This window comes from Rattus rattus, chromosome 5 (genome assembly GCF_011064425.1).
Source record: "Rattus rattus isolate New Zealand chromosome 5, Rrattus_CSIRO_v1, whole genome shotgun sequence".
Classification (NCBI taxonomy): domain Eukaryota; kingdom Metazoa; phylum Chordata; class Mammalia; order Rodentia; family Muridae; genus Rattus; species Rattus rattus.
The window spans coordinates 9,557,415-9,613,500 of record NC_046158.1 but is presented as its reverse complement, the minus strand read 5'-3'; the positions used below and the strand labels follow the sequence as shown (position 1 = coordinate 9,613,500).

General features: G+C 52.8%; 2 protein-coding genes across 2 annotated transcripts in view; one reads left to right on the top strand and one right to left on the bottom strand.

Annotated features, from left to right (window-relative positions):
* Positions 1-17,801: 17,801 nt before the first annotated feature.
* Positions 17,802-26,980, bottom strand: Mymk (myomaker, myoblast fusion factor). Its single transcript, XM_032901861.1, has 5 exons — positions 26,659-26,980; positions 22,186-22,300; positions 21,175-21,323; positions 18,854-18,970; positions 17,802-18,501 (listed from the first exon to the last, which is right to left on the bottom strand). The coding sequence occupies exons 1-5, from the start codon at positions 26,791-26,793 to the stop codon at positions 18,352-18,354; spliced, it is 666 nt and encodes a 221-aa protein (XP_032757752.1). The 5' UTR covers positions 26,794-26,980; the 3' UTR covers positions 17,802-18,351.
* Positions 26,981-36,173: 9,193 nt separating this feature from the next.
* Adamtsl2 (ADAMTS like 2) overlaps positions 36,174-56,086 on the top strand; it is a 27,954-nt gene continuing 8,041 nt past the window's right edge. The window contains exons 1-11 of the mRNA XM_032902994.1: positions 36,174-36,263; positions 36,864-37,006; positions 37,683-37,758; positions 38,278-38,380; positions 39,054-39,199; positions 39,331-39,454; positions 42,048-42,128; positions 44,344-44,519; positions 48,190-48,547; positions 50,078-50,447; positions 53,711-53,808. Of these exons, the coding sequence (XP_032758885.1) occupies positions 36,174-36,263; positions 36,864-37,006; positions 37,683-37,758; positions 38,278-38,380; positions 39,054-39,199; positions 39,331-39,454; positions 42,048-42,128; positions 44,344-44,519; positions 48,190-48,547; positions 50,078-50,447; positions 53,711-53,808 (1,765 nt within the window). The remainder of the gene's footprint in view (positions 36,264-36,863; positions 37,007-37,682; positions 37,759-38,277; positions 38,381-39,053; positions 39,200-39,330; positions 39,455-42,047; positions 42,129-44,343; positions 44,520-48,189; positions 48,548-50,077; positions 50,448-53,710; positions 53,809-56,086) is intronic.

The window sequence follows — 56,086 nt, the reverse complement described above, 5'->3', positions numbered from 1 at the left end:
TCAGCACACACAGGCTGGTCCGGGTTCTACATGGCCTAGGTTACAGCACACACAGGCTGGTCCGGGTTCTACATGGTCTAGGTTACAGCACACACAGGCTGGTCCGGGTTCTACATGGTCTAGGTTACAGCACACACAGGCTGGTCCGGGTTCTACATGGTCTAGGTTACAGCACACACAGGCTGGTCCGGGTTCTACATGGTCTAGGTTACAGCACACACAGGCTGGTCCGGGTTCTACATGGTCTAGGTTACAGCACACACAGGCTGGTCCGGGTTCTACATGGTCTAGGTTACAGCACACACACTGCTGAGTGTTTTCTGCTTTTGGTTTCATGGGTGCACCCCACACTGGCACCCCTTTCCACCGGATCTTTCTGTCTCCTCTCTGTAGTCATAGACCTCACTGTAATCAGTGTTGAAAGAGGGCTGGCGATCTGGGGATCCTGCCTCCACAGTGAGACATAGCCTAGCTCCTCATCTACCAGGCCAACAGCCTGCACACACACACGGACTGGCATTTTCCCTTCAGCCATTGTCCTAGGGTGCTGTGTGAGTGGTGCCCATGTGGACATACTATCCGAGTATTAAAGATGGCTGGCCACACTAAGGAAGCCTGCCGTGGAGATCCTCACATGGAGACGCTATCTTGGCTTTCTCTGTTTTTGTTGTTGTTGTTGTTGTTGTTGTTGTTTTGGGTTTTTGTTGTTGTTGTTTTTTAATTTGTTTGTTTTTGTTTTCCGAGTCCTCTGTGCACTAGGGGCCTGCACTCCTATACCCACGCAATGCAGGGCGTTATATAGGAGTTGTGGCCAGCAGGGGGCATCTCTGTGCTGGGCCTGGAGCTCCCAGACTGAGCCGCATTGGGCACTGCTGAGCTTTCTGCTCCTCTCTTGTTCCCTCTTCTCTCTAGGTAGTACCGCAGGTCCCCTTTGTGTTGCTCTCCCAGCCTAGCCTCTCATCCCTCCACATCTACACTAAATCCTCCAGGCCCTCGGGACTGGGCCGCAGAATGGCTAAGTGGGGTGGTCTGAGCTTAAGAATCCATCCCAGCTGCACTTGGATGGTGGGGCTCATGCGAAGGACACCACTCTCCCTAGACCTAAGTGTAGCAAGCCTCACACGCTTTCCTGGGTAACTGATAATCCAGAACATGCAGGTTCTCAGACAAAGGCTAGCCCCTAGACCAACTGGGAAGCGCAGAAGGCACTGTCTTGAACGTCTAGGGTCCTTAACTCCAGCATCCAGTGCTCCGTCTAGTCTGCATGAAGTGCCACATGCTTCTGTTTGCTCACTGGTGCTCAGGACTGGCATCTGCAGGAGTTCTCCTCCTCCACCTCACCCCTAAATCTGGCTGGCCTGCTGCAGACTTGATGGCCTGGAACCAGCTCCTGGCCTCTGGGAAGTCCAGCTGCAGCTGACTTGGCCTTCCCCCCAGCAGGAGCTGAAACCCTTGACTCCTCCAGCCTCTGGCTGGCGAGCAGCAGCCAGGCCTCTGGGAAGGATTCCTGGGTGCGGTGGTGGCGGCTGGCTGCAGTACAGGGCATGCACCCCTGCAAGGCAGGCCCTATCCTGGGAACTCCTGTCTGTCTGTCCGTCCGTGTGTCTGTCTGTCTCCGTCTCATTGGGTGGTCTGGGAGGGGACAGATGTGAAGCAAGCATGTGTGGCTGGTCGGGTAGGTACTCATGGGAAGTCACGCTACAGGGGCACCGTGTGTTTAGGGACCACGCTGGAACAGGACACTGGTGTGCACCAGGAGGGCTGTGGTGGTCAAGGCATGGATGTTAGAACCTGCCATCAGGGTACTAGTCACTTTTTGTTGACCTTGGACACAGCACCCAACTTCCCTGCCCTTTAGAAACCTCTGCTGTGGAATCGGGTGGCCCGACCCACCGGGAAGGGCCAGCTCAGAAGTTAGATGGGCTATTTCCTGCAGTGGACTGGGAACAGCAGTGGCCGAAGAGACAGGCATGAGAGTCAGCAGGCTGCTGCAACGGTCTTTTGTTTATCTGTGTCCCTGCATTCCTCTACCACCACACGTGGGTGACCGAAAAGTTCCCGAACTCACCCAGAACCACCACTGACCTCTGTTGCTCCTGAATTGAAATCAAAATTCAAAGTCATGGTCCAACCTGGACGGTGGGTTGTCGAGATGGCTCGGCAGATACAGAGCTTGCTGCACAAACCTGAAGATCTGGGTTTGGATCCCACCACCCACAAAAATGCCAGGTCCAGGAGTAACCTCGTTTCTGCAGGACACAGGGAGGCAGACCCTGGGGGGCTTGCTGGTGAGCCAGTGTGGCCAGAGCAGCAGTCTAGGTCCAGCGAGGGGCCATGGCTAAGAATTGCATAAGGTGGTGAGCCATAAAGGCATGCTTACCCACAGGCAAAATGTACAGACCCAGAATAAATAAAAAGACAAACAGCAAAGGCCTGGATGTTCTTGGCCCATCACATTCTGAGGACTCCTAGATCTGGGCTGAGGAGCTGGAAGGGGAAACCGAGTCTGTGATACTGAGTGCCGGCGTTTAGGATTCTGCCAGGAGGAGATGAGTGACTACGGAGGGACAAGCTTGAGCCTTTAAGATTTCAGTGGGCAGAAGTGTGTGTGCACACGTATGCGTACGCACACACACAACACGCACACACACAGTTGGGAGTACATGATGCCTGAGTGGGTGTTTGACCTTAAGGCCTGAATGACAGAGTGGGTGAAGCTGCCCGTCCTGTTTAATTTTTGAGACATTGAAACAAACCTAGGCACACCTGGGGAGAAGGGACCTCCATCCGATGGGCCTGTGGGCGAGTCCGTGGGCGTTTTCTTGATTGTTAGCAGATACAGGAGGGCCCGGCTGCGTGGCCAGTGGGCCTGAGCTGTCTATGAAAGGTTGCTGAGTCTCTGGGAGCAAGACAGTAATTGGTAGCATTGTGTGGTCTCTGCTTCAGGTCCTGCCTTGGTTTTCAAACACTTTTCTCCCCAGGTTGCTTTCGGTCATGGTGTTCCACACAGCAACAGGAACCAATGAGGATTCTGCCTCGAGGGCTCATCCAGGCTGGGGGGGGGGGAGCCAGCAGAGAGCTGCAGGGAAGTCTGAGCAGGGATCAGGAGCAGGGAGTGTCCTGGTGGTGTGGGTGGGAGGGCAGCTCCCTCAAGCCCTGGTCCATAGCAGAAGAAGGCTGGGCATTGTACAGCATGTGCAGGATTCAGGGACAGTTTGACCACTTTCTTAAATTCCCACAGTGAGACTTCCAGATACTTCCCAGCCCTTCCCAGCTCTCCCCCAGCCCCTTTGGGGTGATGCCAGCACCCTGACCCTGCTTCCCAGTCAGATCCAGTTTGGGAAGACCTCAGAGAAAAGCACGCACGTTCCTCTGCTTGGGATGGAATTGTCCTCCCACCACAGGCTGGGGGACTGCTTTGTAAAGCTGGGATAGGGCCAGGCAAGCCTGAGGACACGCCGTCCCCTGGCCTGGCTTGCTGGAGTGGGGCCCACGAAGGGAATGGAGTCTGACCCCGTGTTCCAGCAGGGCTGGAGCAGTGTACTTGGATGCAGCTGTGCCCAGCTGTTCCCCAAATGACAGTGGGAAAAGTCTGTGTCTTCCTAAGCATCTCTGCTGACTAAGGGGTTCCCCATCATAGGTGCCGGCCCCTCAGGGGGCCATGACCCTTCAGTAACAGGACAGAGGCGGAGACCTTTTGGCTTAGAGTTTAGGGAATGGCGCTGGGGGCTCAGAAGTTGTGTTCACAGCTCTGTTTGGTGGTACCCTTCTCTCAGGCTTATGAAGTCAGTCAAAGGCTCACCACCCCCTGTCTCCACCATCTATGGTTACAGCAGAGAAAAGACACTGTGACCTTCATCGTCCTTTATCACAGAGAAGGGCCTTCTGGCCAGAGCTTTCCCCAGGTCTTGCTTGCAGCGTCTGTCTTCAAAGGCAAGAGGGAAAGTCTTTGGCTGGGCAGGGACCTCCACAAGCAAACCATCCACAGCCTTCCATGTGGCTGTCTCCTGGGCATCTGCACCCTGTCTCTGGGGACTTAGCAGAGGGGACGCACCTTCAAACTCAGGCTGGATAGCCAGTGGGTCCTCATGAACACTGCTGCTTCTTTCCCAAGGAGCCATCCATTCAACTCTGTGTCCACTCCCATGGATGGACCAGCACAGAGAGAACTGTTGCTACCACCTCCAGCTAGACCTCTAGGACCTGGAGCAGGGCTGGCTGGGGAAGGATGGCTGAACCAACTGGCTCAATTCTTACTCATTTGATGAAGGGAGACGTTTATACTAAGAGCTCAGAGTCAGGCTGCCTGGCTTCTGACGTCTGAACACCATCATTTGGTTTGTGATAGGTCAGAGAAAGTTCCATGCCTGTGTTCCTCATGTATAAAATAAGAGAGAAAGTCTTCCAGTCCTGAGAGTAGTGGGGAATACAAATCAGGTTGGTGTTTACATGGTGGCTTTACAGAAGAAGAAAACTTGAAGCTGAGCGGGTAGGGAGGTGAGAGTGGATGGGAGGAGTTAGGTGTATTGTGTGTGTGTGTGTGTGTGTGTGTGTGTGTGTGTGAGAGAGAGAGAGAGAGTGTATGTGTGAGTGTGTGTGAGAGTGTGTGTGTGAGTGTGTGTGTATGTGTGCATGGTGTGTGTTGGTGTGTGGTGTACGTGTGTGTATGTGTGTGTGTGTGTGTGAGAGTGTATATGTGAGTGTGTGTATGTGTGGGTGTGAGAGAGAGTGTATGTGTGTGTGTGTGAGTGTGTGTATATGTGAGTGTGTGTATGTGTGAATGTGTGTGTGTGTGTGTGAGAGAGAGAGAGAGTGTGTGTGTGTGTATGTGTGTGTGTGTGTGTGTGTGTGTGAGAGAGAGAGAGAGAGAGAGAGAGAGAGAGTATAGAATTCTCAAAGAACCAATAACCATGATTACAAATAGAAACAGAGTTCCTCTTAATACAGAAAGCTAAGTGTTTACAGTGTGTACACCTCGGCACCTACCTCTCTGTCCACAGTACCCAACTACAAGCTCTTCCACTAAAACAGGGAAACATTCAGATTAAATAAAAGATACCTAGCATCCTTGGTACTGCCTTGGGCTTGGCAGAAAGGATAAAATGGAAAAAAAGGGTTGTGGAGAAGGAAGCTCCAGTAGTCAAGCCCCCAAAGAGAGCAGTAGGTGAGTTTGGGGGTCGGTGGACTGGTAGCCGTGAGACTAGCTTCTGGCTAAGCTAGTTGTCACTGGTATGTTGGGATGGGATCAGAGCTGGCCTGGTGTTTACTCTTGGCGATAATTTTTCCATGTGGAAGCTAGAGAATTCAAACTCACTCATTCCCATAGATAAATTGGAGCATCATGGTTTTATTGGTTTGTCTTTGCTATATTTTGGGCTAAGTAGAAAGGGCAAAATGCAGAGCTTGGCCAGTCGGAGGAGTCTAGGGGAGCCAACCCCACTGTTGGTGCTGGACCCTACTGTCTTAGGTAAATGAGGGAATCCGTCTGCCCTAGAGTACTGCATGGATCCTGTGCTAGAAGAGGAAGGAACTTCTCTAAGGGCTAACAGATATAAACAGGTTCTCAGGTGTGTGTGTGTGTGTGTGTGTGTGTGTGTGTGTGTGTGTGTGTGTGTAGTATGTATGTGTGTATGTGTGCGTGGTGTGTGTTGGTGTGTTGTGTATGTGTGTGTAGTGTGTGAGTGTGTGTAGGTGTGGTATGGTATGTGTGTATGTGTGTATGTTGTGTGTGTGATATATGTATGTAGTATATGTGTAATATGTAGGTATGGTATGTATGTGTGTATACGTATGGTATATGTGTGTCATATGTGTATGTAATGTGTGTAGTATGTGTGTGCAGGGTATGTGTGTGTGGTACATGTGTGTACATGAATGATTGTATATGTGTGTGTGTCTGTATGTGTGATACGTGTGTGTCTATATGTGTGTGTCTGTATGTGTGGTATATGTGTGTTTATGTATGTGTTGGTATGTGTGGTATATGTGTGTGTATGTGTGTGTCTGTATGTGTGGTCTATGTGTGTGTATATATGTGTTGGTATGTGTGGTATATGTGTGTGTGTGTGTGTGTGTGTGTGTGTGTGTGTGTGTCTGTATGTGTAGCCTAAGTCCACATCTCCTCAATTATTCTAAAACACCTATAAGAGAGGATGCTAGTTCGAAGGACCTCTAGCTTTGAAGAATCCCAATCATTTGACAGAGGTAAACACATGTATTCCCAAAGGGATCTGCTTTCGCCTCGAGCCTAAACTAACAAAAAGCAAAAATGAAACAAAACGAAAGACACTACAATTTCTACAAAGCATCACAGCAAATAATTTCATTGTCAAAACTCAACCAATTCAGGGGGAAACAAGGCATCAGGAACGACACATGAGGGGTAAAATTCAGTAAGCCAAAACTCAGATGTTAGAAATACCAGCGCTAAGAAGTGAGACGAGTACACTTTCCCAAGAAGTAGAACCACCGAGATGGCTCAGTGGGTAGAGACCCGCACTACCAAGCCCGCCAACTGGAGGTCAGTCCTTGGGGCCCCGACTGGTAAAAGGTGAGGACTGACTCCCAGAAGTTGCCCTCTGCCTCCACATGTACACTGTGGGGTACTCACATACACTAAACAGATAAATTAATTAAAATGGAATAAAAAATCATGTCACTTGAAGTGAAAAACTCTAAAGACAGTCATAGCAGCAGTTTGGACACAAAAAGGGAGTCGATGTGTTGTTAAGATAAAGATAAAAAATTAGGGACGTGGGGGTGTGTCTCAGCATGCTTGTCTAGTGTACGTGACATCCTGGGTTTGATCCCCCACACTGCAGGAAAACGTGGCGTTTGTCCACACCTGCCACCCCAGACGCAGCTATTAGCAGGGGTCTGGGGTTTGCTGTTCATTTGTAGCTAGACCTAAGCTGACTAGACCTAGTCAGCTTCGAGAATGAATCATCAGACGTTATTTCTGACAGAACCTGGGGCTTCTCACAAGCAGGGCAAAAACTCCATCACTGAGCCGCCCACCAGCTTGGAGAGGTCACTTCGCAGTAGTAATAACAATGGGGACCACAGCATGGGGAAGCGCTGAGTTAGTCAGCCCAGAAGTCAGTATCCAGGGGAAAGGGTAGGAACTAGAAAGGCAAGGGAAAGAACAAAGTCTTCTACAATCATCCATGGGGATGGTATGTTTTACAGGAGCATAGGAAGCCGAGGGAGATGGCCCCAGACCAAAAGGTCAGGGTGTGTGGTGGGATGAAAGGCAAGAGCAGAGCTCCAGGTGGCAAACCGCCCCAGACTCTAGCGACAGATCGCGGGTCTTAAACAAAGGCCGCAGAGATCCAGGTTAATTGTGGCAGGGCTGGGGAGTCGATGCAGCCTGTGGAGTCAGTGCCACGCAAGTGCGAGGACTCGAGTTCAAACCCCGGCACCTCTATAGAAGCTGGGTGCTGTGGAGAGACAGGGAGTGATTGAAGAAGACACACAGACATATGCCTGTGTGCCACCTACTCGTACAAACAAGCACACACAGCCAGCCATGCCCGTGAAGTCTGCATCTCCTCACTGTCCCCTGTGACTAAGGGTGCAGGAGCTGAGACGTAGCTCAGTGGCAGGGGAGTGGCTCTGGGTTCCATCGGAGGTGTCATAAGAACAGAATAAGATCTCTTTGCTATGTGTGTACACATCGGGCCGTCTGTTAGCCTATGGCAAAATGTCTCTTCAAACCTTTTGCCCCATTTAAAATTGAGTTTTATTGTATCACCTAAGTGAATTCACTTAGGTGTTCTGCATAAAATTCCCGTGTCAAATGCGTGTTTTTCTCCGGTGCTAGTCTTTTTCTTTTTAAGGAAAGGGCAGTACAATGGCTGGCTCAGTGGGTAAGGGTGTCCACCGCCAATCCTGACGACAGGATCTCAGTCCCTGGGACCGACTCCTGAGGGCTGTCCTCTGCCTTCCACATACCTCCCTGGCACATGCCCATCCTCACACGCTGTGCTGGCTGGTTTATGTGAGCCCCACACAAGCTGCAGTCATTTGGAAAGGAGCAATGTTAGCTGATAAACCAGACTGTCCTGAGGACAAGCCGGTGGGACACTTTATTGATTAATGACGGATGCGGGAGGGATGGTGTCACTGCTGGGTAGGTGGTCCTGAGACCGCTGAGATCTCTCAGACACTGAGCCACCAACCAAGCAGCATACAGGAGCTGGTCCGAGGCCACGGCAGAGGACTGCCTGGTCTGCACTGCCTGAAGAAGAGAGGCCTAGCCCTCGAGAGACCTGAGGCCCTGGGGAGTGGGGAGGCCTGGTCGGGAGTGGAGGGGGAACACCCTCTTGGAGACAAAGGTGAGGAGAATTGAGATGAGGGACTATGGTAGGGAGGACCAGGAGTGGGGTAATGATTGGACTGTAAGAAAAATAACAGTAGTTAAAAAAATAAATAAATAAAAAACTTAAACAAAAAGAAAAGAGAGAAACCAGGTGGAGCAAGTCACGGGGAGCAGGCTGGTCCGCAGCGTCTACCCCTGGCTCATGTTTCCATTCCTGTCTCGAGATTCCTGCTAGGGTTCCTGCCCCGACCTCCCTTCATGGTGACTACCAACTGAAATAAATTCTTTTCTCCCCAGGCTGCTTGAGGCCATGGTGTTTTATCGCAGCAGTAGAAACTCTGACACGCCCCACACATACACACACAAAATACATTTAAAAAAATGTTTTAGAAGGGCAAACATTTTAAATCATGGACAGAACCTTCCTTTAATTCTTTTTGGAGGGGGGGGGATTCAGGTCATACTTGGTAACCGTCCTAGGGCTCTTGGTCACAAAGCTCTTCTCTGTGTTTTCATATAGAAGTCTCCAGTATTTGAAGTTAATTTTAGAGTTTGGTGTGAAGTAAAAGTTGAGGATTCTTTGTTTCTTTAAACGTGATCTTTTAGCGTGTGTGTGTGTGCACAGATGACTGTGTGTGTGTGTGTTTGTGCACACACGCACACGCATACACATACATGCACGTATGTCTGAGGGTGTGGAGGCCAGTGTTCCACATTGTCCTTCTCTATGACCTTCTACCTTATTTTTGTTGTTGGTGGTGGTAGTGCTGGTGGTGTATGTGGTATGTAAGTGTGAGTGCGTTCATGTGTGCATCTCTGTCAGAGACAACTCTGTGGACTCAGTTCTCTCCCTTCTACCTTCATACGGTTTCTGGGGATTAAATTCAGGCTTCCACAGCAAGCCCCTCTACCCACTGAGCCACTCACAGTCCTTGTTTGTTGAGACAGGGTTTCACTATGCAGCCCTGGCTGTCCTGGAGCTCATTGTGTAGACCAGGTTGGCCTCGAACTCTTAGAGATCTTATTGACTCTCCCTTCCAAGTCCCACCACACCCGGCATGGAAAGCCTTTGTTGTCAAGGGTCTCTTTTCCAGAGCAGGAGTCATAAGCCCTCTCCCAGTCACTGGCAGGAAGCAAGCATTTTCATGAAGAAAATATAGATTCATGCAACATGAGAAATATATATGGTGAGAATCTCACACAGAGTGTGGAGAACAGGGGTGAGAGAGATGGCTTAGCAGTCAAGATGGTGTGGGAGCCATGGTTCAGTAGTTAAGAGCATGAACTGCCCTTGAAGGGACCTGAATTTAGTTCCCAGCACCCATATTCGTCAGCTTATAACTGTTGTAACTATGGGAATTGACACCCTTCTCTGGATCTATAAGTATTTATGTTCATTGGTACATGTACACACACACACACACATGCACACTCACATGCACACACACATGCACACTCACATGCACACACACATGCACACTCACATGCACACACATGCACACTCATACGCACACACACACGCCCACACACATGCAAATATACACACACATGCACACTCATACGCACACACACATGCCCACACACATGCACATACACATGCACACACACACACACACACAGAAGCACACTCACACACAAATAAAAGGACTCTTCGGTGTGAAGACCATGCAGTTCTTTTGGGGTCACATTGACAGTTAAGAGAGAAAGCCACATGTGGGTCACAAGCAGGTAACTGTTTTGAAGAACTGGCTTCCAGTCTCAGACCTCGGTTCTGCTTAGAAGTGAGTAACAACTAACATTGGTAAAATGTCTTGGGAATTCCCTTTTCTGACTGTAAGGAAGACATCGCAGTGACATTTAAACGAGGGCCACCCAGTCCTTTAGGGAGCTAGCTGACAAGAGAGACACCATCCACACAGCTCACACACCCAAGTCGCAGGCCTGGTGAGCCCATGCTGCCCACTGTGGCATGTGGCTGTGGCCACTTCTGCTTCCTTGCTCACGCTCTCGGTTGTGACTTTGCAGGGTGCTGCCTGCCATGCGCCAGGCCAGAGGGGACACTGGAGTTCCTGTCCAAGGGAGGAACTACTGCCCAGGCAATGGCACAGACCTGACAGCCAACTTCTCCCACTGCTCCCCATCCATTAAGCAATCACAATAGCTTAGATTGTCATAGCAATGTCTTCTTCCACTTGTAGGGCCAGGGGCAAGGGACAGGACCAGATATGCCCTCCCGCTAGGGCCAGTTGTGACTCTGTCAGGTTGTGGTCTCAGGTACATCAAAGTGAGATATCTGAGATGCTCAATGAGGCTACCGATGCCCTCTCAGGGATGCAGTCCACTGTGGAGTGCCCATGATGCTAGGGAAGGTGTGGATCCTGAGGTGCAGTATGTCTGTAGGAGTGAGGAGCCCGACATCCAGGGCCTCTGAGTTATCCTGAAGTGTGGTGTCTCCTGTCCCTGCTGTCCTGTGATTTCTGGGGGCTTGGAGACAGAGTGATGCTCTGTAGCCTGCTCCTTCTCTCCTCATCTCAAAGGCTCCAGCAGATAGATCTGTGGTCATTGCTTCTCAGGAGTATGCAGCTGGAGGCAGTGCCTATCAGCTGTCATTCTGTGGCTGACTGCTGCTGAGGGTGTGTGTGTGTGTGTGTGTGTGTGTGTGTGTGTGTGTTGTCTGTGTGTGTGCATGTGTGCGTGCATGCATGCATATATGTGGTCTGTGTGTGTATGTTTGTGTATGTGTGTGTGTCTGTCTCTATGTGTGTGTGTGCTCACACGTGTGTGTGTATCTGTCTGTCTGTCTGTCTATCTGTCTGCTGGAACATCTTCCAGATGTAGTCGCAGCCACCTGATAGCCTGGCTCCAGCAGTGACCCAGTGCCATCAATCTCCAGTTGGCTAAGCTGTTAGGAAAACAAAACCCAATGAAAGTGAGGGAGGCTCAGCTTCCGGAAGGGAAGGGAAAAGTAAGGGAGGCCCAGCCAGGCCAACCAAGTGCCACGCTCGTTTCTCTTCCCCTTGCAACTTCCTGCCTTTGCCAGGCTGCCTACTTGACTGTGAACATGCAGCCGGCACTCAGCTGTCCGGCAGCAGCTCCTACCAAGGGGCCCTCCTGTGGATAGAGCAGAGCCCCTATCCTTTCTATGTCCCACAATGCACGCTGCTCGCAGAGGTGGGGTTCACAACAAAACACAGCTGCAATTTGGTGCCTACGAGATGGTGTTCCATGGGTCCCTGGCATAGAGTTAGGATGGATTCTCTGGATGTGCCGAGGGAGCCCTCTACCTCCACTGCCTCCTTGTGTGGCCCAAAGTTCTACCGCTGGAGGAGCTGGGGACCGTGGAGTGGGCACTTCAGAGCTGGTTCCATTCTGCTGCCAGAGAACGCACAGGCCTAGGTGGGCCAAAGGCGAGGCCTTTGCAGTGAGTGGCTCATTGGCTCATCCCATGGGCGAAGCCCACCCTCACAAGGCTGAGGGAATCCATCTTCCGTCACCCAGTCATTGGCATGTCACTCCAGGGCATGGGGCCATACTGCAAAGATGATGTCCTCATAGCAGCTACCCTTGCAGGCATCCCCAGGTGTCAAGTGTCCCCGGCCTGGTGGGGCATGATACCCCGTTGAGTGTTATAAGCAGCTCTGTGTTGATCTCTCTTCCCTCTTCCTCCTGTTCCATAAAGGGCTCAGGGAAGCAAGGCGCTAAGGAGACCGTGGCCAGGATGCTTTGTAAAGCGAGCTGCCCCACAAACTTTTGGAACAACTGGCCCCAGTACTCCCAGTAGAGGACAGCCCGGGAAGGCTGGGGCCCAGGCTGAGAGACACTGTGTGTATACATCTCCTCCTGTACCACCAGCAACAGAGGCCCGGGGTGCTCTGCACCATGTACAGATCATCCAGGAAGCCTCTACTTCCTCCTCTCTGCCTGAGCAGGCTCTGGGGGGTGGCATCTAACTATGCCTCTTTCTGGCCACTTTTGCCCATATCTTCACTCAGGCCAGACTCTTCCCTCCCTTTGGACCCTGGGACCGAGTCTTTTCACTATCCCCAGAACAGCCATGAGCAAAGCTCACCCCCTGCATTTCTCAATTTAGTACCAGCCCTCATTTTCCAGGCAGCCTTCCTCAGTCATTCAGTCTAAAATTCTGAATTTAGAGCATGTTGACTCCTTGGGAAATGGGACGTTTAGTACCTCCGCTGGGGTGATATCTCCCAGTAGGAAGAATACTCAATTTAATTCTTAGAACAAACAAACAGACACCCATGTTTTGTCTTTGACAATTGTATTAGTTATTCTGCTATTGTGATTAAAAAGAAAAAGAAAAAGAACCCACCATGGCCAAAGGCAAACTAAGAGAGTTTCTTTTGGCTTATGGTCCCAGAGAGATGAGAATCCAACATGATGAGGTTGGCGGCAAGTGGCAGGCATGGTGCAGGAGACAGGATCGCAAAGCAGAGAGAGGGAACTGAAAACAGGGTTACTAAATGCTCTAAATCCTGCCTCCAGCAAGGCCACACCCCCTAGCCCTCCTAAACAGTGGACCACATGGAGACCAAGTATTCAAATGCCTGAGCCTAAGGGACCATTGATCATGAAAATAGGTAATGGCCCCATTGGCAAGCATTTTAAAGGGCTAAGGAGGTAGCCTGGTAGGCGGCGTGCTTGCTGTCCCTGAATTCAGATCCCCAGGACTCACTTTAAAGCTGAATGTGGTAGTGCCAGTCTGCAAACTTAGCATCCCTACAGCGAGACTTTATGAGATAGAAACTGAGAAACCCCGGAAGCTCACAGACCAGACAGCCTGGTGTACGGAGCATCCAACAGCAAAGAGGCCCTGTCTCAAGCAAGGTGGACGTTGGGGATTGACACCTGAGGGTGTTCTCTGACTTCTAATGATGCACTTCCTCAGCAAGGCCACACAAGCACACACATGCACACCTGTAGCAGACGTGCAGCTCAGTCTTCATTGGATCCCCCAACAACTGGAGCTGGGGCTGTCCCTCAAGCTGTGCCCTGCCTGTGGAACACATTCTTCTAGCTGGACTGCCTTGTCTGGCTTCAGGGGGAGAGGCTGTGCCTGCAGGGATTTGATGGGCCAGGGACTGGGTATACCCAGAGGGGTGCTGCCACCCTCTCAAAGGAGAAGGGGAGGGGAAATGAACCGTGTGAAGGGGGTACTGGGAGGTGGCAGGGGGTAAAGGCCCTTGCTCTGTGAGCCTAAATGGCCTAAATTCAATCCCCAAATCCCTGGAACCAATTCCTAAAAGTTGTCCTCTGATTTCTACACTTGTGCTGTGGCATGTGTGTGTCCACATCCCCCCTCTCACATACATGCGCACGCACAGACACAGACACACACACTTACACACACATGCTCACATACTCACACACTCACACACACACTCACACAACAGTCTAACACACACTCACATATTCGTACTCACACACACACATTCACACACACTCATACACTCTCACACACACACATACACTCTCACACACACACACACTCACACACACTCACAACACACACACACACACACACACACACACACACACACTCACACTCACACATACACACACACCCACACATACTCAAACACTCACACATACACACACACACACACACACTCACACTCACACAAGTAACATAATGAAACAATCCTGATATGGACGAACAATTGCACCTCAGCCTACTGAACCATTCCTCAGCCCCTGTCTGCTCATTTAATCTTGAGAAGATTTAAATGTGTCGAATTCTGTTAAAATGGGAAACCTGAGGCAACTGATGCTCAGAGAACCCACGACATCTGCCTGAGGTTATAGAACGGACTCGATCCCAACCTGTGTGGATCGCTCTACATCTTATGCCCATCTGCCCAGCCCTCTTCTTTCTGATTCTTTTTAATTTCCTAACACTTTTCCAAATCAGCCTGTTTCTGACTTAACTGTCTCCAAGGGACGACAGGTTGGGGCTACTGTTCCTATTTTTCAAGGTAAATAGTTTGCAGAGGTAGGGTAGAGGGGCTGAGGTCCGCCAAGATGGTGGGGTATGTGGTCCTGGGTCCCCATGCATGTGCCTAACTAACCAGCTCACCAGCCAGCGGGATGGACACATGGAGCCTCTAGCCTATTCCTGCTGCCGAGGGCCATTCTAGCTCCTCAGTTCCCCCCTCTCCTCTTTCCTTCTGGGCCTCCTCAGCCAAGACCCTGTGGTTGGCCTGCCCACAGAGACCCAGTGCCCAGCATGTTGCCCCTAACTACAATCCCAGTTCCTCCAGCAGGACCGTCTGTGAAGTGGGTGGGGAGCTGTAAAGCCCTTTTAAAGGGGCAATAAAAGTTTTGGGTTTCAGATCTCTTCCTGAAGAAGGGAATCACAGACACAGGAAATGTCAGTAGCCGACTGACAGAGGCAGGCGGCAGGCAGCACGCAGACTGCCTCAGACAAAAACACCTCTGCGTGCAGGTCCTGGCGGGCGCCCAGGCTCTCTCTCCCCTGCTGGGGGAAGCCAGGCTGCTGTACAATGGATGTTGTGTCTATCTCGCTGTAAATGTTTATACTATCCCTCTCCATTTGCTGTGCTGTCCAAGGTAGGGCACACTCTTCTGCGGAGTGGGGCCCCAAGAGGGTGTACCAGGAGGGTATGTGTGCACACTTAACGGAGGGTTTTCCCTGGACACTGAGATGAGTGTGGTCGTGCCCAGGCCCAGGACAGCTATGACGGTTCCGTACTCACATATCTTCCCAGATTTAGAAGTGACAGACAGACTGGGAGGAGGGCCCCACCCTTCTAACCATATCCTGTCAGGGAAGCCTCAACCAGATCTGGGAGTCCTAGACTCCCTGCTTCTGCCCCTTGTCTTGAGTGTGTGCGTGTGCCTGTGTGCGTGCATGTGTGCGTGTGTGCATGTGTGCGTGCGTGCGTGCGTGCGTGCATGCGTGTGTGTGTGTGTGTGTGTGTGTGTGTGTGTGTGTGTGTGTGTGTGTGTGTGTCTAAGTACCTGGAGTTCAGACGTACCCTGGCACCTACGGTCCTGTTCATGGGTATTTTAACTTGAAGTTGCTACTCAGAGCTCTGACTCGCTTACCGGTAATCACTGTGCATACGGTCAGCTGTGCCGGGAGAGTTCCCTCTATTCTTACAGTAGGTTCCCTCAGGCAGTGTGACTTTTCAACTCCTAGGCGCACCCAGAGTAGCTGTTCTAAGCACTCTAGAGATAGGGATGTCCGGGTGTATGTTTTTGGATCTCTCTATCATGCAAGACAGGAGAGGAAGTTCTGTTCAGAGTCCTAAGTGGCTGAGTGACCTTGGAAGCCCTCTTTGGCTCCATGTGCCATGTGACTCCCAAATTCCAAGGACATGGAGACCCTGGGATGGACAGCACCAGGGTTCAGAGTCATTGGCTTCTTGCTAAATTTAAAGTCTCGGTGGCCACTGGAGAGCGTGGTGGCTCATCTCTTCCAACCTTCCCTTCCTGACCCTGGCTGGCATCCCAAGAAGTTGGTGTAGACCTTGGAGGAAGCCACAGCCCGAGAGACTGGGGGAAGCCATTGCTAGGTCTTCATCCACTGTCTTGTGTCACTAGCATTCCTGGTCCTCAGCGTCCTCATTTGCAAACTGGACTCAGGACTGTGCCCAGGGCCCCTGAACAGTAGCCGAGGGGAGGCTAAGGCTACATCTGGAGCCCTAGAGCCAGGCACATGCTGCGGTGGCTAGACTAAGAGCAGGAGTGTGCCTCCTAATCTTCTGTGACTTACGGACTTGGCCGGGTGCCCAGAAGGCTCTCATAAACCAGCAGCATCATCAGGGAGAGCCTGTGAGTGTGGCCCTTAGGCTCGGTCACCCGTGGCCCCTCCCCACTCAAGGGCATCTTGCTGCCTCCAGTTTGCCAAGAGCGGCTGCAGAGCTGGAGGCAGGATTGCTTGCTGGGATTGGGGGTGGGACAGAGAAGGGATAGACTGGGGACACTCTGCAGACATCTGCTTCCGGAGGGGCCCCGGACCTGACTTGTCTCCTCTCACTTGGGATGCCCAGCTCTGACTTGGCAGTCTGTCCTCTGGAAGACTGAGCTCCAGGATGCCCTGTGTCTTTCTGGTTGGTGCTTGGGCCCATGAGATATGTGTTTAAAGTATGTGTGTGTATGTCGCCTGTGGGTATGTGGGGCCTGTGTGACGGGTGCCTGTACTTGACTGGAGGCCAGACGAGGACCGAGCAGTAAGGAGAAAGAGGCCTCCATATCTCAGAGCCTTGACTCCACTCTGTCCCTTTGCTCCCCCTTCTGGGGTTCTGTCTGTGGTCTGTTTGTTTTACTTTATTTTAGCTGTTTTAGATTCACTAATTTTTTAAGTTTTGCGTGTGGGCGTTTGCTTCCAAGTGCGCACGTGTTCCACATGTGTGCCTGGTCCCTTGGAGGCCAGAAGAGAGATCTGATCAGATCCTCTAGAACCGGAGTTACAGATGGTTGTGAGCCACCACGCGGGTGCTAGGAACTGAGTCTGGATCCTCTGTAAGGGCAGCAAGTAGCCATAACCACTGAGCAGTCTCTCCAGCCCTCTGCTCCTTTCCTGAGGAGTCCCAGAGCCCAGACTATGCGACCTTGTCTTTCTTACCTGATAAGGGAGGCCTAGTCCCAGGAGCCAGGTTTGAACACCCTGAGGTGCTCTGTGATAACATGGGATGCTCTATCATTAAAAAAGGCTCTGGGGCCAGGGATGGGATGAGGCTCATGGGTAAGCTCTGTCTACTACCAGGGCCTGGAGTGATGGAGGCCTGGAAAGGGTGGGTAGAGATGCCCGAGATCCAGAGAGTTGTGGGTGGTCACTATGGAGGTAGGCATCCAGGAGGCTTGGCTGGGGCGGTCAGCCGGGAAGAGAGGAACACTCAAGGCAAGCGGCAGAGCTGGCTTCCTGAAGAGGGACAGGAGGTGACTCATGAAAGATTGCCAGCTGCCTACTGGGTGGGGACTGCATGTGGGTAGCTGCTCTGGAGGTTACAGCATCTGGAAACATCAATAAGTCCCAGACAGGTGTAGGTAACTTCCTGCTGACAGCTGGGCCTTGGGTCACTGGGAAAGGGGATGCTGGGGGTGTTGGGGAGATTTAGACTTGTGAGGTGATGTCTGAGAGCTGCTCTGTGGCTGCCGTGTCCTGCCATGCCCTGACCCCCAGGCTGTCATAGACAGGACTGCCCACAGCCTAGCACCGTCCCAGTAATGCCTGGTTCAGGGGTGTTGACTGCACCCACCTTTCCCTCAGGGCCTCAGAGGAAGTTTCAGGACAGTGTAGCGTAAGCCAGCAGTATACCCTGTTTGCAGCCCAGGTACCTGGGCCAGCAGCAGACTCAGCCCTGTGTCTACCAGCCCCTGGCCTTAGGCCAGCTGCTTACTCTGAGCACAGGCACTCCTCCAAGACTAGAGCTGTCACACTCGGCACGCAGACTCGTTCCAGGAACTAGGATGTATGTCGGGGGAAGCTAACGACTAGTGACTGATCGAGAGTTTACTGTGAATGGCTCGACTGAAAAATGTGCTGAAGGGATGGGACTCAGGCAGGGGCACCAAGCCTGGGTCCAGACTGGAGCTGGGCTCACTGGGTCCAGCTCCCGAAACGGGGAGATTTCAGGGCCTGGGCGGGGGTAGAAAGGGCAATCCCAGTTTCCTAGGGAAGGCAGACAATCCTGGCAGGCAGGGAAATAGATAACCCGTATGCTGCTGTTGTGTATGCTGCTGGGTTGCGACTTGGGGCCAATATTGATTGGCCTAGAGCTCTGCCAGGCACACCTATGGTTATGCAGCCTTGGGGGATAAAGTTCTCTCTTTTTTTTTTTCCTGAATAGAGTGAAACAACTGGTGAACACAGAATTCGTGGGTCCCTAAGCAGCACTTCGCCGACTGCAGCAGCCCTGCTGGTCTCTCGGGGTGCAGAGGAGGCCATTCCTCATGGACACTCCACTGGGAAAGTGTAGGAAGTATCCCGGGTGAGACAGCAGGGCTGCCAGACAGGAAGGCAGGGGCCTGGAGCAGGGGGGCTACTGTCAGACACAAGTGCAGCAGAGAGTGGAGAAGGTCAGCTTGGCGGGGTCCCCTGCGTTCCCAGCCTTCTTGTTGACCTTGGGCAGCAGCAGAACGAAGGACATGGCCAGGGCACAGTGGTAGAAGCTGTGAACGTAGGTGTAATCCCATTCCTGTGGAGGAGAACGAGTCAGTCAGGGCCTCTACCCCTTCCCTAAACTCAGCCATCTGGTGCCTCTGCCAGCCGTCCCACCCCGAGAATACAGCAGAAAGGCTTGCTGCTCTCCTCTGTTCCCTGTCCGCTGGTGCTGGGAACCAGCTCCTGGTTACTTCTGCACACGCATGCATCCTAAAGTCTGCAGGGCCTGACTTGTCCACACAGGCTATGATGCTGGAACACTGGGGATGGCAAGTACCATCTTCAACAGCACAGAATCTACAACTTGGGGCCTCGACGTGAAGACAGCCTGCTATCCTCCCTGCTAAACCCAGAAGGCTTGTTCCCCTCCCCCACAGGCCAGGTACCTCAAAGAAGAAGCGAAGCATCAGGGCCAGGGCCCCAAAGCAGAGGCCGGGACCTATCTGCTGGGTGTAGATGCTCTTGTCGGGGTACAGACCCTTCTTCTCTTTCATCTTCTTCAGCTGCAGGCACAAGGTGGGAACGTCAAGGTTCTTGGGGCGCAGTACAGGAAAGGATCCCTCCATGGGTTGTCTGGGCACGATCCCACTGCTGTCTTCTACCACCCCCATCCCTCTGTATGCCTGAGTGATAGGCCTTGGAATCTCTGGGCCAACTTTCCCTGGGTCCCCCACTGCCCTTGTGAGGTGGTCGTTGACACTTCAGTGGCAAATATGAGCAGCTTTACCAGCTGAGGGGTCTCCTTCCACTAACCGCGGTTTTGCAGGCCCCAAGGCCTTACGTGAGGGTCCGGTGTGTGCTCAAGCTTGGTAAGGTGAGGCGTTACATGGGAAAGATGGGATGCCCTGTGGGTTCCTCACTGGAACTCACACCCTTGGGGCCCAAAGGTATTTTAGACTCAGAATTGTCCAGGGTTCAGCGGGGAAGGTCGTTATTAATACAGCTCAGGTACGCACAGTGGGCACAGGACAGCGGCCCTGACTGCACACCTCACTAAATGCATTGCAAACACAAAGGCCGTCAATGACCTCATCATGCAAACCAGGGCAACCTTTGCCACTCTGAGGGAAGGTAAGGTGCTGTCTCAAGTGTTCTAAAACTTGCCATCACTTAACAGGAGTGGAGGTCCCAGGGAACTGTGTCGGTGCCATGGGTACAGCCAATTCGCCCGAGTGTGGGCAGTGTGGCCGTCAATCTCATAGTTCTAACACTGGGGCCCCAGAGAGGGGAAGGAAAGTGAAGATCACCCATGGGGAACTCCTATTTTCCATTTCACTCAGCTTCTTCTCCTCAACTAAGAAGTAAGTCGAAGCCACCAGCATATCTAAGGTCTAGGAGATGGGCTCTGTGCCCCAGGCGTGGGTGGCTGCGGCCTCTCACTCCCATTCTCACCAGAGACCTGGGAAGGTCGGCGTTTAGTGGGGGACACCGGCCCATGTATGCTATCCTGGCTAATTAAAACCCAGTCAGCAGGACGAGGAGGCAGCTATCCAAGCAAGCCTTCGTGTTTATGCATTCCAGCTTGTTAACTAACCGTTCGGAACCCCAACACCTCGGCCCCCAGGGTCAGACAGGGCCAGCTCCAGCCCCTCGAACTGGAGTGGGTTGGAAGCTTCTCCCCCTGCAAAGTCAAGTGCAGCTGCCATTGCCTACTGGGGCTCCAGGTTAGGCTGCGGGGCTCAGTGCACTTCAGGCCCATCCTTAGCCTAAGTCAGAATAAGCCTGTGCTCCTCAGAGCCCAATAGGACATGGCCTGGAAGCTTCCTGCCTGACTTTACCTGTCCCCACTTGGCTGAAGATGGATCGGAGGTCCCCCGTCCTCCAGTACCGCATGTCCTGATCCGCCCTGCTATAGCTGTACTTCCGGGAAACTCTGAGATCCCAAGTGGTGCTTCCTGTATAAGGTAGCAGAGGGTCTCGGACTAGAGGCCTGGCTGCTGTCGGCTTGGTCTGAAGCCTGCTGGCTTGGAAGGTCTGTGTTTTGGGCCTAACTGCTCTGGGTAGAGCTCAGGAAGCATCCCTAGGTCTATCCTGCTATTGGGAGCCTTGTTCGTGTTGGCCAGCCTACTTAGGTGGATTTTAGGCCTTGGAGGCATGGGGGCCTTGAGATCGTAGGGAGGTTAGGAGTCTATACAGCAGAGTAGATGTTTCCCCAGGCCCTCCTCCAGGGAAAGTCTTATTGAAAACCTGGCTTCACCCCACCTCAAACCTTCCTTCCTCGTGAGACTCATTTCCAAGGCTTGTTTCCTTCGAGAAGACTGTCCAGATTAACCTAGCTGCTCTCCAAACTGGTATATCATACCTGCATGCAGTGTCGTCTCTCAGAATGATAATGGTGGTGATACTTATATTGATAAAAACATTGACAGTAACAGTCATGATGATGAAAGGTCTCCTCACTTCCGGGTACATTAGAAACCGCGTCTATGCCCGTGCTTAGAAGCATTCTGTGTGGGTATTTGGATGCAGAGCAGAGGTCAAGAGAAAAGGAGTTTTGCCTTTACTCAAGGCCAGTAATTAATTATCAATGAGCCAGCAGGGCGTGGGGCTCAAGCACAAGTCACCATTTTTAGGGAGTCTAGGGGTCTTGGCCCAATTCTTGTTAGTTCACCTGCACATAAGGATGTGGGGATATAGGAGAAACAAAGATCAGGGGACAAATGCAGGTTCCCTGAGCCCTGTCAGCTGAGAAACCAGAAGTACTCACCCACTTTACTGCAATGATGAGGGTGGCAGTGCCTATGGGACCAGAGTACACCCCGTAGCCCCAGTGGTCATGGTAAGTCCGCACGGCGATGGTAAGGACACCAAACATCGTGAAGGTCGATCTCTGGGGTTCATCAAAGTCGGCCAGTGCTGGGGAGAGGCACAGCAGAGGTGAGCAGCTCCCTTCCACATGGCTGTGCCTACACTCTTGGGAACCTATTGGGATGCCCTCTCAGTCCGTAGGACACCAAGGTCCAGCCTGGTCTCCACAAGGTCTGAATTTTGGTTATATGGAGGAAATGGGGGATGCGGCTTTCCTGGAGCAGGGTGGCTGAAATTTACCAGTAGATTGAGTGACTGGCATTTCCTGGGAATCCTGGGACAAAAGTCTTAAGACTAGTGAGGGGTACATAGGTCTGAGTCTCAGGAAGGGCCGTCTGTAACGGCATCCCTGAGAGACAAGAGTAAGTTTGTTCAGTTTCTCCCTTTTTTTTCCCTTTCCTTTCCTCCCCTCCTTCCTAGTCTTCCTCCCTTCCTTCTTTCCTTTGTTCTTAATTTCTTCTTTCCTCCGTATCTTCCTTTTTTCTCTTTCAAAAATCCGCAATGTTGGAGATGGAACCAAGGGCAAGTGACCCACCAGGTCCAAGGTGAGGATTTTGAATGGTCTACCTTCCTAAACAGCACACAGAGCTGAGATGACCCCTCAGGGCAAACGCTCCGGTGAGTCTGGAGGACGTTCTGTGAGGCTAAGTCCCTGAACCCGGGGCAGTGATGGTCTTGGTAGGGCTGAAGGCAGGGTTGCCTTTGACCCCTCCCTGTGTGCTTCTGCTTTTTAAATGTCACAGGAGCTAATTACTGGAGTCACATAAGGACTGGGAGAACGAGAGCGCAGGCATCTGAGAAATGTGTGTCTTTAGTAGATTAAGCTCTGCAAAGCAGTGAGGAGGGAGAGGATCTCAGAGCTGGGCTGGGTGCTGGCTGGTGTTTGGGACTAGCAAAGATGGCCACTTACCCATCAGGGAGACCCACATGCTCAGGGCTGTCCCATAGATGCTGAAGTACTCCAGAATATCACGGCGCATGAAGCACAGCACGGACAAGCCAGGCCCGTCGCAGGCATGGGAGAACTGCGGGGGGAATCACACGAGGTCAGCAGGCAGTGGGCAGCCCAGGAATGGGTGAGAACCGGTCCCAAGCCTCAGGCCCCTCACTCTCTGTGAGCCCTTAATGGCTTCACGCCTCGGGCTCCTCTTATCCGAGCACACGGCTGGACTCTCCCCTCATGGAGATTAAACAGGGGAGTCCATCTAGCCTGGGAGCGCAGAAGGCTTTGTAAATATCACTTTCAGACTCACTACTGGCCCAAGGCTGGTGGGAAGCATGCTCAGAAGGGGATCCTGAAAGACAATTTACACCCTTTGCCCCTGGCTGACTGAAAGTGCACACTTTCCAGCATCGATTCTTCCCATAGGAGCCCTTTATCAGGACCCCTGTCTCTCCAAAAAGGAGGAAGACCTTAGACTCCCCCAAGCAATCTCTGGTCCTGACTCTCCGGTTCCTCTCTCCCCCATCCTCCAACAGGTGTGTCCCCAACTTGTAGTTGAATAGATTGGCTTTTAAGCAAAAGGTTCTATATGAAGTATTTCCAAGCAGACAACTTATTTCTTACAGGAAAGAGCTCGCTCTCCCTTGGCTTCTCATTTCATCATTTTAAGTAATATTTAATTACATGACATAATTATTTTGACAAGTGGGACCAGCACAAACAAGCCCAGCAGCCAGCACAGTCGGCTCTTGGTAAGCCCAGCTCAGCAGGAGGGAGCAGGCAAGCTGGAAAACAGCCTGTCTGGAGGCAGCAGGGGCACCGCCACAGGGAGCTGGGGACCCTGGATGATGGATGTGTCAGTCAAGCACACAGGGTTGACTTAGAAGCTCAGAGACCTCCTGCCGATCACGGTTGCAAGTGGCTCTCTGTCAATCAACAGAGAGCATCCAGTGGAAGGGAGGAGGTGGTCCAGCCTCTGTGCTGGGTCGGCCCCACTCGGCTTTGGGGCTGCCCAAGCTTTGGGTCCTGTCTCTTTAAAAGGGATATTGGTAAAGAGGAGGCTAACCAACTAGAATGAGCTCAGGGGAAGACAAGCTTCAGGTTGGGCCAGACCAAGGTATTCATGTGGAGGAGAAAGGGACTCAGCTCTGGGAGGGGATTCTGCTCTTCAGGGTCCTTGCAGAACTACATCACCTGACTCTACCTGAGCCCATCATCTGTGACGTCTGTGCTTCCTTCTGTTGTATAGACCCCCATGAATGAGTAAAACTTATTCACTGTGAGATTCTGGGTAACATCCACGCCTTCCCACATGAGGAGCAGAAGAGCCTCCTTAGGCTGGATCCCAACATAGGATACCTGCCTACTTCTGAAAGACAGAGGAGCAGGTTTTACAGCAAGGGATCTAACTGTCCTCAGGCCCTGAGGTTTTGTGTGCGTGCGTGCATGCGTGTGTTAACCTGTGTGACTGTGAACTTCCCTGGGGCACCTCCTGCCTGAGGAGGCCGGGGCAAGGCAGTGATGAGGACCCTCCCTCTCCAGAGGCAGGTAGATCTGGTCCAGCTGGGACCAGAATAGGACACAGCAGGGTGTGCAGGAGCCCCAACCCTGCTGTCAGCTCAGCAGATCTGGCAGAGGGACCCAGGCTAGAGATGAGTTTCTCAGTCCCCTCCTGTCCAATGGCATGAGAGCACCTCTTCTGTGAGGCTTGCGAGGGGACTTGCATTCCCGCATTGCAAGAATGAAATGCTGTTTGCCTTCATTAATCGAACTTCCCTGCAACCTGACCCCAAGTGAGCATGTGCTGTATGGTCATTTAGAACAATGTGCTCATGCTGGTCAGAGCTGGCTCACCTCTGAGAGAAGCATTTCGATCCATCTTATCAACTTTGTGTTTCTGACGTAGGACCCCAGTCTTTGTTCATGCCCCTGACTTAGGAGAGTGTATGTTTGTGTGCGATGCGATGACGGGATCTAAGACCACGTGTGTTAGAATCAGCGAGAGAACGTGTTGAAAGCAACATGTGGGTATACGCTGATAAGAGCTGATTGCGGATTTGTGTGTTACCAAGTCAAAGGGCCAGAGAAACAGCTGTCTCCCATAAAAGATTAAGACTCGGATCCCTCACTCTTTTGACCCTGTTTGTTGTGCCGTTCAGCATTTAGAGAGGACGCTGTTGTCCAAGATCCTTAATTTAGAGCCTGCTTTTAGATTAGATGACTGTCAGGTTAGAATAGGAGAGGGCAGCACTCCTTGGAATGAACCAGATCCGCTCCCGTGTAACTGACACCAAGAGTCATTCTTCTTACATTCGACAGCAGTAGCACACCACACAACTGGTAGCTGTCACGGAGGGTCCGAGAGGAGCCATGTGGAAGGCAGAACTCTGTGAGGAACAGATTGTGGCTTGGACACCAGAGGACATTTGTCATAAGAGACAGCTGGCCCTGCCACTCTGGGTGGGGTGGAGTAGGGTGGGTCTCCAAGGCCAGAGCAGAGGCAGCTGTAGGCCAGCCTAGACCCGGGCAGACAGGGGTGAGCTAACTGGGGACTGCGATTTGCTGGGCTATCTCTAACATGGGCCTTAGGGACAAGACCCTGGCTTCTGTCCTTGACCTTGGGGTGTCATCTTGGCTCTGACCTTGTCCAGGTCTCATGAGGAACAAATGACAGTGTGGGACAAAGTACTGTGGGCAGACCAGGAACTTGAATATTCATGGTGACATTGGTGGCTCCAGCTTCTCTGAGTCTCAGTTTCCTCTTCTACCAAACCCAAATCACTACACTAGGCTCATGGGTGATGCTGAGTCCAACCCCACCCTGGTTGCTGCCTTGTGACTTGTCATTGGTCTAATGTCCTCCCCCCTCCTAACGTGAACTCAAGAGCCATAGTTTCCAGTTCCTTGAGAAAACTCACTGTTACCCATGGGGCCACCGCAGTCCGGAGGTAGACAGGTGCTAACCCCTCCCCCGCTGTTCTCAGCCCCCACACACTGGTGGCTTCTCCCACCACTGGGAAGCCGTGGCAGCTGACTTAGGATATGGAGCCGTATGTGAGCACACTTGTGTGAGCTCGTGGCCTCGGGCAGTGAGAGCCAGCTGGATACCCTCACCTACTCCATGCTCTTGCCTTGCTGAGAGTTGCTGTAGGAAGGGCAGGCCTAGGGACAGGGTGCTAGTCTGTAAAAGTTTGGCTCTGCTCTAAGGAAGAGACGAGCAGGTTTCTCGCCAACCCTAAGCATGTATCCTACCAGTGTGTGGATCTCACACCATGCGAACTAGAGAGGGATAGAGTGATGAGAGAGAAACAAAGGCTACAGAGCAATGAAAGAGATGGCGTGACCTCTGGTTAGAGGATAGCGGTGAGGGCCAGCATGAGAGGTTCTCAGAAGGACTTGACAGCAGAGTGAGAGGAGGCCTTTCCACAGAGAGAGGGTATAGATGGGCAGTGGAATGGACAGGGAGAGATGGTTAGTTAGCAGATAATAGACAGAAGACAGAGAGATAGATGACAGACACTTGGATGATGGACAGATACATAGAACGAGACAGATGATAAATGGCTAGATGATAGATACATATATAATTAGATAGAAAGAAGCAAGTTGAATGGGCAGATAGATAAAGCCAGGGAGACGCAGAAGCTCTGGTCAAGAAAAGAAACCAGGCAAGAGTGGACCAGGGAGAAGAGGAGGGTGAACTCCCTGGGGGAGTGTAACTGTAGACATCAAAAAGCTGGACACAGGCAGGAAGAGATAGAGGCTGGGAGAAAACTAGACACAGAACCAGCAAAAGAAGCAGAGAGGGAAAGACACATGGGGGGGGGAGCAGAGACCCAGACACAAGGCTTCAGCAAGGCTGGCCCAGTGCCAGACATGCCCCTGAAAGACGGAGGAATCACCCCAGTACTGTTGCCTGGGAACAGAGTGGAGAAAGAACTACGAGGCAGCCAGCCGGCCAGACACATAACAGGAAGAGAAAGAAGGGCTCAGGGGGTGGCTGGCCCCTCTTGGTGGAGATAGTTCCAAATCCTGGAGTCACATCCACCCAGGCCCTCTACCTCCCCTGAACCTAGCAGGTCCATTCCTAGGCCTCCTCACTCAACCCACCTCCTCCTCAGCTCAGCAACTCATGAAACAAAGTCGGTAGAAAGGAGGGTGTGGAGAGCACAAAACTTGTCCTTACTTTACATAGGGTTATCACGGGCCTGGTTTCAGTCACGTGTGTCAGCCAACCCCCTCAAATTCCGGGCAGTCATGGAGAAACTGAGGCCCAGAGAGGAAGACAGACTCCAGGAACCTTCTCTTTCTAGTCACCAGCCCCACTGCTCCCCAAGACCCGGACTCTTTCTCTTCCAAATCCCGTTTCCCCATCACCTGGCCTAGGACAGTGGTGATGACCCTCTCCGTTGGTGTCTTCCTCCTAAGCCCCCCACTTACCGCCACAAAGAACATGGTGAAGAGATAGATCATGGCCTCCATGTAAAAACGCCGCTTGGTAGCAATGCTCACTGTGGGGAGGAAGGCCAGGCTGCTGAGGGTAGGCAGGAGCAGTTTGGCTACAACTGTCCCCATGGGCCAGGAAGAAGGCACTGGCAGGGGAGAAGGTAGTGAAGGCCTCCTTGGTCTCCAGGGCAGGGAAAAATAGAGCCCACTTCTCTTCTTCAGTAGCCCTTGCCGCAGCTGTGGCAGCGCCCACGAGGAGGGCTTAAGTGCTCTGAGGCAGCATGTGCCCAGTGACACATGGAGAAGGTTCAACAGCTGATGCACCATGTGGTATGTACTTGCCTCTAATATTCTCTCTCTCTCTCTCTCTCTCTCTCTCTCTCTCTCTCTCTCGCTCTCTCTCTCTCTCTCTCTCTCTCCTCTCTCTCCCTTCCCTCCCCCTCCTTTCTCTCTCTTCCCCCTCCCCTCTTTCCCCTTTCTTCCAGAGGAATTCCCCCAAGGCAGCCATATTTCCTTTTTTTGGAGGTAATTAATACTCTTGGGGACAAGTTCCTGTGAACCCACTGCCGCCTCTATGTGGGTCACACATCGAAGGTGTGCAGGAGGTGAGAAAACAAAGTTTAGCCAGTTCTGGTCACTCTGACTTGCAGACAAGCTTCCCCTTTTATCAGCCCACAGTCCTTTTCACACAACCACTGACCAACAACCGTCTCTGCCTGGTTACATTGTGTCTTACCTTAAGTTAGCAGCCAGAACCCCTCTCCATCCCAAAGCTGTCATCTGGCCTTTAAGCTCTCATTCCCTCTTTTTACAGCTTCTTGGGCTGACTTCAGGAAACCACCTTCTTCTGTTGCAAAATGTCTTAGGGGAACTGTCTGGCAGGGACCCCTCAGCCCCTGGCCAAGGAACAATGGCTGTGTGGTCCGAGCTTCCCAGGACGACTCCTTCTCGGGTCTATGTGTGGTACGTGTCTCTCGCTGTCACTGTGCACAGGGTTGAAACCCATGATCTCATGGCTTCTGGCAGGTGCATTTACCTGTGCAACCCTCAGAGTTCACTCCCAGTGCCCTGGGATGGGACATTTCTTTATTGCCCTCTTGATAAGTGGCTCCCTGCTTCCCAACAGAGGCAACCCCCATTATTGATTTCTGCCAGGGCCTGAACTTAACTAGCGTCACATGCCGTGCACTCTTCAGGCTCTGGCTCCTTTTCTTTCACCTGAACAAAGACCCTGAGAGCTGTCCTTACTGCTCTGCTCCAGTTCCGTTGGTGGCTGGGTGGACTAGAAGGCTATCCCTACTTCCATCCCCCTAGTGCCTAGACCTGGGGGTGTAGCAGGCTCAAGGACCAATGCACCCTTACTGGGAAGCTCTGTGAAGGCCTGGCTGCTCCACCCCCATTCAACTACCAGCTCCCACATCCCTTTCTGGAAGCACCTTGTCTGAAGTTGTCTGAGGCCCGTGTCTCCTGCTCACAGTGACATATTCAACTTGAGACACCTGGTCCTGTCATTCTCCTGCCTAAGACTTTCCCAGGATTCTCTCAGGCCCTGGAGGAAGCTTAACTATCGGAGGAGCTCCCCAAGCTGTCCATATCCGTACCTAGATGTGACCCCAGACCTTGCACATGCTACTCTCAGAAGCAGCTGTTCCCCTAACTTTGGCTTCAGGACAACACTTCCTGTTCCTTGCGGTTCCAGCTAAGGCCTGGTTTGCTCCCAGCCTGGACAGCGTGTCTGAGGTGAAGGCTGTGGTGATAAGTAGTGAGTCAAGGGGTTTCTTCACTCTTCCTCTGGCCTGTCCCCCAACCTGACCCACCCTACATCCTTCCTATCCTGTCACTCACCACCATGATTGAGATGCTGGAGTTGGTCCCGAGCAGTGGATTTGTCTGTCTGGCTCCCTGCCACAGTCCCTTCAGGCCCAACCTTGTATTTTGTGGGTCTTCAACAAATACCAGAGGAATGAATGGCTGTTAAAAGAATGAATGAAAATCCAGGGAGGCGGGGCCGACTTCAGTCTGGCTTTCTAGGGGCCAGTTCCCTTTCCAAATGGGAAAACCAGTCCCTGCTATACGAATGCTGGTGATGGGGGCTGGGGAGGTTCGTGGTGGCCCCTGGGCAACTCAGGTGGGGTCTCTCATGACTCTCACCTCTCCTCTCACGGGTCACAGTGCTAAGTCAACCTCGGCTCCCCACGAATGTTCGAAAGGGTCGTAGGAATAGTACTAGATGTCAGGTACTTGGGGAGGTGTCAAGGAGCACATGTCCCAGGGCCATAAACACCAGAAGCAGGAAAACATTCCATAGCTCTGTGTGTGCATGTGTGGGTATGTGCATAAGTGTGTGTGTGTGTGTGTGTGTGTGTGTGTGTGTGTGTGTGTGTGTGTGTGTGTGTGTTGCAACTATGGACTCCAAGCCAGGCTGTAAGCTTCAGGAAGAAAGGGAGAAAAAAAAAGGAGGTGGGGGAGAAGGAAGTGGAGCAGAGCTATCCATATGTTATAGCCATTAAAGAGGAAGGGGCTGAGGAGGGAATATTCCAAAGTAAGGAGACAGGTGGCCGGGCCTAGGGCAGCAGGAGAGCCCCCATATAAAGGTTGGACTGCAAGCTGCCCTCCAAGGGGGTGGATGTGTGTGGCTCCCGTCCCAGCCTGGCTGCCTGGCCACAGACCAGCTGACTCTGGAGAAGGCATCCAGTCTCAAACAGGACTGAAATAACCCTTGGGTCTCTCCGGAGCAGGGGAAGTGATTTACCCAGAGGCTGGGGTTGGGGTAAGTGGAGTAGAAAGGGCAGGGGGCTGTTCTAGGAAGAGGTGTTCTCCTAGAGACACAGGGAAGGTACTAAGGGTCTACCTGGGCAGGTTCAAGGGCAACAGACAGAGGAGCCCCTGCCTGCCAGTTCCCTACCTGCTCTGTGTGTTAGCCCAACGGACCCTAACAGCTGTGCCCCCAAACCATGAGTGCCTAAAGGACACGAACATGGTCCAGAGTGAGGCTGTTTCTCCATGATACTGGATGTGCCCATGAGTCTTGAAAATCACACATACACACAGGGTCTGTCCAGGGCTAGCCATGTGCCAAGAGGTCTTCAGGCTGTGCCTCACGGGTCTTCTGACAGCCAGCAAGTGAAAACCTCTGCCCTTTGTATTTAACAAGGACTGAAGCCCAGAGAAGAGCAAGAACTCACTCAGGGTTACCCAGCCATACCAGACTGCCTGGTCCTGACACTTCCTCTCCTTTGTCCTTTAATACCAGAGGGTCCGAAACTGTTGCCTTCATGTCTTGGTTCATGAATGGACCCAGCGAGCTCTTGGAATGACCTGGCTTCAGTGACCAAGGGTACCAGGGGGCATCCCTTCTCTGCCCAGCAGGTGGCATGGTCCCAGTGGGACCATGTAAGGGTCAGCCTCTAGGCCATAAAGCTTGGAGTAAGAACTGACAAGTTGGTTCCCCCTTCCCTAGCCCCTCGGCTGAGGGAGTGGCTGGGTTTTTATAGAGGTGCTGACATGCATGGAATGTAGAGCTCTCAGCTTCAGGACAGCTGTCTGTCTGCCTAGCCCGGGAGTGCCGTGCCAGCTGCTGTATCGGCCTCCTCCAATTTTTGAACACCGGGCGCGCAGCAGTGGGTCACCCCAGAGCACAGAGGCCTCATTCCTGTCTGGGGTCTACCGAAGTTACCTTGGAGGGAAGGAATGGGTTTCAAGTTCTATCTTTGAGGCCTGGGCCTAGGTAGTCATTTAGGGCTCTGTCTGTGTGCAGCCCGGGGATAGTGAATGGCGGCACGAGCTTGGCTATCTCAGGACACCCCAGCTCCTTAACACTTGCTAGAAGGCCATGCAAAGGCCTACCACTCCTAGCATGGAGATCAGAGCTGCTTTACGGCTCCGTGAACTTCTGCTGGCAAAGGATGAAGGTCTCCGTGTAGGTCAGCCCTCTACTAAGAACTGTGGCCTCTGTTTCATGCATTGGTTGGTTCTTACCCTGGGAAGAACTGCTGTCTTCTCACCCGGGTGCTGGAGCAGGGCTGGGGTTTGAACTCCAGACTCCTTGCTGTTATCTAACCCCCAGACTGCCTGGCAAACTCGTTGCATGTGGCTAGAGGAGACAGCCACAGCCTAGGTTCTTCTGTGGACCCAGGAACTTGCACATGACTGTTTAAATCTTCCCCACACATAGCCTGACTCTTAAGTTTTAATAAAGCACTCAAGCTTCTAGATTTAATTTGGCTTGAAAAAAGCTATTCCAAAAGCACTTTCAAACATCTACAGTTTGACCTCAAAAACCCTAACCAACCAAAAAGGCCTCATCAAAGTTTACTTCTCATCCTTTCTTATTACACATCTCTTATCTCTCAGGATTAGAGGATACGGGCTAGTGGTAGAAGAGTAGGTGGGGATGCCCATGGGTCCTTTGGGCAGGGGACTGTCTCCTGGATTTGCAGGTCCGATGGGATGCCCCTGGCTTTTGCTACTGTGTCCAGAACAACCACAGGCAAGCTGTGATTTCCCAGGAGTCTACAGCACCAACATTCCCTGACTAGGGATAGCTTGGGTATCCAACCCCTCAGCTTTCTGTTTATGGAGTGGCAGCCACACCTCACCTCCAGCCACATTAGACCTTCTAACCCTGTCCTTGACTTGATTTGAGGGGTAAAGGACCTCAGACCACAATAGCGTGAGGAGTTATACTGAGCCACAGGCTTGGGCTTCCCAACCTGAGCTTCATGATTAGGCTTCACAAAAAAAGCCAGCATTCCTGGACGAGATCAGTGGGGAAACTCAGAATTCTGCTTTGTGGTCTAGCCTAGTACATGCTATGCTACCTCTCACCTTCTGGTCACCCAGAAGGTGCAACCCTTCCTGGGCAGCCTGCAGTGGGTGGAAGAGCAGTGATTCAATAATGTCTATCTTTCTGAACCCCAGAAGGAGTCCAGCCTCAAGTCCAAGGGGACATTTCAGCCAAATAAAGTGATAGGTCCTTGTGGGGAGCATCCCCCTCAGATAAAGAAGCTTCAGCAGAGCATGTTGGGGGTCTGAGCACGTGCGTAAGAGTTAGACAGGAACCAGACCAGAGCCACCAGCTCCTTCAGTGACTCTAGACTGCCTCGGGTCCCAGGAGCTTGGTGAATGGAGTGAGGAACGGTCACAATGGTTTCCTGGGCTGCATGGACAGGTAATTTACGGGACTTGGCACAAAATGTCCCCATTCAGAAACCTCCTTATCAGTTCATTTCTCCTGGCACATCATGACATTTTATTACTTGTTTAATGCTACACATCTTTGGCTGAGGGCACTTGGTGGTTGAGTATTCACTCTCACCAGTGTGAGGGGACTCACTGAAGATAGAGAGTAGGGGAGGAACCTGTGTGGGGGAGAGGAGTTGAATCTTTTCTATCTCTCTGAAATCTTCAGCCCATTGTGGACCAGGTAGTTATGTCATGGCTGCCAGGGAGTCTTGGATTCGGAAGTGAAGGCATAGCTAGTGCAGGACGCCAGAGCCTAGGGGGCCACATACTGATGGGCATCACAAAGGGAGTGGCACTGTCTCCACAGGTCTGACTTCCAAGTGCTCAGGCTATGGTTTGTGCATTGCCAGGCCAAAGGAAGATGCTGAGTGGGTGTGTCAGTTGGCTGTGGGGTCCCTCCCAAGGGAAACTGTTAGTCACCCTGGCACTGGGGCATGTAGGAACCAGAAGTGCCAGGAAAGCTTGGGTCTGCTCCAGGGTGTACAGGGTTTGATAGTCAGTCAGGGTGGAGGAGAAGTGGCAGAGGCTTGCAGAATAAGGGAGATCTGATTTGGGTCTGTGAGTGAGATCCTGCACACATGTGTGTGCGTGTGTGTGTGTTTGTGTGTGTGTGCTTGTGTGTGCGTGTGCATGTGCATGTGTGTGTGAGTGCGTGTACGTGTGCCTCTGTGTGTGTGCCTGTGCATGTGTATGCGTGCATGCATGTGTGTGTATGTGCATATGTGTGTGCGTGTATGTGTGCATGCATGTGTATATGTGTGTGTGCATGTGCATGTGTGTGAGTGTGTGTGTGCATGTGTGTGTATGTGTGTGCATGTGCATCTGTGTGCATGTGCATGTACGTGTGTGAGCCTGTGTGTGTGCCTGTGTATGTGTGTGCGTGCATGCATGCGTGTTATGTGCATATGTGTGTGCATGTATGTATGTGTGTATATGTGTGTGCGTGTGAATGTGCGTGTGCGTGCGCGTGTGTGCATGTGCATGTGCGTGTGTGTGTCATGAGTGTATGTGTATGTGTGTGTGTGCATGTGTGTGTATGTGTGTGCATGTGCATGTGTGTGAGTGTATGTGCATGTGTGTGTGTACGTGTGTGTGTGTGTGTGTGTGCGCTATATGTTAGGTTATAGAATGTTTGTGCTTCATCTTACTGGCCCCAGGGGGCAGTGTGAGCCTGGATAAGGGTCAGGGGAGGTCAGGGGGACAAAGAGCAGAAACTGAATACCTTAAGGTTGCTACTGAACATGGACAGAGTGAGACCTGACCCTCTGCCCCCTATCAGGGTCTAGGCTGAAAGACCCAGTCAGCTTGTCACCTAACTCAAGCCTCACAGCACGGCTGGGTGTTTGTTGGTTTTGCTGGTTGTTTTGTTTCTGGATGCTGTCTGGTGGACAGACACAATACTTCCCCAGGGTACAACTCTTAGAAGCCTGAAGAGGCAGCTGAAGAAACTCATCACAGAGGGAGGGAGGGAGGGAGGGAGGGAGGGAGGGAGGGAGGGAGGGAGGGAGGGGGACTTCCAGTCCCCACTATCAGGTCATCTGCATTGTGGAGACAGGGGCATGGATGAAATGGCTCAGTCAGCTTATGGGATGTTGTTTCAGTATCTCTTAGCATTTGAAGGTGCCTGTTTTCCAGGATGGGGTGCTTTGGAGAGCAGGATATGTCAGAGCAGACAACTCGTCATCCAAAGTCTGCTAGGATTCATAGGACCGAGGCAACGTGTCCTCCAGTTGTAGCTCAGCAGGACAGAGCTCTGGAGACCAGTTTGCAAGTGGCTGTCCAGCTGCTGTGGGGTCCAGCCGAGAGGGTACCAAACATCTGTAGAACACCCGGTGCCTCCCCTCAACCTAATCTTCCTAGGCAGCAGGCTGTAGCCACCTCTTCCTCTCCCTGGAGCCATTGGTTGGTTGATCTCCAGATGCACCTCAATCTCTCAGTTGTTCAGTTCTGTTTTCTGAGGACGGAGGGTGGCCTGGACACAGGCAATGTCTGGACCTCTGTGTCCTCCCTGTGAACAGGAGCTAGAAGCCTGGGCATCACATGGTTTCCAGCCCTCTCTGGAAGCTGAAGTCAGATGGGTGGGGCAGGGGGCTCGGTTCCACCACTGCCAACCTCCCTCCACACGACCTCAGCCTAATTGATCCATTAGGGTCAGTCACTTTGGACCAAGGCAAGCCAGTCTCAGGCTCGCTCACTGATCCTGGACTGTGGCAGCAGCAGCCAGCAGGCAGCTGGACAGTCTGGCCATACTCCAGAGGAGCAGAGCGGGTTAAAGTGTGCGCCCGGCCAGCCGCCAGCAGGCTGGGCGGGGGAGCAGCGGTGGGAAGTGTGAGTTCCTCCCCGTCTGCCTGACAGCTATAAAGGCAGCTGCGGCCACAGAGCAGCCACTGGGCTGAGCGCCCCTCCTGGGAACCCCTCCCTTGAATGCTCTTTGAAGTGGGAGAGGGAGGCAGCTGGGGGAAGCAAGACCAGAGACAGGCAGAGCCCGCACATCTCTGTACTCACCTTCCTGCACCGTGCACCTGGCAGCTAGCTCTCACCCCTTTCTCTGGGAGGACAACCTGCTGAGCCTGGGGAGGTAGGTCATCGCATATATGTCCCCGTTCATATTGTGGTCTTTGGGAGGTGTGAGATGTAGCTCATCCCAGGCCAGCCAGCTGTTCAGAATGGGGCTGAGGGAGGTCCCAGCCCCTGGTGAGGGTATTCAACCACAGAGAAAGGGGGAGCAGCCTGTACCACACAGTGACAGGGTGGTCCTGAGGCTGCAGCCTTGGTACTAGCAATTGCTGTCTGGGCTGCAAACCCATGCTGTGAGCCTGTTGAAGGTTTTGGACCCTAGGGAGAGATGGATCCTGTTTGAGCTGGACTTGGCTGGAATCCAGCAGTGTCTGGGAGCCTTAATGAAAACCAAGTGTGAGGCTGACTGGGCACCTGTCTTTGGCAGCAGCAGGGATTGGGAGCCACGGAGGCCAATGGGACTGTGTGGGATGGGGACTCTGTGCTGGAGTAAAAATAGGGATTCAGAGGGAGACCCCTTCAGGGGAGGATCAGATGGATGGGGTGGGGGACGCGGTGGGCAGCTGGTGGGATAGAGGGGTCTCAAGGATGAAGCCCCCATTCCAGGATCTACGGTATCATTCCGAGTCTGTCTGGGTGTAAGGGTGTTGCTGGCCAAGCTCCCGGACACCTGCAGGTGCTTGGGGAACAAGGGAGGGAGACAGGAGGAGAGGGAGGGGAAAAAGGGGGAGAGAGAAAAGGACAGTAGGGCAGTTGGTATCAGGGCTTCAAGGGTGCCTCTCCTGACTTTCTTCTCCTGGAATTGCTGGGTACGGCTGAGACCCTAAGTTTGCCCTGTGTGTTGAGCGGGGGTCAGTAGGCTACCTTGTTGTGGCTTTGGGCAAGTTGCCTCTTTTCTCTGGGCTTGGTGTTTTCTGAAGTCCACTGTCTAACTTACCAGCAGATGACACCCACCTGAGACAAACGGCACCAGCTTCTCTTCTAAGACAGGGTTTCCACTGAGGTGCACAGCAGCAGTTCTGAGAGTTGGGGCAGCAAGGCTGGACGCTCTCTTGATCTGATTCACTGTAACCCTTGGTGGGGGTTTGGGTTTGAGGGGTTGGCTTGTTGGGAGGAAGTCAGGAGCAGAGGTTCTGAGCCATTTACACACAGGCATAAGCTGTACCTCCTGCTGCTCCTCCTGCATATTCCTGCCTGTCCTCAAGAGAGAAGGGTCCAGATCCCCGAGCTGTGTCACACCTGTGATACCTGGCTGCCTTCCTCTGAGAAGGGAAGGCTGCCGTTACCTGTGGACCGGGGACAGGTTGAAGGCAGGGAGGAAAAGGAGGGTATCCTGTTCATAGCCAATGTTAAGTAGATAAGACTCCCAAGGTGATCCGGACCGGAGAGTGGGCTAAGCCCGATTGCTATCACTCTCTTTATAATGACTTCTCTACCAGGCTGGGCTCCCAAGCTCCTCAGCTGTCTCCACAGCCATTCTCCAGGGGCACAGCTTGGCAGAAGCCCTCAGATGAAGGGTGGCTCAGACTTGGCACTCATACTATCCCTCTGTGCCTAAGCAGGGCAGACATCTGTAATCACTTACCAAGCTGCTTGCCGAGCCCAGATGGATGGCTCAGTCCCTCTCAGATGGCAGTCACTACCATAGGATCCCAGATAACCTTCCCACCCGGAGCACTGGGAAAACCCTGAGAGCTTTTCCCCAAAGCAGAGCCTGAGCTGGCTGTCACGGGGTCTTGCTTCGTAGGATGGACAGCCAATGGCAACGCTCACGCTGGGCTTGGTCTTTGCTGGCCATGGCAGTTGTGGCCGGGGGTGCGGCATCTACTGAGGCTTCGGTGAGTAGTGTGCCTTGTCCAGTCATCACTGTCCCCCCCACCAACCCCGGGCTTCTCAGGTAGGTGTTGAGCTCATACTCAGGTGGGCTGACTCTGGAGGGCTGTGTAGCCTTTGCAAGGGCTTGTGTAACCCAGGACTCTTGGTGTTCGCTTTGGCTTCAGCATTGTCACTTGTTCAGAGTGCCGGTCAGACCAGCCCCTGACCTGGGACTCTGGCCATCCCTGAGTCCCTGACCAGCTGGCTAGAGAGTGACATGTGTCTGGTATCTCTGGGCCTAGTGTAAGGCATGGACAGGAGGTATGTATGGGTGAGCCTACAAGTGCAGATGAAGTGTGGACTGTGAGGGAGAAAGTAAGACAGGTTAGATATGCTCTAGGTACTCGCTCAATCCCAAGATTCTCAACCCTTAGATGGGGAGCACATGTGCTCACCAATGGCGTTCTCCTCAGCCGGCTGAGAGACCCAGCCACCAGCCCATTAGGAAGCTGCCTCAACCTCTTTCCCCTCAGCCCAGAGATGCCCTGCACCTTCAGGAAGTAGGTTTCTTCTGTGCTGTGGTCGAGCCTTCTGCTCACTATTGGTGGGGGCTTTTCACCCAGGACAATAGCCCCACATCCAACAGCCTAGAGGGAGGTGCTGATGCCACTGCCTACTGGTGGGGAGAGTGGACCAAGTGGACTGCGTGTTCCCGCAGCTGTGGGGGCGGGGTGACATCCCAGGAGCGCCACTGCCTGCAACAGAGGTGAGTTCACCAGAAACCTGCAAGGGTGGGTGGGGAGGGCCAGCCTGGCCAGCGGCCTGGTGGCTCTTCTTCTGGGCTCCCATTTGGTGTATGCAGGCTTCTCTTTCCATGGGCATCCACTGGGCATAGAGCTTCTGACAAATCCTTAGCATGGTATTCTGGGGTGCTGGAGAGGGAGTGTCAGAAAGCAAGGTCTGTTTTTAGGGCTTTGCCAACAGGGAGCAAGACCCCTTGTCCTTCTGAAGCATGCGCTACAGAAACAGGGAGGTGCTCAGGGCAAGGGGCTGGGAGCCTTTGCTCTCAGAGGGACCTGGGTTTGAGTGTTTGTTTTGCTACTTCTAAGCTGTGTGACCTTGGACAGGGCACTTAACCTCTCTGAGCACCAGTTTCCTCATCTGCGGCTTCATGTGCAGAGAGCATGATGAAGCCAGCTCCTGTTTCTGGGCACACATGACACTACATGTGTTTGCATGTTAGCACAAGCCTCAGCAAGCATGGGTGTCACACATGGGTTCTTGCACAGTACAATTCTGTTGCGGGTGCTGGGAAGATAGAGAGGAAGCAGATGTCATCCTATGGAGACACAGAGGCTCCTGGGAGCTAGAACATGGCAGACAGGTGTCAGGGTCCGTAGCTGCCGACCCAGCCCTAGCTCAGTACCACATTTTCCCGCCAGGAGGAAGTCTGTTCCAGGTGCAGGGAACAGGACCTGTGTGGGCACATCCAAACGGTACCAGCTCTGCAGAGTGCAGGTGAGGCTAGCTACACGCCGTCCTGAGGCCCCAGTCTTTCCCTCGGACCATGACATCCTGTTGCTGGCACTGTCCTTTCAGCGAGAGTCCAGAGTAGGCTGGCTGGCATCCAGGTTCCCCTAAGTCCTTCAGGCACTAAATGCATGGGTTTGGAGGAACACTCTCTATGGGACCAAAGTCAGTCTGTCTATCCGAGACAAAGTTAGCTGCCTATCCGAGAGCCACAGGGGTGTGGTGGTAGGGGTGCCAGCCCTCCCAGTCTTAATTGGTTTGCCTGACTGAGCTGCTAGAAGTCCATCTTTGTGAGTACACACGCCAGGTGTGAGAGCTGAAGGGAAGCTCATGGCCACAGCTAGTCAGGGTATAGGATTCAGTAGACATTCATGAGTTCCTGAAGAAGGCAGCCTCTAATCCACTTGGCGCTCCAGTTTGGAATGAACTGTGGCCCCCCAAGGGTCATCTGGTCATAGCCACTTCCTGCTCGGCCTCTCCTGGAGCCCGCCTGCCTTCTTCTTTCAGGAGTGTCCACCGGATGGGAGGAGCTTCCGTGAAGAACAGTGTGTCTCCTTCAACTCCCGTGTGTATGACGGCCGGGCATACCAGTGGAAGCCCCTTTACCCGGGTACCCGAGCCTCAGGAATGAGCTCTATGGGTGGGCACGTGGGTAACTCGGGCTTAGAGCCAGGACCTGTTAAAACCTACGGTGGTCATCTCCAGAGCTCAGAGCAGATCCCACTTCTCTAGAAAACGGTCTGGAGGTCTGTCCCCTCCCTCCCCCATGACCCATGACATCACCACTGACAGATTACAGAGCTCAGCTTCCTGCAGGGCTGCCCTCTGAGGTCAGGACTCTCCCACTGTCCCCAGGGCTTGGACAGGAATCAGCCCAGACAATCCTAAACGGCGACTGGCCGAGGTCCCGTGGGACCAGGAACAGGCTCGCTGTTGCTCCCAGCCCACCTTTCTACCTCCCTCCCTCTCCCCACAGAAAGAAGAAACAAAGTTTTCAGGCACAGGGTAAATGTTCTCTCCCCACTCTGGAAGTGCTGATGTGTCTGGTCCCTTGTGTGGACCACAAGGGTGATGCCCTCTCACAAGGAGGCAGAATTTAGAACTCAGAGCGTGGACCAGGCCAGATGACCTGTGTCTCACTTCATTTCTGCTACCAGTACTTTGTCAGGTCCTCTCTTCTCAGGCCTCACTTTCCCCATCTGTGTAATGGGAAGGATGCTATCTCAGTGGGAGGGGTGACTCTGGCACCCCATTCCCTGATACCCTCTGTCTCGCCCCCCCAGATGACTACATGCACATCTCCAGCAAGCCATGTGACCTACACTGCACCACTGTGGACGGCCAACGGCAGCTCATGGTGCCGGCCCGAGACGGCACCTCCTGCAAGCTCACCGACCTGAGAGGGGTTTGCGTGTCTGGAAAATGTGAGGTTGTTAAGCATTGTACCAAAAGTATGGCCGTTCTCACTGTGCTGGCCGCCCTGCCTGCCTGTCATGAGCAGTGGCGTCCCTGTGCCTGCCACAGCGCCCTCTCAGCAGCCTCTCTCATTGCTTCTTGCAGCCCATTGGCTGTGATGGAGTGCTCTTCTCCACCCACACACTGGACAAGTGTGGTGTCTGCCAGGGGGACGGGAGCAGCTGCACCCACGTGACGGGCAACTACCGAAAGGGTGACAATCATCTTGGTAAGGGCAGGGGTGGCAGCTTGGGTGGGTGGGTGTGTCCCTTCTCCACATGCCAGGTAGGTTTCCAGGATCAGGTTTGCAGGACTCGTGCGTGGCATGGGTTCCTTCATTCTCCACCCAGGCCCAGGCGTAGGTGTAAGACACCCTTCTCCTGGCACACCAGAGGACACTTAACATGGGGCTAACATTGGACCTCTGGGGTAGCCTTCAGGGAGGGCTGACTACCCAGAAGGGGAAAGCTGGGGCATGAGTCTTGGCATATGTGAGACCTGACTCTGGACATGCTGGACCCAGCCTGAGAGTCCCCTCTCCCGTGTTGTGTTTGACATTGTGTTTGCGTCTGGCTCTGGCTCGAGCCTCGTGTTTGGAAGCTGTGCATGAGACAGATCTCCATGTATCGCTTGTGATAGTCAGTGCTCACCCAAGTGCACTGCTGTCTCCCAAGAAGTGTGTGTGGAGTCAAACTAAGTTATTACAGAGGGCAACTTGAAATCCACTTAGCGACTGGGGAAACGGAAGCCCAGTGTGGGAAATGTCTGTTCAAGCTCTTTCAGGGAGGCAAGGGTATCCTACTGAGACCACCTCAGGGCCTAGGAGGCCAACAAGTCTTGGTTGCCTCGACACGAAGGGTGATCACAGAATTAGTGTGGGCTCCAGGAGTCCCACAGGAGCCACCGAGAGTGAAACATGGACATGTGGCCTAGGGAGAAAGATTAACAGAGGGAGTGTGGTAGGCACAGCAGCCGTGTGTGTGTGTGTGTGTGTGCGCGCGCGTGCGCGTGCACACACACACGTGCACACATGTGAATTGGTAAGCTAAGTGTCTCTCTAGTCTGATGGCCTTGAAGATCTGCTAAACGTGGGATGTGGCAAGGCTGAGCTGTTTCCTCCTTTCCCCCAAACACCTGCCCACACACCTTTGTTGGGCTCAGGGCAGAGATGGAGTTAGGAATCAGAGGTCAGGAAGTACCTCTCCTTGAGAGCTTATGTCAGATGTCACAGTCTATACGAGGCCCATTAGACAGGGCTCCTAATGGAGCTCCCCCGGAGGAGGCTGGGGCTGATGTGAAACTGATCCCCCTAATTCTGCTGAGTGTTTCCCAACTAGGCACAGAGCCAGGTCTGGCCAGCATTAACTCACTCACATCTGGGGACATTGCTACAAGGCAATTGTTGCTTCTGTTGCCCAAACCTGCAGAGGGAGCAAAAGGTTAAGGTGACCTGAAATTCTAAAGCCCTAGTTCTTAACCTGGGCAGCTGGACCCTGGGTTTTAGCTGCAGAGCCACACTCTGCCCTGGCAGGTCCTAGCTTCCTAATGGAGTTCAAGGCCAGACCCATATCCTGAAGCTCACTGGCGTCAAATGTCAACTACTCAGGAGCCTTGTAAACCACTTGCTGATTTAAAAATTAGAGCCAGGTATAGTGGTGCATTCCTGTAATCCCAGCACTTGAGAGGCAGAGGCAGGAGGATCACTGCAAGTTCAAGGCTACCATGCTCTACACAGCAATTTCTAGGTCAGCCGGTGTCACGTGGAGAGACCCCGTCTCAGCTAAGTCATTATTTAGGCCTCAACCAGTATTTTGTCTCCTGGTAGGCCAGGCCTTCATGAACCTGTTTCCTGTTCTCACCAGATAGCCCTCAGTCTGCTACAGTGGGGAAGTGTGCACCACATAAATGGCTCAGTGCTACCAATCAGAGCCCCTCGCCCCTGGTTTCCAAGGAGCCCAATGTGAGACACTGTCAGGGCAGAGGCTTTAAGGACCCATAAGGTGAGGGGGAGGTCACGGCCAGGGCAGGGCCATTTGGCCCTGGGTGGCTTGAGTGTGGACTGTGTAGCCTTCTATGGGAGATTCAGGAAAGGAACACCAACCCCACCAAAGCCTCTCCTTCTGGGACCCCCTCTTCTGCCTGGAGACGGCTCTGTTCTTATTAACTGTTTTCTGCCTCGTCTCCTTCCACTGGCAGCTCGTGGCACTTTCCTTCCTGCCTCACTCCTGCTCCCTGCCTGGATAACGGGGTCTGAGCTGGCTGGCAGTGCCCCTCTTACAGCCCAGGCATGTGGACAGTAGCCCTTGTAGGGTGGTTGCCTTCTGTTTGAGCCTCTCTGTGTGGATGCATGAAACCTCGACTATCAACAAGATGTTATGATAAGACGGGATTTGACAATAACCACGTGTCTACATCGTGCTGGTGTTGGTGTTGTCTCTGGACTCGATGAGAGAATTGAGGCCCACGGCCTCTTAGTGATAAGGCGGGGCATGACCTAAGTCCGTGGACTTCAGCATGTTTGATGTCCCTATTCACTGTGTCCCTTTGGGGGTGCAGGCTGGGGCAGGCCAATAACCTTGTGGGAAAAAGGGTGCACTTGTGCAAGAGCCCTGGAAGAGGGTGAGTCTTTCAAATGACTTGAGCGGTTGATCAGGGCTAGGTGAGACCACATACATATGGTAGAAACAATCCCTAGGCAGGTGCCCTATCCAGTGCTCAAAGATGGTACTGACGCCCAGAAGTGGCTTCGTAGGGGAGAGATAGCAGCTCCCTCCCTGTACCGCCACTCTTGGCTTTGCTTATGTATGTCCCTATGCCCACAGGTTACTCCTTGGTGACCCACATTCCAGCTGGTGCCCGAGATATTCAGATTGTGGAGAGGAAGAAGTCGGCAGATGTGCTGGGTATGTAGGTGAAACCGAGAGGCATGTGTGTGGACGGAGAAGGGCACCTGACCCTCCGTCTCTCTTTTGGGGAATGGGACAATCCAGGTGGCAAGGCACAGCTGTGGAAGTCAATGATGCAGCCAGCTGTTGGGAAGGGGGCTCCTGATGTCATCCTTTGTATGGAATTGTCCTTAGAGGGTTTGCACAAGAGCCAGGGTGCGATATCAGGCAGTGAGTTCCCGATCACTACAGAACCTGGTCCAGACGAAGTCCAGGGAGCCAGAGGTAGGGCCTCTCTGAGGAGTGAGTCACAACACTGAGAGGTGGGCAGCCCCTCTAAGGTCATGAGCTGCTGAGGAAGGGTTTGGTCACAGGTCTGTCTGTAGTGTCATGCTGACCATGCCCAGTTTCCCGAGGGAGGTGACACTCTAGACTGGAAGAGGCTACGTTGGACATGCTGTAGATACTGCACAGTGGCGAGGCCCCATCTTGATGACAGTCTGGATGGGTGGTGTGTGAAGCTGTCGAGTTGCCATGACCTGTGACTGAAGCTCCACCTGGGCAGGTACCAGTACCCAGGAGCCATTCTGCCATTGGTTCCATCTTCCAGAGCAGTTCTCCAAAATTAACTCAGTGTCAGTCTTAACACAGAGTCCCAACTGCCCACTTGCCTCCCCTCCCCATACCTCACGACAGAGCTCTGCTCTAGGGATATAGGAAAGGGGTGTGTGTATGCTGAAGACGGAGTCCAGCGTCAGGCTCTCCTCCCCCTGCCAGGCTCCCAATGCATTTGAAGGCCCAACCCCAGCAAGTTTGCACATGGCTGGCTGCAGGCCCACACTGCTGGGGACATCTGCGGGCTGAGCATGGAGAGCCAGGCCTCCAGCCAGGCCAGTGGCTCTGCTGTCTGCTAGCTCACTAGGGCTGCAGGGAGGCCAGGAGACGTTGTGTTTTCTGAGCTGGCTGCAAAGTTCTCATTCTTGAAGCAGACATTGGAAATACCAAGGGCTGGGAAAGCCGCGGGAAGGAAGGTCCTCGCTGTCAGGAAACATGTTTTGGATGTGGGCCTTGAGCTGAACCCTGGGCACAGATCTGGAAGCGGAGTCGGGGCAGCCAGGCCCCAGCCGGACTTGGACCTGACGCTATGTTCTGACGCTATTGCGTTAAAGGCATTTTTCAGACACGTCCTGCTTGTTGCGTCTGTCTGATAATAAATTAATTGCCCCGGCTCCTCTGCTGGGATTGCATCAGGGCCTGTGGAAACGGCGCTCGTGTCTCTGGCGGGCCAGTTCCTGGAACCAGCTTTAAGGACACCCTCTAGAAGACAGAATGTCCCCCAGCACCGAGACTGCCTCCTCCCTTTCTTCCCAAGCCCTCAGGCTCAGAGAACCTTTACTTAGCCCCCATAGCTTCAGGAAAGGCCAGCTTCCAGGCCAGTGTTTGACCTCAGGGCTTCTGGGAAATGGGCTGTTGGGGTGGACTGGGCTTATTTCTTTCTCACCTAGCGTTCAGTTGCCTCCAGCCATGTCCTGAAAGTGTCTAGTCCCCTGCATTATGGGAATGGTGATGGCGTGTGTGCACTCAGGAGGTGTTAAGCCCAGCAGGGTAAAAGGCAGACCACTGGATACCATTGTTTCTAATAAGAAGGCAGGGCTTGTCATCTTGGGGGTGGTCCCAGGAAAAGACTTCTGGAGGGCACTTTACACTTGCCAGGTCCTGCTAAAGTGTCACTCTATGTGGGCCCTGGATGAGGCACTGAGGTCCCTTCCTCAGTTGGAACCTGGAGTCAGGTTGTACTTTCTAGCCTAGTGTCTGGCTGGTACCTGTTGTTTGTGGCGCCAGACTCTCCTGGTCCAGACTGGCCACTTGGCCATGGCTCTAGCTCATTACCTTGCAATCCCTTTGGCTCATCTGAGACAGACAGAAGGGCAGGGCCAGCCTGCCCCGTTGGCTCTTCCAACCACCCAGACTGGCCTGTGGTTGTTTTAAACTGATAGGAAAGTGTGTTTGTGTCTCTTAGGCCTTCACTGGTCAGGGCCACATGCTGGCCCCAGGCACAGTGTCTGTCTGATTCCCTGTGACATTGAATTTCCTGTCTTCGGGTCATTTTGGAGAGAGAGGGCAAGGCTGGCCACCATTCTTGGAGCCTGTATGCTGACTCCTCCCTGTGTCTCTCTCCTCTCTGCTCAGTCCGTCTAGCCCATGTGACCTGGTGATTTTTTTACTCTTGCAGCTCTTGCAGACGAAGCTGGTTTCTACTTCTTCAACGGCAACTACAAAGTGGACAGCCCGAAGAACTTCAACATTGCTGGTACAGTGGTCAAGTACCGTCGGCCCATGGATGTCTATGAAACGGGCATCGAGTATATAGTGGCACAGGGGCCCACCAACCAGGGCTTGAATGTCATGGTGCGTGTGCCACAGGCTTTCGGGGATGGTAGGGATCATGGGTAGTGGCTTCCCAGAATCCAGCTACCGCTGGGGGCTTGGGGTCCCTGAACATGCAGCCATATTGCTTCAGTCTGCAGTGGGGGTAAGGCGTTGTTCATTCATTCACCTAATCACTATTCACTTTCTCATTCGTTGACTCACTCAGATCTTAGTTTACTTTGTCTCCCCTTGATTCATTAATTCATCCACCATTCATTTGCTTACTCCCTTTCTCTCTCTCTCTCATTCCTTCCTTCCTTCCTTCATTCATTCGTGCAGTTCCTTGCTAGCCCATTCTGTGATCCTGTGATGTTGGGAACCTCATGGAAAGCTAAGGACGGGTGGTTGGCCTTATGCTCAGTTGAGTCTTTCTGTCCCTCAAGGCCATACTGCCTCCACTGATACTACTGTGTTTGGGTTGCTTTTGGTCCCTTCCTTCCCTGGATTCTCAGGGCTCTGAACAGCAGGCAGGGCAGAGTTTGGACCTGTTGTGTGGTTACCGTAGTTCCTCACTGCAGATCCATGGAGGTACAGGTGAGCAGTTCTGCCATTCTCTAAGACCTGCCACCTGTCGTCCGGACAGCCGGAGTCCCCCACAGCGTGCTCTATGGTCTCACACTGTAGGTACAGAACCTGGGGAGGTTTATACAGTCGTTTACCTGTAAGTCGCAGGTCTGCCTGGGCAGGGACCACTTGTCTGCTTCCCTCTTGTGCTGGAGACATCTCTGGGGCATGCAGAAACTCCATGACACATTCCATACCATACCCCCACAAGCCTCTCTGTTTTTCCTGCAGCCCAGTGACAGGCTGTGCAGCCCAACTGGGTCTATGTAGAGCCTTCTCTACTGTGTCCCATTAAGCATAGGCAACATTTTAAGTTGCTTGCTGTGTGGACTAGACTGATGCTCTTAGACGTGGAGTGAGCTACCTCAAGAATTCCTGCTCATGGTAGAGGCTGCAAGATGCAGAACCAGGACAGTGTCCTGCCCTATAGAATGGTCCTGTTATTTTGAATTGCAGGGTGACTGAATCACAGCTGTGTACAGAGGCCATGATTCACCCAGGTAGATGGAAACTGTCAACCCAAGGCCATGTTAACGTGCTCTAGAAAAGTCACCACACCTGTACAAACCTCAGTAAGGGTCACTGCTTGGTTGGGCTTCCTGCATCCAGGTGTACTGTGATGACAGATCACTGGGGTCATTTTATCACTGTCAGGGCAACAGGAGCTGTGTGATTGAATGTGGGGTATGTTTTCTGCTCTTTTGTCCTTGAGGTCATGATGCTTCCATTTGTGATACCCCAGGAGGCAATGGTATCTCAGGTTTGCTCTCTTGGGTATATCAGGGGTGTTTGCTTATTAGCACTGTCAATAGAGGGCTGTGACTATCACTTACGTATTTGGGAATGAGGGACCCAGTGGACACATTTCTGGCCAGACTTAGGTCATTCCTCTGGTCGTTACTCATCCGAATGCTTGTGATGAGGACAGCAATGGCAGTTAGGGTCCACAGTCACCAATGACAACTCAGACCTGGCTCCAGAATGCCCGGCCTCCTCTCCAGGTAAGAGGTGAGTAAGTAGACAACTGTTGGTCCTTTAGAAGGGAACTGTGGGTTCCTCTGTCCTTCAGTGAACTCTGTGTCTAGAAACTGGTTCAAGAAATGGAGAAGGGGTCATAACCTTGCCTGGACAGCTGTCTCTGCCTCCTTCTCCTCCAGCTTGGTCTATCTCAATCAAGAAGGACCGTTTTTAGTCCAAGTGTCCACTCCCAAAGTGTGTGTGGGGTGTTTTCTTTTCTGTTAACTGTGTCTCTGTGTCTTGTCCCTCTTACTGCCATTGAGAGAGAGAGAGAGAGAGAGAGAGAGAGAGAGAGAGAGAGAGAGAGAGAGAAAGAGAGAGGCATGAATGCATTGGGAGGCCACAAGGAGACTTCAGGGACTGTCCTCACTAGCCTTACTCTCCCGAGACAGGGTCCCTCACTGAGCCTGACACTCATTACTTCAGTTAGGGTGGTTGGCTAGCGAGTTCCAGGGATCTGCTTAGCTCTGTATCCCGGAAGTCGTGTTGTAGAATTACCCAGGTTTTACATGAGTGTTGGGGTTTTAAGCTCATGGTCTCATGCTTACAGAGCGAGGGCACTCACCACTACTGAGCCGCCTACCCAGTCCCTCTGGCACTGTTTTCTGCTGTTCACTTTTATTAATAGAGGACCTGCTCCCATCCACAGCTGCTGGGGAGTCCAGAACTTGCCATCACCCCTTGCCACCAGCCCCGTCATGGGAAGGTGTCCCACATCGTGATATTGGTGATATCACAACGATATCGGTGTTGTCCAGCCACCCACCACTGAACAGAATGGGGCTTCCTGGTAGAAATGGCCACCAGTGAATTGCCTGCTCTTAAATCACCCCTCTTGCATCTGCACTGTGTGGACCTCACTCACTCTCCCCTCCCCGTTAGCAGGCCAGCATGTTGTTCAGAGTGTAAGGGTGCTCCTGCTGGGCCGTGATTCTCCTGAAGGCCCAGGAAGAACTGTCTCCTCTCTAGGACTTCCCTGGTGGCTGGAGGACATAACCTTACCAGATCCATTGGTCAGGAGAGGAGACCAGGCAAGACCCAGAGAAAGGCCAAGTTTAGAAAGAGAAGCTTTCTATGCCCGTTTCTCCTCAGGCTGCTTTAGCTGTTGAGATTTCACTGTTTCCAGTTATCTTGACCCTAATCTCTCTAAGGAGTGTGTCCCACTGCCGCAGCCTAACTCTGTCTGGTGGAACAGACGCAGCAGGGTGAGAAGCTGACCAGGCTCATTCTTGCTCTCTCCTGCCTTTTCTGCCCTGACGCTTTAAGCATCAGAGTTCCTTGACCACACCTGCAGCCATCTGCTTAGCCTGAAATGGTGGTGGCTTTCTTTGTCACCTTGCTCCCGGGTTGTCCCTTCCATAGTCCCTGATCCTGTCCCTAGACACCCTTGAGATGTCATTTGAGTGGAACTCATTGGTACTCTTTCTCTACCTGGTGTCCTGCTATGGCTTGTCTTGGCTCTGCTTAGTTTCCTGTGGTTCATCCATTGCCACCCTTCCAGGGCCCTGGTGTGCTCAGTGCTCTGGCCAGGCAGCTCAGTGGCCCCATGAGAAGTTACTCCTGCTGTCAAATCCCCTACTGTCAGCTTCCAGATCTTAGGGGAGTGATTTTGAATAAAGGCACTGAAGTCTGTCTAGGGGAGAGGTCACTTGTGGTCTCTGTAGAGGCCTTGACTATCTCCCAGTAGCTCCACCAGATGACCCTTCAATGCTGTCCTGGACAGGGGCATGGTCTAGATTTTGGTAGCTCATTAGTGGCCCTAGAAGGCTTGGGTAGATACAATGATATAAGTGCTATTAGGATTTCTGGCCCACAATGGCAGTGACATACAGTGTGACCCCCATTTCCTGCCCTCAAAGTGATCTGCCCCTCTGCCCCTTTTGGTGTGCCTCATCATGGTCTGTGGGCACAGCTGTCCCAGGACATTTGCATGAGGCCACATTTTTGGGTCAGATGTGACTCCCTGGGAAAGACTCAAACGTAACCAGGGCTGCTTGGTCTCAAGGGTCTTTCGGTGTTAAGTAGGATCGAGGAAGGGAGCCGGGTCTTACTTCTTCTCCTTTCCCAGGTGTGGAACCAGAACGGCAAAAGCCCCTCTATCACCTTTGAGTACACGCTGCTGCAGTCGCCACACATGCACCACCTGCCGCCGGTCTATTACAGCTTCTCCGAGGCAGCCTCTGAGAGCACCGAGAGCACCGAGCGCCAGGAGCTGGACAGTGCCAGGCTGCTGGGCTTCCTGCAGCACAATGGCTCACTCTACGGCCAGCCCTCCTCAGAGAGGCTGGGCCTGAACAGCCAGCTGTTTCCGCCTACAGCCCCTGAGGTGGAGCTGGGCCCAAGCAGAGGCCAGGAGACCAACGAGGTGTGCAAGCAAGCCAGCGGTGGGGTCTGTGAGGGACCTCCCAGGGGCAAGGGCTTCCAAGGTGAGAAAGAGGAAGAGTGGGTATGGGAAAGGCCTGGGCTCCCCAGGTGCACAGGCCTCAAGGGACAGGTGTTGGTCTTCTTTGAAGTCTGCAGAAGAGGCTAAGGAGAATCCCCAGTTGCTCACACATCTCTCTGGGCAGGCAGAGTGTGAAGTCGGAGATATAAAGTCACAGTTCAATATCTGCAGATTGATTGTAGGGTCCTCTTGGATACCAAAATTCTCAGCTCCCCAAATCCGTGTATACAGTGGTGTACTTGCATAGAACCTTCATTGATCATCGCAGCTGACCCCAGCACTAGATGCAGTGTGTGTGCTGTGGGCAGCAATGACCTTAAGTCACGGCAAGGTGACACAGGATGGGACCTGTACATAGGTGGATTTGTTACTTGTCTTGTTGCTTTGACAAAATGCCAACTAAGCAACCCCGGGAGGGAGGGAGGTTTCATTTTGACTCCCAGTCCCAGGAGATCCTTTCTGTCACGGCGGCAGGAGCTTGAGACAGTTGGTCACATTGCACTCGCAGTCAGGAAGCAGAGAGAAAGGAAGCTGGTGCTCTGTCTCCTTTTACACGGGATGGTGCTGCCCACAGGTCTGGTGGGTCTTCCCACCTCATCAACCCAATCTAGATAATTCCTCACAGACAAGTGCAGAAAGCTCATCTCCTTGGCGTCTCCAGATCCTGTCAAGTTGACATCGATATTAACGTCAAAATCGGTTTAATATAGATGTAATTCTTCCTCCTCCTTCTCCTTCTTCTCTTCCTTCTCCTCCTCTTCCCCTTCCTTCTCCCCCTCCTGTGAGACTAGAACTTTCTGTGTAAACCAGGCTCGTCTCAAACCACAGAGATCCCTGCCTCTGCCTCCCCAGTGCCGGGATTAAAGCCATATGCCACCAAACCCAACCAGTATGAAATTCTTTTTCAAAATATTTGGATCCTTCACCCTCTGACTCTTAGGATGTAGACCCCGCCTTTGCAGAGGGTGAGCCATATATGGTCGTCCGAATCTGATGGAAGAGAAGGGCTTAGAGAGGAGGTGTTCTACCAGCTCTTCTGTCCTGTGGTACTGGAAGCCGAGGGCAGCTGGTCTGCCCCATGGTGCACTTGGATAGCACTGGGCCTAATGGATGTCGCTGGGGGCCCTGGGTTTGGCTCACCCACCCTTTTCTCTTGTGTGCTAGACTTCTGGAGGTTTATGTGTCTGTGTTCTCTCTTCCTAGCTAAGCACGAGTCATTTAAGGCTCACCCTAAATCCAGGTTGTATTATTTCATGAGCCTATAAAGATCCCCTTTCCAAACTAGATCTGATGCAGAGCTTCCGGCTGAGCCTGGGCTTTGGGTTTCCTATCATTCGATGATATTGGCCAACTGTGTCTGATGGAGAAGAACCTGGGGGCTTCTGCTCTTTCCCTGTCCCATGGATTCATCCCATACATGCAACTCACCTGTCACACACAGGAATGTGTAGGAGGATAGCACTCCGACCAACACAATAGCTGCATGGCTGTTGAAACACCTGTCTCTCTGCAGACCACAATGCCACTGGGAGAGCTCTCTCGGGGGACAAGGATGACCGGGAGATCAGTGCCCATTTCACCTCCCATGAGCTTCTCTCAGCCAACACCATCTCCGATCAGCTCTTGGGCACAGGCTCTGACTCGGAAGAGTTCACACTCAACGAGACCATGAACAGCATCTTTGCCCAGGGTGCCCCCAGAAGCTCTCCAGCTGAGAGCCTCTATGTGGATTATGAAGAGAATGAGGGGCCTGCTGCCTACTTGATCAATGGGTCTTACCTGGAACTGAGCAGTGACAGGATCAATACCTCCTCCGAGGCCCCATTCCCCAACACCAGCGCCAGCCTCCCCAGCTTGGCTGGGAACAGGACTCACAAGGCGAGGTAAGAGGCACGTCTTACTGTCCTGTGGAGTCAGAATCATTGTAGGGAGATCTGGCTAGAAGGTCTAGGGACCTGGAGGTAAGTGGGAGGGCATAGGTAAGTGGGAGAGCATGGGTAAGTGGGAGAGCATGGGTAAGTAGGAGAGCATGGGTAAGTGGGAGGGCATGGGTAAGTGGGAGGGCATGGGTAAGTGGGAGGGCATGGGTAAGTGGGAGGGCATGGGTAAGTGGGTGGGGTGGGAGGGCATGGGTAAGTGGGAGGGCATGGGTAAGTGGGAGGGCATGGGTAAGTGGGAGGGCATGGGTAAGTGGGAGGGCATGGGTAAGTGGGAGGGCATGGGTAAGTGGGAGGGCATGGGTAAGTGGGAGGGCATGGGTAAGTGGGAGGGCATGGGTAAGTGGGAGGGCATGGGTAAGTGGGAGGGCATGGGTAAGTGGGAGGGCATGGGTAAGTGGGAGGGCATGGGTAAGTGGGAGGGCATGGGTAAGTGGGAGGGCATGGGTAAGTGGGAGGGCATGGGTAAGTGGGAGGGCATGGGTAAGTGGGAGAGCATGGGTAAGTGGGAGAGCATGGGTAAGTGGGAGAGCATGGGTAAGTGAATCTGATATGAGGTAATGGGCCTGGACTGTAACATATCTTTCTAAAAGGTTGATGGTCTAAATGTCTTCAGATCTAAATGTCCTCATGGTCAGCACCATGCTGGAAGTATGTTGCTAACAGACTCCTGATGCTGGGACAGGCTCAGCATTTTTTACGCACAGAGCAGGGAGTGCTCACAACTACCCTTAGTGTTAGGTTCCAGGGAAGGAGCTGAGAGGGGACTAGCATCTGCATGGTCCAGAATTCCTGGGCCACATTTCAAAGTGTCTTTCTGTCCTTAGCCCTGTGGGAGATACTGGGTTCCCAGAGTCAAGTCATTAAAACAGGTTGTCAGCACTCAGAAAAGTGCAGCTCAGCGAGATGCCCAACCGGCCGCCATCAAAGGATGCTGCTGGTGGGGACCAACGATGGTCTGGGGAGATAACGGCTGAGGGAGGCTACGGGGGAAACTACGAAGCCGAAATAGCCACATCTTGGCGTGTTGTCCAAACACAGGAAGTCGAGTCTGCCCCGGGAGCGGGTGAAATCAAAGGGACAGCCCAGAAAGGAAGGGCTATTTTCATCTTCTAGAGAGGCTTCAAACAATCCCGGGAGGGGCTGTCACCAGACACTTTGGGAACAGGCGTCTGGATTGCAAAGGCACACATCCCTCTCTGAAGCCTGGAGGGCGGTAGGAAGAGAATTTCTGGTTCATTTATAAACAAACACAATCATTTCAGAGCTTCTGCTCTCTGGGGATTTCAGGAGCCTGTGTCCCGCCAGGCACTGGGCAAGAACCCAAAAGCAGTGGCCACCGGTCTCTCTGAAGCCATCACAGCCGAGGGAAGGGCCCCTCCATATTGGGGTGGTGATGGTTTCCAGGGCACTCTCGGTGCACCTTCTGCAAGAAAACCTGATAGGGGCCGCACTGTGATCTAAGCAGCACCCAGCACCCCGCACGTGCTGGAGAGTGGGTGTAGACAGCCCCTCCAGAAATACCTTGAGGGCTTAAAATCCAAAGGGTTATTTTGAACCTGGCGGCTAGCTCTTGAGTCAGGAATGAGTCATGCAGGCTGTGGCTGAGAAGTGTGTAATTATATAAAGATGGGGGCTTCCACACCAATTGCATCTTGTCTCTTTCTGTTCTTGGGAGGAATTTAAGGCTGCTCAAGGCAGGGTCAGGGGCACAGGCAGCTCCGATGTTGCCTGGGTCAAGCCTTAAGGACTGATTCTTCTCCCCATTTCTCTCCCCCTAAGGAGAGCCCTCAGTGGTGCTGTAAGCTGGGAACTCAGGGCCAGGATCCTTTGCGTTGAAATGCCCTCCCTCTCCTTGTTAAAGCTTTGTTTATAAGAAAAGAGGAGGGCAGAGCTCTCCCTGCACAGAGCCTGCCTCAAGGACCAGTTTGAGCCCCAGGAGAGGTGGCCTCGGACCCAACCTCCCTCCTTCCTGCCCTCACCGTCCCCTGAGAAGTCGTGGAATCACATCAGTAAACTCATGACTGAGGCTCCTGTTGGTAGATCATTTCCTGGGTTCTCAGAGCATGACGAGCTATCAGGCAGCAGGGTAGTGTTCATCCCCAGAGCACTCTCCTGGGAAACCAGAGCCAATCTGAGCCAAACACAGGCGCAATTCTCACCCACTTGACTAACAGTCCTGACAGATGTCTCTACCACAGATTCACCCAGAATGGCTTTAGAATGTAATGGCCTATAACACCCACAGTCCTCCAGTGACTCTGGTCCCTAGGAAAGAGACTGGTCCTTTTGCAGCCTATGAAAGGTAGCTAGACCCTTTTAGTTCTGGGGAAAGTAAGGTTGGGCTATGCAGTCCAAGGGAGCTGCGGTGAGGGTGATGGGGCAGCTTCCTCAACTGCTCTTCTTGGCTCCAGGTTTTACGAGACTCAGGGACTGTGTTCTTATTTGAGTGCCTAGGTCTTGAAGCAGGCACCCTAGGTGGAGGTAACAGTGCAGTGGCAACTTCCTCCCTCTGCAGAATCCCAAATAGTCTGCACAGAGGGTGTTGAGGCTGGTTCAAAGAAGCTAACAGTCCTAACAATACTTGGCCGTGGCCACCAGAGCTCTGGCCAAGAATCAGAGCTGTTAGCTGGCCGGCCCCTAGCGTGCCTCTTCCCGTCAGCTGGCTTGTGCAGCCATCACTGACCTGAGCTGCAGTGTGGGACTAGGCCACTCTCCCTCCTGCAGCTGGGGCTTTGTGAGTTTGAAAATTGGAAGCTGAGCGGCTGATGTCCCCATTCATCAGAACTCCAACTGAGGGAGGTGGCTGGGGAAAATTCTGGAAGATCTCAGCCCCTAAGGGCTTTCTGAGATTCCTTCTGGGGTGGGAAGAAGGAATCTGCTGGCCTGTGTGAGAAGATGGGGTGAGAAGCCTGCGATGGCTGAAGGAGCAGTTACAACGCTGGTGAGTCCTTCGCTGCTCAATGTTCCTCTGAAAGAACAGGGGCCTCCATGCAGACTTTCCAGTTCCTGAAATGGAAAATGCCCATGACTGCTCAGTGCCAACATATATGTCTCCTTTTCTGTTCCAGAGGGTGGAGCCCTGGTTCTCATGGAGGGTACTCACTGCAGCCCAGGAAAATGTGTCTTTAAGGAGTGTGTCTTGAAGGGGAAAGTGAAACCTTTAAGCACCCAGCTTTCTTACCACACTCTGTTTGGCCGTGTTTCAGGACCAGACCCAAGGCACGCAAGCAAGGTGTGAGTCCAGCCGACATGTATCGGTGGAAACTTTCATCCCAGGAGCCCTGCAGTGCCACATGCACCACAGGTACTGAGGCCGGGACCACTGGGTCACCTCCTCCGAGCCAGCCTGCCTGCCTTTACGGTGACTGGGGCTTAACTGGAGACTCTTGCATTTCATTCATGTTCAGTCCCAAGTCACCCCCAAGGAGCTTGCCTGGCTTCTTGATCTGGGAGATGGTATGGAATGGCAGAAGGGTCACAAAAGCATCCCTGTTCCCATGGCATGCTGGGTGACAGTCAGGTCCAGGCCCCACTGGTTAGCCCTAATTATCCTCTAACATCTCAGGAGAGAGGCTTTTCAGAGGAAACATGGAGATCTTCAGTTCTGAGGTTCTGCTCATACTAGCACTGACCAAAACCACACAATACTGCCCTCTTCATAACAAACTGGAAGCAAACAAATACCTTGGGGTTGGAGAGCATTAGAGCCATGCTGCCTACTTCCCAGTCTCTTGGGAAATGGCTACCAATTTCTGCCCATGACTGGAATGCACCATGAAAAAGGTTCTTGTGGGATAAATGGGAAGGCCTCACCTGCCTGGTTCTAATTCAGCCAGTGAACACCATTGCCGCCCCCATGCTGTGGGATTCTGAGGTAAGACTGAAGCTGTTCCTAGCCCAGGGGCAGCCAGTCCACTGGCTCCAGCAGACAGATGAGCCCTGAAACTTGCTTTTCATAGGGTTGGGTTGTTATAACAGATGGGTGGCCTCTGCGTCTTGAAACCTGTTGAAGCTGGGTGTGGACACGCCATGGATCCTTCTATCCATCCTGGCTGCGGGACCTACCGTGTGCCGTGACCACAGAAACTTTCTGGAGGCTGGGGAGGTGACATCACTTGAGACATCTCCGGGTTGAGTCAGCCTTAGTGGCAAGGTGCTTGGTGAACGAGCCCTGGTAGGTGACGTCACCTGGGAGAATGTGACACCATTGTCTTTCAGCACTTAGACAGTGACCAGGACAAGGAGTGAGGATGTTCTATGTGACCCACAGTGCAGAGCAGGACACAGGAAGGAAGAAAATAGAACAGGTCTGATGCTGGGGAATGGATGAGCTTGGCTTTAGACAAAGATGTCAGAAGTAGAGAGGCTCCTGTGACCTTAAGGGGCACTGACCCATCTGAGTGGCACTGGCAGATAGGACAGAGGAGGGCCACACTGCAGACAGTTCACTACCTCAGCCCCTTCTGCCCTAACCTCACTAGTTGTCTGGAAGGCCCTGCTGTTCCCGGTCGGGGCTTACATTTGATGTGCAAAACTGCAGCCATGCTGAAGAGGCAAGGCCAGGGTGTGGTTTTTGCCAGGTGTGGCTGCAAACAATGTCTACAGATGTTCTGCAGAGAGTCATGAGTACACCTGCTTCTCTTCCCCTCCCCTCACGCTGCGATCTGCTTTTGGGGGTCTGCAGGGCTGTAGGGCCTTTCTTCTCTGCACCCTGAACCCTAAGCCATGGTGAGGATCTTAGGTTTGTTCTTTTGGAACAGCATTGTGCTCACGTGGTCTTGGACTCTGCTTGGGACTCAGGGCATGGCTTCTAGACTGTCCTTCAGTCCCCCAGAGCACAGAATAGCTTCCCAGGAGCTCAGGGACCTGGGAGGCTTCTTACTGAGAATGGTCTTGTTTATTTCACATCTCAGGGCTCAAGGCACACTTCAGCTCAAGGCAAGGACTCTGTGGTCAAGGAATGACAGGTGTAAGGAAAAGGTGCCCAGAAAGGTGGCATTTTGATCTTGTAGCCTTTCTGGAAGTTTCCCATTCTGGAAATGAGCAATCTGGGGCCGCGACAAATCTGGTGGCTCTACTAGGTGGGACTTGGATTTTCTTCTGTGTGTTTTCATCCCATGGTGACAAACCAAAGCACAACCAGGTACTTGGGGCAGCTGCCCAAGTCCCCAACCCTGTCCATACATCCCTGGGTCCCAGAGCTAGTGTCTGAGGCCCGAAATGTTAAGCAAACCTGGCCAGGAAGCTTCTGGCCTCCTCCAGCAGGCTGATGGCTGCACAGCCCATGCTGGCAGGGGAGGAACCAGTAATTGCAGCCTGGTTTGGCCCTCACGGAAAAAAAAGAAACACGTGTATGGGTTCTCAAACTCCATGGTTCTGTCCAGGGAGTTTGGAGCAGCAAAGGGTGTTGAGGCCCAGACACCCCTGGACAGGGAGAACCACCGGAAACCCCAGGAGTTTCCTTCACCAACAACACTTTCCTCAGCAGAGCAAAATCCTGGCGCACCTTGCTCCAGAGCAGGGAAAGCTCACCCTTTAGAGAGCCTACCTGCAGGCTTTCTCTGATGTGTAGGAAGTAGGAG

Bases quoted from the DNA above. Each gene is read 5' to 3' on its own strand.
- Mymk (XM_032901861.1), bottom strand. From the start codon at position 26,793: ATGGGGACAGTTGTAGCCAAACTGCTCCTGCCTACCCTCAGCAGCCTG. The intron at 18,971-21,174 runs GTGAGTACTTCT...TTGTGCCTGCAG, and splicing joins TCATCATTGCAGTAAAGTGG to CTGAAGAAGATGAAAGAGAA. The intron at 18,502-18,853 runs GTACCTGGCCTG...TCTCCTCCACAG, and splicing joins TGCTTCGCTTCTTCTTTGAG to GAATGGGATTACACCTACGT.